A 72,089-nucleotide genomic window follows, 5' to 3' on the forward strand; every position below is an offset into this window, starting at 1 on the left:
AGTGATTCCACAAAAATGGGTTTAGATAAAGCTGTATTCAGGGAACAAGCAAAAGCAAAATAAAGTCAAATGGCTGCATCATCACTTGGCCTCAACAAAGTAGACCACAACTGCAGTCCAGGTTGAAGCTGGTTCCATGAGCTTCCTTTGTGCTCTTAGGTCCTGTGAGAACTTGAGGCAGCCTTTCATGTCTGTGACCCTAGTTCCCAGCACAGAACATCATCCATAGTACATCAGTAAACATATGCTAAATGAACAAGTAAAAAGATACTCATTCCATCTGTGGCTTTAAGTAGACTGGTTAAGAAGGAGCAGGAAGTGTTAACTTAAAGCCTTATTTTCTTCTCAGGTTGGTGAGAATGGAAGAAAGTTGCAGAACACCTTACCACTGAAAGTAGATGGCAGGAATCACAGAAAAGAGGAATTGTTCTCAAGACTGATTGCTCAAACTTATGCGCATAGAGTGCCAGTCTTGACCTTCAACAGACACATAGAATTTCACACAGTGAATGCAACATCTCATGCATTGGATGATAAAAATGTTGCTTTCACTTCAAAATGCAGTCTTTCTTAGAAAAATTCACTTTTAAGCCCAAAGATGTGGATATATACCAGAGAAAGCTATCTTCAAGCAGCCAATTATTCTATTTTCTCATACGTTTATGGTGTTACTCATTAAGTTTGTCATTTGTACAATGACCTAAACCCAGAGTGCATGCACAGCATTAATAAAATGTTCTATCCATTTTTTGTTTAGCTCTCCTACTTAATTTTCTTGCCATTGCACATTTTGCTTAATTCAATCGGATGCATGGTTTCTTGTTTAGGTCTCCACAAAATGACTGAGTCCCTCTGTAATTATAAGTGATCCTACAAAGAAACGAATCAAGACTCAGTTATGGAGTGTGTTAGGTTTAAGCTACGCTGTGACTGGGAATACATCTCTACCAGTTCAGTGCCACGTGAAGGAAGATGGGGACTTGATATGAATTCAATTTCAACCAGCTCACACAGGGAAGCATTTTCCACATTTCACTCTACTTCCAAATGTAGCAAGCTATCTTAGAATATATATTTTTTAAAAAAATATGCTTCTAGTGCTGAAATTGTTCCTTTGTCAAAAAAGTCACTGCTATATTTGACTGCTTTATTACTTACAATCTATTTTGTCATTTTTATATTAAATTCAAAATAATACTCAAAGTAATGAACATGCACATAATTTTGTGCCATTTTCCATTCTTTCTACCAAGAATTTTTGGAGTTAGCTCTACTATAATTCTTCTGTATAAGGTGAAATATCAGTTTTCAAATTGCAACTACCTAGAGAGCTCCCTTCTACGATAAAGAAATTTCACAAACACCACACGTTACTTTTTAGATTTAGTTTTAGTTTCCAACCTTCAAGCTCTTTCTTTACTGTCACTGATAACTTTCTTTTGTACATTAATGTCTGGAGTTAGTTGCTAAATTTTGACTATAGCTGGAAGTTAGATTTTTCAAGCATACCTGATAAATATGATTTAGTATTTGAATTGCTGATTCAAGTGTTTTACTGTTAGGAGACTATCTCTGTAAATTTAGTAAATCCTGCAATGCCTAAATATTTGGCAAAAGAGATTTCTAAGATGATTTAGAAAAATAACAGAAAATAGATCATACCAACAATTAATCAATTGTTTCTTAGGGAGAGGAAATACAAAGAAATCCCATCCAATCAGCGGCACTGATTGTGCTAGAGCTAATAGCCTAGAGAAGCAAGCTGACTTTTGGTTGTAGAAAAAGAAAAGAATTGCATTTGACATCTAAAGATGTAGTTAACTTTATGAAGAGAGGTTCAAGTGGATTATGAATGGTTATTACTAATCCAAACACACTCTTTCCTGACATGCCCTCTCCCTCAAGAATACAAGTGCATAATTAATGTGATAGCAACACATTTTGTTTAGATGAGGGTGAAAAAGCATGGTTTTACACCTTGTCTTATTATCTCACAGACACACTAACTTGATAATTCCTTGCAAAGGGGTGTTCATCCTTTTCTAGCTTGGTTGCCCCCAAGACTATTCCTGCTAGAGCTTTAATGAACTCCTCTTCAGCTTGCAGAGAAACAAATACAAGTAGCCTTTGAAGGAATTAGATCAACTGCTCATTAGCAAAAGTAACACTTGGTATGTGGGATCCAATAAGGTTTTTTCTTCTTTTTTCCTATAATCCCCTGCTCTTGTTTGGTACTAAGTTTCAGATGATTTCTTGACTTTAATTTGGCAACCCTTTGTTCCCAGTCTGTAACTTCTGACTTTCTTTTTCACATATACCATTCCCAAAATACTTCTTCACATATAAGATGGATCTTCTCTCATTGTAGTGGGGATGTTAAACTAGTTTAGAAACTGTCTTTGATGATTCTTTGTCTTGCCTGAGATTCTGCTCTCTGCTCCTAACCTATTCAAGCCTACTTATCTCTTGTCCCATGTCTGTTGCACCATTTGAAATTAGGATAATTTGACAAGGTTTTTAAAAAAAAATATAATACATATTTTAACATTATACGTATTTTTAAAATAAAATAGAAGGAAACAAAAACATCAAAATATCAAAAGCCTTATGAGAGAACCCTCCAGCCCTTGTCTGCACATCCTGCTTTTCAAAAGGCAAATTTGATGAGGATCTCTATCTGTTGAGACCCCTCCATGGATTTCCATAGCCCACAGGACAAGTTGAACATTCCTTACCGTGGCAAACTGAGCTCTTCATAATCAAGCTCCTTCCAAATTACTCTATACAATCTCAGAATTCTAATGCAATTGTTCCCAAACTTGTGAATCTCCTTTGTTTTTATGTAAAACCCTAGGCAGCATGCTCTCCTATTATGACTGTATAGGTCTAAAATAGGTCCCCCAAATTTGCATTTTTAACATTCACTCTGGGAGATTCGGGTACAAGTGGCTGCCAATCCAGTCTAAGAATTATTTCTCTTGGCCTCGTCACAACTGGCTCTATTTTACTACTCTGATTTCACACATTCTATTTCCTCTATAAGGAAAGCACTACTCAGCTTTTAAAAACATATTCATAATAATCCTTCAAGACTAAAATATCAGCATTGATAAAATTTGCTTGAAGATAGAGAGGAAAAAAATTTTAGAAAGGTTTCCCTTACCTTTAAAAAAGGTTTCTCTTATCATACGAACCCACTCCTTTAAAAATCTAGAATAAAAACAAAGGAAATACTTCTAAGAACATCCATTTTTGTTTTAATAATCTTTTTGAATTTACATCTCTTTTCTTAGAGGCCCCAGTGCTGCATCAGGCACAGTAGAGGGAAAAATAGTAGAAAAGAGTCATAGTCTTAAGGAACCCATTACCAAGGATTAAGACAAAGTATCCTAGAGAATAGAAATGTACTTAGTTAATGCCTAAGCTTTATGTTATACATCTGTCTTAAGTCAGGGTTCTCTGGAGAAATACAACTAATAGGAAATATATAGTATCTCTCATATGTATATGAGAGAAAGCACACGGGCAAGCACATTCAGTGGGCCAAAGACAAACTGATCCGTAAAAAAGGTAGAAAGCAATTATGGTAAATTTACCCAGACTACATCAGGGAAAATTGAAGATCCAGAGATGTCCATGGTAAAGCTTGATAAGATAGAACATGACAATCGTACAAACATACTAGACCTGGATGCAGAGATGAGAAATGGAGTTTGGTAAGGGTTGGTGAGGGAGGGAGTAAAAAAGAAAAAGAACAAAGTCTTCTGCACATTTTTTAATCAGTTTTTTTTTTTTATTGAGTTGGATAAGCTCTTTATGTATTTTGGATATTAACCCCTTATCAGACATATCATTTGCAAATATCTTCTCCTATCCAGTAGGTTGTCTGTTTTGTTGATGGTTTCCTTTGCTCTGGAAAAGCTTTTATGTTTAATTAGGTCCCATTTGTTTATTTTTGCTTTTGTTTCTCTCGCCTGAGGAGACAGATCCAAAAGAATATTGCTAAGACTTATTTATGTCAGAGTGTACTGCTTACGTTTTCTTCTAGCAGTTTTGAGGTTTCTGGTCTCAGACTTATGTCTTTAATCCATTTTGAGCAGAAGATCTGAATAGACATTTTTCCAAATGACATACAGTTGGCCAACAGGCACATGAAAATATGTTCAACATCACTAATCATCAGGGAAATGCAAATCAAAACCGCAGTGAGATATCACCTCACACCCATCAGAATGGCTATTATCAAAAAGACAAGAAGTAAAAAGTGTTGATGAGGATGCAGAGTAAAGACTACCCTGGGGCTTCCCTGGTGGCACAGTGGTTGAGAGTCTGCCTGCCAATGCAGGGGACACGGGTTCGAGCCCTGGTCTGGGAAGATCCCACATGCCGCGGAGCAACTAGGTCCGTGAGCCACAACTACTGAGCCTGCGCGTCTGGAGCCTGTGCCCCGCAACAAGTGAGGCCGCGATAGTGAAAGGCCCGCGCACCACGATGAAGAGTGGCCCCCGCTTGCTGCAACTAGAGAAAAGCCCTCGCACGAAACGAAGACCCAACACAGCCAAAAATAAATAAATAAATAAATAAATAAAAAATCCTTCCCTCTAAAAGAAAAGACTACCCTGGTGCACTGCTGGTGGGAATGTAAATTGGTGCAGCCACTATGGAAAACAGTATAGAGGTTTCTCAAAAAACTAAAAATAGAACTACCATATGACCCAGCAATTCCACTCCTGGGTATATATTTGAAGAGAATGAAAACAATAGTTCAAAAAGATACATACACCCCAATGTTTATAGTAGTATTATTTACAATAGCCAAGATATGGAAGTAGCCTAAGTGTCCATTAAGAGATGAATGGCTAAAAAAGATTTGGTGTACAATAATATATATATTTTTTATACATATATATATATACACACACATACACACCTATATCTGTGTATACACACACACACACACACACACACACACACAGGATGGAATATTACTCAGCCATAAAAAAAACACAATTTTAACATTTGTAACAACATGGATGGACATGGAGGGTATTATGCTTAGTGAAGTCAGACAGAGAAAGACAAATATGCATGTTTTCACTTATATATGGGATCTAAATTTTTCTTTTAATGAATGAATATAACAAAAACAGAAACAGACTCAGATACAGAAAACAAACAAGTGGTTACCAGTGGGAAGAGGGGTGGGGGAGGGGCAAGATGGGGGAGGGGATTAAGAGATACAACTAGTAGGTGTAAAATAGGGATGTAATGTATAGTACAGGGAATATAACCAATATTTTATAATAACTTTAAATGGAATATAATCTATAAAAGTTTCAATTCATTATGTTGTACACTTGAAACTAATACTGTAAATCAATGATACTTCAATTAAAAAAAAGAACTCGAAAAAAGATAAGAATAAGGAGGAGAAGGGAAAAATGAAAGAAGGGAGATAGAAGGAGGAAAGAAAGGAGAAAGGGAAATATAATGTACAAAATACGGATAAAGACAGTTGAGGAAAAACATAGCCCAAGGAAAGGAAGTAATTTAAGCAATGCTTAAAATTCTAGACCAACTTTAAAAGAATGAGACGAAGATTTTTACAAAGTTTAAAAAGAGATCAGGGGGCTTCCCTGTTGGCGCAGTCATTAAGAATCCACCTGCCAAGGCAGGGAACACGGGTTCAGTCCCTGGTCCGGGAAGATCCCACATGCCGTGGAGCAACTAAGCCCGTGCACCACAACTACTGAGCTTGTGCTCTAAAGCCCACGAGCCACAACTACTGAGCCCATGCACCACAACTACTGAAGCCTGCACGTCTAGAGAATGTGCTCCACTACAAGAGACTCCACTGCAATGAGAAGCCCAAGCACTGCAACGAAGAGTAGGCCCCGCTCGCTGCAACTAGAGAAAAGCCTGCACGCAGCAATGAAATAAAATAAATAAAATAAAATAAAATAAAATAAATTTTAAAATAAATAAATTTAAAAAAATAAAAATAAAAAGAGATCAAAGATGACTTGACTTTAACCACAGAGTTACACAAAAAGTCAGACGGCAAAGCTAAGGAAATGTTTAAAGTAATCCTATCACAGAATAAACAAGAAAAAAAAATTTTAGAGATTGGCGTGTCTCAAAGTGTAATTAATGTTATAGATAAAAGGCTGAGATGAACATATATGCAGAGAAAAATGACCCAGATTAAAGCAATTAGAAAAAAGATGATATAAATTGGGGATAAATACCTATGTGTGTATATATTGCAGGAAATTTCCCCTGAGATCAAGAATTTAGTGAGCACCTCATCAGAGCATGTGATAACAACAACAACAGCAAAATGTTAGTAGCAAGCAGCGCTGGGAAATACACCAGGTTAAGTTATCAAACTTCATGAATAAAGGACAAATTTCTCTAAGTATACAGGCAAGGGAAGCTAATCACTAACAAGAGAAATCAGACTGGCCTCAGACTTCCCTACAACCACGTTCAATGACAGAAGATAAAGTTGTTATGGACGCATTTCTGAAAGGAGAAAAAAATCTCACTCAGGAATATTCTACCCATTCAAGGTGTCATTCAAATATAAAGACAGCAGACGGACATCTCAAACATGCTAGAACGCTAGAAATATAGTACCCATGAATTCTTTTAGAGAAAAAAAAAAGATGGAATCCAGCAAACCAGGCGATCAATAAAAATAAAGAATGAAAATGCATAATAGGGGTGGTGGTGACCATTAAATCTAGTAAATGTTTTGCTATGACTGAACATCTGGGGAATTGTAGTTGCAGAACAGATGGTAAATTTTATGAATTCTAACAGTTTAAATATTATAACCAACAAACACTAGGATGACGTGAGGTGGAGAAGTAAAAGAAGGTGTAAGAATGCTAATCACCTTTCCTTCAGAGTAGAGAATACACTGATGCTACCTAAAACTGAAAGACATAGTTAAAGATCACAGAGATCTCAACCAATTAATATTCTTTTCTTATTCATATAGAAAACTTACAGGAATGAATCTTTTTTGGGAAGGAAAAAATCTAAGGTTCATTAGTTTTTTTTTCCATTTCAAATGCTTTTTTCTCTCTGCCAAATTCAAGTGAAAAAACTTAATTTAAAAAATATATTTATATATACCTATCTCTACACATATCTGTTTCTATATGCATACATACAAAGAGATATACCTGGAAGGATATAAAAATATTAACAGCAGTGGGATTTTTGATAATTTGTTGCTTTATAATTTTGTGTATGGCTAGAATTCTCTTATGATCCTATGTCATCTTGATGGAAAAAGGCAGAAAGCTTTAGTGACATATGAAATCAGTTTGTAGTTTGGTGGAAATATTTCTAGTGTTTTGTTTCCCAAGTACTGTAGAAAGATTGAGAGGAAATGATAGCATTTGTTTCAGCATGGGAAATATTCGTCCTCCCTGTAGCATCCTCACTGGAACAAATGAATGAAAGGCAGTGTGGAATGGTAGCAAAGGGTATTGAAGTGACAGCTTTGAGAAAGAGATCCCTGATCTAGAATGTCCAATAATAAACTACCTGGCACTCTTTTTTTTTTAAATCTATTTATTTTATTTATTTATTTTTGGCTGCGTCGGGTCTTCGTTGCTGCGTGCAGGCTTTCTCTAGTTGTGTTGACGGGCTTCTCATGGCGGTGGCTTCTCTTGTTGTGGAGCATGGGCTCTAGGCACGCAGGCTTCAGTAGTTGTGGAGCGTGGGCTCAGTAGCTGTGGCTCATGGGCTCTAGAGCGCAGGCTCAGTAGTTGTGGCGCACAGGCCTAGTTGCTCTGCGGCATGTGGGATCTTCCTGGACCAGGGCTTGAACCCGTGTCCCCTGCATTGGCGGGCGGACTCCCAATCACTGTACCACCAGGGAAGCCCTATCTGGCCACTTTTAACTGTCCATTCACACTTTGGAGCCTGGAGATCCTGGTGTTGGACACATAGTTGTTGATTAATAAATACCCATTGAGTTGTTCTGCATAATAAATTCTAAGGCTTTTTCTTACAGATAGCTTATGGCAACAGTCAACTAAAGTCAATAAACTAATTAAGAGCTGAACTCCATCCTAGGTGCTGTTTTTTACTGAAAATGTGCACATACTAAAAGTGCAAATGTCCAAAGAAATTGCATGATTAGAAGCGGGTAGGAAGGGCTCCGTGCCATATGGAATGAAGAGCAGTATGCAATCCCTATAAACTGTTTTGCTTATTCATGATAGATTTCCAGCATTTCAGATAGTTTCTTTAATTTTGTTTTTTTCATAATTGAATAAGACTGAAGCTAAAATCTACCACAATCATGATGCCAAATGTTTTCATTCTTTATTTCTATCATACTACCATTAATATTAGCTGTTTGATTTTTTTCCATTTCCCTCCCATTTTAATAAAACAAAGACAAGATGCAATAAACGCAAGTAAAGTTTAAGCAACACAGCTGAAACTGAACAATCGATTCCACAGTTAGTGCCATCTTGCATGAGCCAATATATAAAAGTCAAATTAGAGCCAAAAAAAGTTTCAGTAAAGAATATGAATGTGCCAAGTGTACCAAAGTCAAAAGCACAACATTCAAGGACCAACTCTAACCCAAAGAGCGCCAGAAAGCTTTCAATATCCTTTAAATTTGTTGAAATAGGGACTTTAGAAGTGTGATCACCTAAGGCCAAAGAAGAGTGAAATTATCATGAGTCATTACAGCTATGGAAAGGAGACTATTAGTCAGAGATACAACCAATAAGCTAAAAGGTCATGAGAAAACACTCTAAACTCAATCTGATATGAAGGGATTGAAGGCTTTCCCTATAACTGAAACACAGGAAAATTTAAATAAATTATTTAGACCCTGGAAAATAAGCCTATAGCAGTTGTAACAGCGTATTCACTAGAAAATTTGACAAACATCTCCTCTTCTACTCTGTTGCCCCAGAACCATATCCCTGCCCCTCCCTCCAGGTGAACTTACAGAAAACCACAGCTAACCATATCCTCTAGCTGTGTTCACAGCACAGAATAAGAAAGTCTAACCACAAGGAAACTGGTGCAAGCTGGTTCAGCTCCGAAAGTGGGACAAAGTTGCCCGGCAGCTCATTACCATCTCATTGGAATAGTAAGATCTCCCCTGCCCCTCTTCCAACCATGATGGTTCAGCCCACTTCTGATCCAGATGCCAAAGGCCCATACGAGGGCAGAAAAGAGGTGGCACCCCAGTTCCAGGAAAACTATTCCCAGGAAATCAATGCATATGCCTCCCCCTCATTAACCTTGCCCTTAAAATCTTGCCTTAATCATCCCCTCAGTGAGAAGTTGATTTGCGAACCAAGCTCCTGCTTCCCCATTCTTTGGCCATTGAATAAAGACTGTGCTCTTTCCACCTCAGTATTGACTTTGTTATTGGTTATATGAACCCAGATGGGAAAATGAACTTTCCCGGCCAAGGCACAGGGGCTCAGCTGGGCTAGGGCACAAGAGGGGTTCCATATGACCAATTCAGTAACAACTCCATGCAACTATCCTTTCTTTCAACATGAGGATGAACATTTGCAGAAAAACTTTCTTGCAAATGTTTTCTGTATTGTTATCAGCTTGAAGAAATTGCCCTCTCTTTGGAATTTCACATCTGTAGAAATCATTATGTCCCCAGAAGAGAAAGGTAAGAAATAAATAAGATTTCATATGAGCTGAATATTTTCATGCAAATATCTCTAGTAATATAACAGAAGGAAGAGAAAGTGGTGGAAATATGGTAAGTAAATAGAGTCAACTGTTTGGAAATAAAATAAAATGTTTGTCAAAAGCCAGTAGTAGTCTGAAAATTCTTATATCAAGGCAAGAAACAGAAGGGAGATGAGGTGCTTATATACAGATTTGGTAATTGTTTGGTGCAATCAGGAGCTGTTTTGATATTAAATCATTTATGTTATTGCATTTGAAATATTTAACTGTCTAGTACTTAGCAGAACACATTTTATTTTGTAATTTGATTTATGGTTCTTACTATTATTCAGACCACGTGAGATTTAATCTTTGGAAAATCCTTGGGAATTTTAGGCCTTGGGAGAGTTACTGAAAGTTCTGTGCCTCAGTTTCTTCATTTGTAAAAAGGGAATAACACAGTATCTCCTTCACGTGGTGGGAAAGGTTCAATGAAACAATAGTTAAACACTTAGAATGATGTGTAGCACAAATGTTTAATAAAGATTAGCTATTATAACAATTGATTTGTAATCTACCAAACAACAAGGCCAACAGATATCTAGCACTCATGTGCTAGACAAAGATCTGAGTGCTTTACATATATTAGCTCACTTAATCCTTTCATAGCCTATGGGATGGGCTCTATTGTTTTCCCCATTTTACAGAAGAGGAAATTGGGGACAGAACAGTTGTGCGGATTGCCAAGAGCCTGGGTTCTTAATCATCTATTTGATTCTCAATTTTGGCCACACTGTTAGACTCACCCGAGGAGCTTTTAATAGTCCTGATTCTCAGGTTAATTGGTACTCTAACCCAATTCAATCAGAATCTTTAAAATGGGCCTCTGTTTGAAAAACTCCCTGAATCACAGCATTAGGCTCTACAGTCATCCCTCAGTATCTGCAGGGGATTTATTCTGCGCCCCACCTCCGCAACCTGCTGCAGATACCAAGATGTGTGGATGCTCAAGTCCCTAATCTAGAATGGCAGAGCATTTGCATATAACCTACACATTCCTCCTGTACTTTACTTTTATTGCACTACAATTGATTTACAGTCATCCCTCAGTATCTGCTGGGGATTGGTTCAAGAGTCCCCCGTATACCAGAATTCTCAGATGCTCAAGGAAATTTCCATCCATGGTAGGCTGAATCCCAGGATGCAAAACCCATGAATATAGAGGGCTGACTGTATATTTACTGAAAAAACTTCGTGTATAAGTGGACCTGTGCAGTTCAAACCCGTGGTGTTCAAGGTCAACTGTATATTAGTTTCAGGTATACAACCTAGTGATTTAATATTTTTATATATTACAAAATGATCACCATGGTAAGTCTAGTTACCATCTGTCACCATACAAAGTTATTACAATATTATTGACTATGTTCCCTATGCTGTACATTATATCCCTGTACTTACTTTTAATACCCAATACAATATAAAGCTGTGTAAATAGTTGTAAATACAATGTAAATGATAGAGTTAAACAAAATTCTAAGTCTAAAGAGGCATCATACCCCAAAAGTGGTATAAATCTGGAAAGGAAAAAAAAAAAAAAAAACCTTGTCTCAATAAAATACTAAGAAAATCTGGTAAAATTGGGGGTATGGAGTAGGTTAATGAGAACAAATTAGTTACTCAGGTAAAAAAAAAAATTACACTTGCAGGATTATATTACTCAAAGATCAAACCCCAAACAGATAATACATGATGTATACAAATAGTTCTTAGGGCTAGAACATACCCTACCTTCAAGAGTAAACATCTTAATACATGATCCAAAATACTGTCAGTAATTTGATAGTTTTCCAATGATTTACAATTCAAATTTTAACCTTTTCATAATTTTTAAATAAAATATTTCTCATCTGGTCTATATGTCCCACTTAAATCTGACTTTTATAAAATGAAGATCAAAGCAGCCTATGATAGTGCAATCAGATAACAGGGAAAAGGAGATTCCTTTTCCCTCTTTTCCTACCAAGGTGAATAAGGTTAAGGTCAACTTTTACAATTCCACCAAGTTGTCCTTACCTGTTTAGAACATTCCTTTATCTCCTGTGTACTTCTACAAATATGCTAAAACATTATTGGATATGCTGCTAGAAAAGATAAAGCGTTTATGTGAAAATATTACTTTACATTGTAAACAAAGGATCTTTTTTTTTATGATAGTACAGATGTAGGGTAAGAATATGTATTGTTTTGTAATTATTGCCAAAGCTTCTCCTAAGAGTTTAGTGCAAGGCAATAAAGAAGGAATAAATAAACCACATTTTAAATGGAGAGATATTTCTTTCAAGTTAAATTTTATATCCAAATGTCTCTTCCTACTCCTTCTTGCCTCAGACCTTCCTTAATACCCAAAGACTCTTGTAATTAGGAGGCATCTTCATACAAACTTAAATCATAGATGCAATAATTCTGTGTTAGATCTACTTAATTTCATAAATTCTGCTTGCTGAGAGCCATGGATGGTTGGAGATAGAAATGAAATAGGGTACAGCTGCAAGGGTCCATTTAGTACCATCTGGTTTTCATTCAGAATACATTGATTATCTAGTCCCTCACACCTGCTATACATCCTTAACGCCTCATGAATACACCCTGAAAGTTAATGGAGAAAATGGCATTTTCTCCCATCCTTTTCTTTGTCCTTTACATCATCCCTAAAGTTACCTACCACACAGTGTTTTCGACACTACATAATATCTAACTTCTGGAATTCTTTTTTTATTAAGATCTGTTACCTGAAATATTCTTTTGTCGTCATCCTAAGAGGGTACTTGCTTATAATGTAAGGTCACTGAAGGGATCAGCAGAAAGAAATTTTATGGGAACTTCCCGTATCTACTAAAGCAGAGAATCCTGAAAATACAGCTGCCCTTACTGTCACCCCCAGCCTACCCCGAGTTTCCTATTTGGGAGATTGAGCCTCAGCAGGAGAGGTGTAGGGTTAGCTGCCATAAACCCCCCTCCACTACAGGAGAGCTTCCAGCTAAGGAGACTGTTCACTACTATCAAGATGAAGAGGCCCCATAGAGCCTTCCATACTTTCCCAATGAAGTCCTAGTTACCACCAGCCCTTTTGTTAAGCTGATATATAAACCCTTAACTCTGTCTATTTCTAGTTACTCACTACTGAGTAGTCCCATGTTGGTGTTCAACTTTTCTCCTATTAATCTGCCTATTGTCAGTTAATTCATAGGACTCCAACCACAAGACCTACATTGATAGAGGAAAAGTTTTTCTTCCCAGCCTAACAATCCCACACAGATTCTTGATACCTATAGAGGTTTCTGGAGGAAAGAAATCTAAGACAAGTAGATGATTTTTCAGGGTTTTTCAAAACACCATCAGGAGTGTATGAGTTCCCCCCAAATACTTGAATTCTCTGTATTTTGGAAATATAGGCCATAGCCCAACTTATGATATTTTGATGTAGCAAATCTTAATAGGATTTTATATTCTATCACTGCCTCAACTGACAATTGGTCAGAACTAACAATTGGTTTCAGCCACAAGTCAATTAAGTTGCAAAGAACTAGAGAAGAGGTAGAAGAAATTATTGTCAAACCCATTTACTGGCCTTGAGAAGGTGGAAACATGCTCCTTAAAAGTGTAGGGTTCACACATGACAGCCAATTGATGACATGTTTAAAACAGCCTAAATTCTAGCCTTGACTAGATCATTTAGATTGAGTCAGACAAAACGATTTTTAGCCATTAATATAATCAATTCATTTCAACAAATTGTTACCAACATTATACAGTATGTCCCAAATATTGCATAGGACTTACTAATACTAAAAAAAAGTCATTGTTTATCTGAAATTCAAAGTAAACTGGGCATCCTATATTTTATCTAGCTGTTCTATTTTTTGAGTTCTCTGGAGCATTGCAATGTGGAGATAGGGTGAAAAGTTACTACAACATACTATGTCTACATCTGTTTATAATATCCTTTTTTCTTATTGTGTTGTTCACATGATTCTTCTCTGGGGACAAGAGAAAATAGCAGAGTATGAACAAACCTTAAGCATCAGACCTTTACTGGGGCAAAAATAACTCTCCGTAACCACATCATAAATCACTACTGAATATAAGTAAAGGAAACTTCAAGGACTCAAAGCATTAATTGACCATAAAGCACAGTCCCACCTCTAATGCCTACGTAACTATTAGTCATTTAGCAAAGTTCTGAGGGAGTGGGATATGGAACTTCCAGAAGAAAGTTACCCTTGTCTTTTCAATATGAAAAAGGAAGGGTACAGGAGTGTTGGATCCTCTGCCACGCAAAGTGGGGCTCATCAAACAGCATGGTCAGCATCACGTGGGAGCTTGTGAGAAATGCAAACTCTCAGGTTGGAACACATTCAGACCCACTGAATTAAAATTGTTTTAACACGATCTCCAAGTGCTTCATGTACACATTAAAGTTCGGGAAGAACTGCTGTAGATAATGGGATCTAAAAAGGGTAAATATGGGCATCCAGGGTCACTGAAAAGAAGAAAGAAGACATAAAGTAGTAAAGCCTTTCAAATGCAGATATTTTTCCTTTGGCCAATATCTACAAGCAACAGGTAGACCCTAGTTCCTGTGAACAGATGAGTTGCTCAAGTGAAAGATTTAGTCTGTTTGAGCTGCTATAACAAAAATACCATAGACTGGCTGCCTTAAATAACAAACATTTAGTTCTCACAGTTCTGGAGGCTGGGCAGCCCACGGTCAAGGCAACAAGGGTGGCCGAGGCGTCTAGTGTGATCACTCTTCCTGGTTCAAAGACAGCTGGCTGTCTTCTCGCTGCTGTTTCCATCCGTGGCAGAAGGAGCAATAGAGCGTGGAGGCATCTCTTTTATAAGGACACTAGTTCCACTCACGAGGGCTCCGCCCTCATGACCTCATCACCTCCTACAGGCCCCACCTGCAAATACGATCGCAGCAGGAATTAGGTTTCATCATGCGAATTTTGGGCAAAAAAAATTTCAGTCTCTAGCCACATCCCTTGACCCTCCAGACTCAACAAGCCTAACCAGTTGAATAAACTAAGGCCAGCTCACTGCCATGTATATACTACTCTGAAAGGAACCTGGGATATAAGCCAGCACATTTGAAAGAATAATATCGGGCACTTTCTAATCAAATTTAAATCTTATATAAACAAGTAGATATGATTATTTCAGGTACATCAGCAAAATCTGCAGCCAGGATGCCAGGTCAACCTTGTTTTAAGTACATACATATTGATAAAAATCTGATCTTAACTACATTTATTTGAGAAATATCTCTACTGTAATATATGATGGCCATAAGAATGCCAAGGGCAAGTATATATTTAATAGGGTTTGTAATCTCATCACTTTAAAATTACCTTGGGGAACATTGCCAGTCTTCCTACCAAGGACAAGAAATATCAATATGTATAGTAGAATTATATCATATTTTACTTAGATATATTCATGTTCAGTATTTTTAAAGTGTTAGTGCAGATCTTTCCTAAGCAATTCTGACTACTTTCTAAGTTATAACTCATCGTGAGTCCTGCCTAGCAAAGGAGGTACAATGATTCAGAAAAAAAGAAAGAAAGAAAGAAAAAAGATTAAGTCAGTATATTCAAATAACTGTCCCATTTATCAAAGGGGGAGGGGAAGATAAGGGAATTGGTTGGGTCAGTTGCAAAATGGAATTTGCTAATTAATTGATTTATGATGATTAATATGGCTGAACCTCTTCCTTTATTACTGTCAATCCAGACAAAAGGGATAGTTAGAATGTGATTGGATTAAAGCAGTATATGGTCTGGAAAGATTGTACTCCTGTGCTTTCTGGGACAATACAAGTGTGTAACAAAACTGTCACAAGAAGCACGCTTCTTTTCAATTTCAGCAGCAAGTGATAGGCATTTATCAAAGAAAATTGAACCGAGGCTGTTGCCACAGAACCAGAGAGAAATTAGATTCAAATGATTTTTACCAAGTAGGCCAAAACCCTCTGATAAAAACAAATCTATTATCTCTGCCTCGCCTTGTTTCTTGCAGGCAGAACCGGGTCTTTAAAGAGCAGTTCCTTTCCATATGGCCACTGATGAGGGAAGAAGCTTCCCCCCAGCGTGGGGAATGAATGTCCATCTGTCTATGCCAATCAAGATAATTTATTTTCCCTTGCTGGTGATTGGTTTAGAAATAAGGTATGTGACACCATTCTGAACCATGAATGTGATTCTGCTGAGAGCCTATAGTTTTGTTTACTTTCAAATAGAGATATATAAAGAGAGACTTCTATTCCTATCTCTGGATGAAATTATCTGCACAAGATACTTGGAATTGCAACAAGCCATCTTAGGGCCATGAGAGAAGCTAACCTAAGAAAACAAACCAACACTGTAAAGTTGGCAGAGAGAAAAAATGAAAAGCACCTGGGTCCCTGATCATATAACCAAGTCTTTGAATAAATTAAACCTGGAATCACTTAATTTATTATATAAGATAACAAAGCTGTTTTGAGTTTGATTCCTTTTACTTGCAGCCAAACTTTCTTAGGCACTGGAAAACCATTAGCCAGAGATTCTATTATTCATATCTCATCTATTTTAAAGAGACACATCACGTCTTTACACAGACATGTTACTACTCACAAAATGTATCTATACTCAAACAAAGGGAAGAATGGCTGGCAAACTTAAGGCTTTGTGTTATTTCATTCAATGCAGAGTATACCACTACTGTTTCCTTCTGTAATGTGTAGGCATCTACACACTATGCTACTTCAACTTACATCCTTGTGAGTTAACCAATCAGAATTTAAAATATCAAGACGATTTTCACCTAAAACATTATCTCCACTGAAGTTGATTCTCCCTGGTTTCCTGGTCATTGTATATGATATTCCTTCAGACTGCACATAACTATCATGAAGGACTCTACGTTGCAAGTAAAAGTCTCAACTAAAAAAAGAGAATTTATTGGCTCACAAAATCTAGGTGCTCTAATTACATCAGCTAGGAGCCTGGTTTCTCTCTGATTCTCTCTTCTGCCTTCAGGCTCTACAAACCTTCCCCTTTAACCAAACCAGTCTCAACACAGCTGTCCCCACTCTTGCTTCAGGGTAGAAAAATGACTATAGCAGTTCTCAACCTCAAATCCTAACCTCTTAGCACCTAGGGGAAGAGAGGATGCTCCTCTTTCTCAAAAGATTCAACATACATCTCACAACTCATTGGCTCTGATTTGTATACAGCAATTGGTTAGGTTAAAAGGAGGGAGTACATCAAATGGTGTAGACTAAATCATTGTCAACTCCTGGAAGTGGAGTGAGGTTAATTCCACCTAAACAAATGGGATAATGAAGAAAGGGAGACATCCAAAAGGAAGACCATGGTCCTAGAGAGGAATGGAGGCTGGGGAGGCAAAAAAATAAATAACCATTATACCATGGAGAAATTAGCATGGATTATTTAAAGAGACCAAGCATGCAAATGAGTGAAATTTTATTTCAGTTTATTATTCTCAAATCTCACTATTTTTTATATCTAATTACTACCTAATCAGTTTCGGGACAAAGGTCACAGATTTGACCTATGGGGATTAGACAAATAACTCTATAGAAAAATCACATACACTACAGTACAACTCTTGAGTTCCAAGGCCTGTATTTAGCAGGTTGATTTTGCATATATTTTTATTTCCTTTCTAACATTAAATTCCATCTCCACAACACCCACAATATTTGTCACTTGTTTTATTTTGAAAACATCAGAAAATAACACACAAAAGAAATTTCAAAGAAGTTTAAATGTACTTTTGTGTATGATTAAATCTTGTGCACAAACCTTCCCCACCCCTTTTTGTTTCTCTCTAACACCTCTACTTGGCTGATTACTAGCTGGCTGGGGGTAGAAAAGGGAGAGGAAATTTTAAATAGAAATATTAGTTTTTAATGCCCACAGTTTCCACATAGTAAATTTTCCTCTCATATTAAATACTTGCACAACATATTCAGCTATGCCCCATTTAGCACCACGTTATACAATTTTGAGCTAATTGTACCTTGTTTCCTATATAAGATTACCACTGTGTTATGTCATTCATCTTATTGTAAGTTTCTGCTCCCTTGAACAATGCAGAGTACAAAACAGCACAGAAATGCAGGATATGACTCTCATTATCATTACTATACTTTAGTAGTTTTAATGAGGTAGGGCTTAGTAATTCATAATAAAGATTATGCAATTTTCAACATTGCAATTTTAAAAGTGGCTTAGTATCTGCTCAGTTTACCTAAAGTTATATCAAATAGGCATTACGTTATAACCTTCAGGTAAAAACTCTAACTATTCATAGCAATATCATGAGAAAATCATAATCTGATGCATTAAGAATATTAAGAATCATTGGGCTTCCCTGGTGGTGTAGTGATTAAGAATCTACCTGCCAGTGCAGGAGACATGGGTTCGAGCCCTGGTCCGGGAAGGTCTCACATGCCGCGGAGCAACTAAGCCCGTGCGCCACAACTACTGAGCCTGTGCTCTACAGCATACGAGCCACAACTACTGAGCCCTCGTGCCACAACTACTGAGCCCACATGCCTAGAGCCTGTACTCCGCAACAGGAGAAGCCACCGCAAGGAGAAGTCCACGCACCACGATGAAGAGTAGCCCCCGCTCGCTGCAACTAGAGAAAGCCCATGTGCAGCAATGAAGACCCAATGCAGCCAAAAAATAAAAATTAATTAATTAATTTAAAAAAAATCATTAAGACCCAGCCAATATATTCTATTGTAATGGAACTGTATTTCACTAATTGATCCATTCAGACATTTATGCAAGGATTCAGGCATATTCTAACTTAGGCACTGTATATACAAAATGTAATAAGACACACACCTTGCATTTAAAGAGTTCACTATTTAACCATGTGCTTAGGCAATTTATTAATTTAAGGTGAGTTTCTCAACTTCTCTGTGTCCCAATTTCTTCAGCTATCTAGTACAGATGATAATAGTACCTACCTTGTAGGCCCATTGTGACATTGAAATAAGAAACTACACACAACATGCTAAGAACAGCTCTAGCAACCTAATATGCACTCATTAAATATTAGCTGTTATTTTTAGTATAAGAGAAGAAAGATTACAAAATAATTACAAGTTCGGTTAATTTGTTCAATATATTCTGAGTGCTATGTTCCAGTCTATGTAAGTCTCTGAGAATAGAGCAAAGAATAAGACAGATACATTTTCTGCCCTCATAGGCATCCAATCTAACTCAGGTATGAAAGCAATCATAATAATATTCAAAGGAAAGAGTACAACATGAAAGAGACAATATAAAATATGTTGAATATCTTGTACATTCCACACCTTATACCAGAAACTTGAGGGAAATAATCTCATTTTATTATTTCATGAGGCACAGCTCAAACAGTGGCCCAACCTTACACATTTTGTAAAGAGTAAAACCAAGATCCAAATACAGATCTATTTTCTAAACTCACTTCTGTAATGGCCTCTTAACTCCCAGAAAGCAATTAGGGTAGTTGGGGAAGTCTTCACCAAGAAAATAAAGAGCTTGGAAAGATCACTTTGAAAAATAAGTTTGAAGTAACAAACTGACATTATTATTTCCCAATATGTGTTCTGCAGAACACTATTTGCATAAGATATTGATATATTCAGTCAACACTGAGAAAATAGCAGTGGTGGTATAGTTTTTTAATCTCCTTGAACCTCATCATAAAATCAGAGCAACTAGGAAAACAAAACCAAAAACCCATAAAAAATTACATTAAAAACAAGGAGCAAAGTATCCCCATGACTCAATAATATGAAGGGGCAAAACACATCACCAACTATAATGCCTGCACGGTATCAGCATCCATGTGGGAGGAAACAGGGAAGAAACTGAGTCTGATGAACCAAAGTATCAGAAAACCTTAAAATTATCAGCAGAGTCTCAATAGTGGGCCAACCTTCTGAACTAAGTAGTGGATTTACATGCTCACAGGTGAGTAGGAGTCTGTGGTAAAGTCTGAAGGACTGAAGCAATCTGGGTCTTAAGCACTCTCTAAACCAATCTGCCAGAGGCCCTGGGACAAACAGCAGCCACAGAGAAACTTTTTGGAAATTGATTTGAAATTGAACAAAACCGGGGCAATAGAAGAAGAAAGAGAGAATGTCCAAATAAAAGTGGAGAAAAGAATAAGGAAATCTCTCAAGTATGAGAATATGGTTTAAGACTTCACAAAATAACAGAAGAGGTTAAAAACAGCTTTTATGACCAACTTCTCCCTTCTAAAGGAAACAGGATAAAACAATGTAATTAAAAAATAATCAACAGAAATATTTGCAGTGAAATATTTTTAAAAGGTATTATAACAAAAGAGAATAAGGATTAGAATAACATCCCTACAATTAAGTCATGCCAGCAAGATCTGCCTAGAAATTGATGAAAATTGCAACCCAACATTTCCAAATATATAGAAATATATAAAGAAAAACCATACAAAATATGGGAGTACAACATAAATGATAAACAGTAAAACTCAAAAATCGGTTTTAGAAATCAATAAAAAAGATTTTTTTAAAAAAAGAAGTCTAGGGCTTCCCTGGTGGCGCAGTGGTTGAGAGTCTGCCTGCCGGTGCAGGGGACACGGGTTCGAGCCCTGGTCTGGGAGAATCCCACATGCCGCGGAGCGACTGGGCCCGTGAGCCACAATTGCTGAGCCTGCGCGTCTGGAGCCTGTGCTCCGCAGCAGGAGAGGCCGCGATGGTGAGAGGCCCGCGCACCGCGATGAGGAGTGGTCCCCACTTGCCGCAACTGGGGAGAGCCCTAAACCAAAAGGAACACAAGAGCAAATGAACATACACACACACACACACACACACACACAAATGCTTCAAGGGAAACAGAAGCTGACAAAAAACTTTTAAAGTAAAAATATAAAATAAATTTAAATATTAAATACTTTGAGAAAATACCAAATATAGTAGAAAGAGAAGGTTCAACATATGTATAATTCATGTTCCCAAAGAAGAAAACGCAAGCAAAACATCAGAACAAGTATTTACCTGAAATATATATATGAAACTACATATTGAAATATATTTGTATCTTATATATATTATATTCATATATCATTTTATATGAATAAAATATATATTCACTTATATGAAACTACATACTTTCACATATATATGAAACTACACGTTAAAAAAATGAATTATGGAATCTGTTATAGTTTCACATTGTTTAAAAAGTCAAATGGACTCATGACTTCCTCTGCCTTTGAACTAGGGAAACTATAAAAAGTTTAGTGTCTCTCTGGATTATATGATGATGAAAACCATGAATTACTGATGGTCTTTAAAGTTGTAAGTATAAATTAAAGTAAGATTAGGTTCTCATTGTGTCTGATCTGACACTGCACACTTAATCCCTGCAACCTGCCAATTTCACAACACTGGCACCGAAAATACTTTAGATCCAGAACCCTCCAACCCTTATATCATTCTATGCAATGCTACCTAGCCACCCAGAGCATTATTTCCCTCAATCTTAACTTCCCTGGAAAGTATTTTCTGCTACTTGGCCACACCCACCCCACCTGGATAAGGCTTCTTTGAGCTGGTCACCCCAACTCTCTTCCTCAAGCATCCTTATCCTCTGGCTCACTCCATTTTTAGCAGCTCTACATAAAAACATTGCTTACCCCATTCTTAGAGCCCATGGGATCTTCATTGTAATAGTTCTCTGAGCTGGTTCTCCCTTGAGTAGGAGATTCCATCAGGCCCAAGCAGGTTACCCAGTGGGCAGATTGAATAGGAGCTGGTAAAGTTCCACACTGCCACATCTTTCCAAAAGATCTAAGAGTGGCACAATTAAGAATTTGTCCTGCATGTGAAACGTGTTATTTGTGATTACTCTGCCATGTGTTGTAGCTATTCATTACCCGTGAGAAATTACCTAATTTTTTTTCCCTTGAATTCCATTCTAGGGCTAATTTTAAGCTTGAACTGCTCACTCATCCTGAAGACCATCATCCACATATGTAAAGCATTATCCACAGAATATATACCATTTGGCAATATTTTTTCCTTTCATGTCAAGTCTGCACATCAACAAAGTCTTTATTATGCAAAGGTTCTGATAATTTTCTTTTAAATAAAGTGATTTAGATCTTGCTATGTTAAAAGTACAGTAAAAATGGTGAATTTGATTTGCTCTATGGTTGTGCAGACACTTGATAAGAAGGCCTTGGAATGCTTTTTGGGGGGGGGGGTTGATATCAAATCTTCTGAAAAAAGTCACTTTCATCATTCTTTACCAAAAAGCTAATAATATAGAGATGTACCGCATAATGATGAAAAGAGCCCAGGATAAGCCTTTCAATAATTAATTTCTTATTTTTAGCAGCTGCCTTAGAAATAGATGTCTGCTTAGGCGATTTGATTAGCTGAACAGGTTACTGAACATTACCTTCAAAAAGCTCAAATTACAAGATCAACAATTTTCAATGGTTATTTTTGCTCTTGTTGATCCGATTCAACAGAAGTGAGAAATACAGGGTTATAATTGTTATCTACATATTTTCAAGGTAATTTCCAAGAGTGTTAAGATGTAATCATCACTTTGGCTAATTACCTTATCTTTTGATATTTTTGAGTGAGTGCAATCATATTTAAAAAAACAAAACAAAACAAAAAACAAGCCTTTTAGCCTGTTTGGAGACCTAAGTCCAAGACTGTGAGAGAAGGGGCAAGTGAAAGAGAAAACTGACCTCAAATTACATCTAAAAACCTTTGGAGAGAGTAATTAGTAGCAGAAAGACAGGAAGGGAACCCCAAACTCCAATTTATCCTGCTCAGTCTGCTATAACGCTGCAGGCCAAGTCTGAAGAAACTCTAATCTATGAGTTCAAGGAGTTTAACAATTCTCATTCAAGTTACATCTTCTGGTTCTGATTCTTCTGGTAGTCCTAGATAGTCTGAGACAAAATTGCTGTCAAATGAAGCCCTTTTGTGACAACCTAAAGTAATGGCTAACACTTCATGAGTATTATGTGTCAGGCACACTGTTAAGTAGTTATTCACACGTGCATGATGGTTAATCTATGTGTCAACTTGGCCACAGTGCCCATAATATTTGGTCAAGTATCGTTCTGGGTGTACCTGTGAAGGTATTTTTTTATATGAAACCTAACATTCAAATCAGTATACTTCTGGTAAGATTACCCTCCCTAAGGTGAGTGGGCCTCATCTAATTAGTTGAAAATTTAATAGAACCAAGACTGAACCCCCTGGGCAAGAAAGAATTCTGCCAGCGAACTGCCTTTAGTCTCAAACTATATACCTCTTGTTTTGGTCTCTAGCCCGTCAGCCTACCCTGTAGATTTTGTTCTTGCCAAGACTCCACAATCACATGAGATAATTCCTTTAAATTAATCAATCTCTCTCTCTCTCTCTCTCTCTCTCTCTCTCTCCCTCTCCACATACACACATCCTATTGGTTCTGTTTCTCTGAAGAACCCTAATAAAATGTGATATCTTACAACTCTATAATGTAAATACTATTGATATTCTGGATTTACCAAGAGACTAACCAAATCAAGGTCATAGAATTTCAATTTAAGTCTGTCTACTTCCAAAGCCTGGTTTTGGCTGCTATACAATGATGCAAATTAAGCAAGTATGTATGTGAACATATGTGTACATTTACATGCATGTGTATGCATGTTCGTATGTGTTTGAGCTTGTGTGTGTGTCTGGTATGTGTGTGTGTGTGTGTGTTGGGAGAGTGGTAACCATAGAGCAACTTAGATGAAGGCAATTTTCCTCTGCATATTTGTAGTGTCAACTCCTCATCTGAAACAGATTTTCCCTGTGACATTTCTTAAGAGGCTGCCCTGTGTTTTTAAAGTTAATATAAGCCTATCAGAAGCTCTATCTCCTTATAAGAAAGTCCTGTCTTCTTGGATCTAGAGAGAAATTCTAGGTCACTCTTATGCTAACAACAACAAAAAAAGAAAACTGTCTTTTTGGAGGGTATGCACAGGGTAAGTGTCAACTTATTTTGGTTTATATCCCACAGAGTAGGACTGAATGTCTAATTCCTTAGGCATGCTGCTGACATGGAGCTGGTCTAATATCTACCATATTGTCTAATTATGTACTTAGAATTCTTCATATGCACACACATACACATACACTGATTGACTGATTGATGGGTTGACTGATGCTTCAGGGACACAATTAGATCTTGATATCTTCCATACTTATGTGGCAGATAGTGATTCATATATTTGCATGAAATGAAGAATGTATTTCTTTCCCATGTCCATTTATTCTCACAAAGCAAACCTGGTCTTGGTACAGAGGTATCAGTGAGCTAATATACTTCCTGAAGTGCCAAACTCATGATTAACACAGGTCACAAAGGTACCACTTAGCAGCTCTGGAAGAAGGCCAAACCTAAGGCCAGGCACTGGTTCAGATGTCCCAGGAATTTGGCTGAACATCTTTTGCAGGAGCTCTGGAAAGCAGGCTAAATCATACTCATCATGATTTCTGCCAACGGTGATGCTGAATGGGTTCCACAATTGATCTAAAGCCTTTCCAGAGAGACCTCCTGCCGTAACACAAACACGTTCTTGTGCTTTAGAGTCAAGGAATGTCAGAGCAATGAGAATTGAGAGATCATAAATCAGCACCTAATTTTACAGGTATAGAGACTCAGTCTCAAAGAAGGGAGTGCACCAAGTGGCTACTTGCATGGTCTATTTCCTTTAAATGTTTGGTTTTGTGTGGTTTCCACTACTCCATGCTCCTCTTAATAAGATGTGCTCATCAGCAAATTAAGGCTATAACAATTCCACCAAAACAGGAGATTTTTGTCTTCTGTTTATTCCTTTATTACTTTTCCTGGTACTGTTCCCCAAGAAATCATGATTTTCTTGTATTTAGGGATGCTGGGAACAGCCTTCTCTGAGGGCTATTGAGTTTATCTGCTTTATTATGCGGGGTGGAAACACACTTTTCCCTGCTGTAGGAGGCAGAAGGGCTGCAGTCCCCAAAGCAAAGCCCAGAGCCTGGCACCTCTACCTGGGCTGGCAGTGGTTTTCACCTTTTGATGCCCTTGCTACAAACCCTATTGCTCATATTTTCCAAACAGCAGGGGGTTCTGCAATGTTTCTGCCACCAACAGCAAAATCCTAAACGAGTCAGAAGAGTGAAACTCAGCAGCCTGGAGCAAAGCCAGACACTCCAAGGGGATTCAGAGGAGTCCCAGAAAGAAATGGTTCTTGGTGAGGTCAAAATGGACATCTTTTCCTGAGTTTCCATCTATTTTACACCATTTATAGGATGAAAATAGGGAAGATAGCTAGAATTTAGTGAGTGTTTCCTCTCTACTAGACACAGTTATCAGTGCTCTGCATCTGCTACATCCTCTATGACTCTGTGAATGGATATTACTCAAGGTTTACAGATGAAGAAACTGAGGCTCAACAGCCAGGCAGAAAGGGACAGAATTAGTAGCCTGACGCTGGAGTCCAGTTCAACACCCTGTGCCTAAATGGCAGGCGCATTTCACGGGGGCATAAGAATGCTAATGAGAGAAAGTAATGAATTCCTAAATGTTAAATAAAACTCACCGAGCTCCTCGTGATGAATGCTACCTAGACATTTCTGATTATTATTGATAAAATGGGAAACCAGAGACTTAAATCCTAAACCAAAAACACAACAGTCAATCCATCCAAAAACCAGTAATTCAATTAATTAATTTTTAAAAAATAAGCAAAATCTACTTATCCCACTAAAAGGAATGGAAGTTTACCTTGAAGAATGAATCAGTTCCATCAAAACAGACAATTTGGTGGTTCAGTGTGGGCACCAGCACCCTCTTAGGAAACACAGCAGAGTTTTCTGATACAATCAGCATGAGTTTTCACAGCTTCCACGGTAAATAAAAAGGAGTGAGGCCATAAGGATGCCTACATATTAGAGCAAAGGTTGTTAAATCAATAAGATAGTAAATGAACAGCTGAGATCATGAATAAAAGCAAAAAAAAAACCACAAAAAATAATTATCAGAAACCGGTATGGACAAGAGTCTTGAGAGCATTTCTCTGAAAAGGCAGGAATCTTGCAGTTTGAATTTGAAGGACCTGCAGATCAAATTAACAGAAGTGGAATTTGGAAGGTCACCAGTGTGTAAATGAGATCTCGAATCATAGCACAAACTGAAATGACACCAAGCAGGATTGCCATTAGTTATGTAAATGTGGATGTCTATACTAACAGCCTGATGGATGTAGGTTCAGAAGGGTAAACAAGAACCAATTCAAACATTGCTAGCTCAGAAACAATAGCAGTTCTCAGTCAGGCAGCAAGGAGCGTGGGACAAAGATGAATTATCTTGTAAGAAATTGAACTCAAGAAATCCTGGTTTTGCTCGTAAGGTAATTCACCAGGAAATTAAGTTCTAGTAAGCAGTAGTCAAAACACGGTATTCTGGCAGTCATTGTGAGAGCAAATGAATATAACCTACAACCTGCTGACCTGGAATGAGAAATAGCTATCTTAATAACAAGCTAAGTGCCCCAGTTAAAATGGCTAGTCATCCCTAATGCAGGCTTTCTCAACTTCTTAGCAAAATATTAGCAAGAAGATTAGAAAAAAAATTCACCACACAAGAAAACCAGGCTTCTCAAGGGGAGAATATTGTGAAGAAATGTAGGTTCAGTTAGGCTGTTGAGTAGGTAGGCTGAGAACAGACAGAAGGGCAATTTAAATACCCTTTTACAATATGCCCAACAGCTTTGACTAGACCTTTCCTAGCTTGATAATAAACACAGAGAAATCAACAACATGGAACCTGTTCAAAATGTACATCAATACTCAAGAAACAGAACATTCCCTGTGATAGAATGCAAAAAAATAGCCACAATCCTGGACTTCTCTCTGTATCCTGCCCTTTGCAAAGTGACTTTGCCTGCCTGCCATGAAGAAGTAGAGTCTTCTTTCCCTCCTTTTGAATCTGGCTGGTCTTGCTACTTGCTTAGATCCTTGGGATGCAGTAGAGCAATGCTGTGTTCAAGAGTCCTAGCGCACTTCTGCTTTCTCCTGGAAACTTGCTCTGCTGTCTCATGAACAAGCCCAAGCTAGCCTGAGGGTGATGAGAGACCAGATGGAGCAGAGATGAGTTGTCCACGTAAAACTGTGCTGAACTAGCCAACCCTTAGCTCACCTGGCGCTAACGGCAACCTAATGAGTAAGCTCAGGCAAGAAAGATCACCCTGCTAAGCCCAGCTCAAATTTTTGACCTGTGATAGACAGCCTAATAAGTGTTGTGGTTTTAAGCCTTTAAGTTTTTGGGTAGATTGGTTCACAGCCTATCTGATATATCACCCAAATTATTTCGTATTAGGAATACAGACTCCCTAATAAGGATTTATCCCTGGAATCAGACACTATTAGCAGATGTTTGGCAGGGCACTCTAAACAGAATACATTCACATCTTTGTTTATTTGGAAGAGTGATGTTTTAATCTTCTTTGTATTAAAATCACTTTCTTTCTTTTTCTTAGTAGATATTTGTGTTTATATGCCATGGAAGCCATCTCTGTACAAGGAAATTACAGGATATAATAACAAGGTGAGACTTAAAAAAATTGCCAGAAAATGTAAAATTTCCATAGCTGAGTTAGAGTATGTATTGGATGCTAAAGAAAGCAGAACTGACCTTTAGAAAATAGATTCAGTGAAATAAAAGGCAAAATTGAGACATTCTACCCGGATGTGGAGGAAAAGAAACGAAAAATAAACATTAAAATATCATGAATTTGTGTTAAAATTTGAAAACCGTAATAACTAAAACTGTGACAATAGAATAGGAAAAGACAAATTGACCAATGGCACACAGCAGAGGGTCAAGACCAATCATCCCACTTCCCTACACATAAATAAACACTTGACCTTTGGCAGAGCTGGCTTTGTTAATCAGTAGACTAAGACTAGATATTTTATGTTTATTGAAGGATGAACATGTGATCACATTTTAACAAAAGGCAAAAATTATACACAAAACAGAAACCTATTGAGGTGTTAAAGGTAATGGTAAACTTCTATTTCATAAACTGGATGGTAAGCACAAAAGTGTCCACTGAATTACTATTCTGTTACCTTACATATATATTTTATCATTATCCTATTTATCTAAGCAATTTTTAATGAACCATCTTTTAAGAAAGACATTCTAGAATGAAAAATATAATGAAAAATCAAGTGTATATTTAGATTTTTTTTCAGACTCCTGCTTTTAATTTAAATTTTAACTATTTAAAAGGTCTATAAACCCACATAAAAATTAGAGATACTTTTAAATGTATTAGCTCTCATTCTGGTCTAAAGTTAGATACATCAATTTTGTTTTCATAAGTTTGCAATATAACCTAACCCTTAGACTCAGGTCTCAGCATGCTTTGGTACATTTAATAATATAATTGTGCCCAACCTGTAGTCCAGCAGTCATGAATCAGAACATAGTGATAGAAATTTAGTTTAAGTAACAAATTCTAGGTTTAAGGGGAGGGGATTTAGTTATCAAAATAAATACAACAACCACAATTACTCTAAGTTATTGAGCATTTTTTATGGGCTTGGTATTGAACCTAGTGTGAATGGCTCAGCTAAATAACCCCTCTCATCAAGTGATGCTTGGACGCAGCTTATGCCTTCTGGAGTGAGACATCAGCATCCCTGATCATTTTGAACAGAAAAGTAAAGTCATCCATTTATTTACCAACCAGTTGCATTGAGTCAGGCACTCTGGAAAGAAGGGGAAATCCTTTGAGAATATATGATAAAGCATCTCTGGAAAAGAGTTCCCTGTATGATGACAATTGTGATTAAAGTCTCTCAAATCAGAAAAGAGGAATTTAGTGAACAAGGTACAGGCAAGACCCCCTTGACCGGGTTTTACCCAGATTTGGGGATCTTAGAAAGGAACCATAGATAGTATGCTTCTTCTCAGCCTGGATTCTGAACACACGACGTTTCAGAAAAATCACCATTTGTGGACAAAATATCTTATTACTGATAGAAATTAGACTGTACCTTTTATTTAGATAGCAGAATTCCTCAAAGTAAAGCCTGAAATTAGTCAGACTTACTGGCAGGCCTGGACCAGTGCAGGGCTATTCTCATCACAAAGTGTGACACGTGATTTCTCCCAAGAAAAAAGAGATGGGGGGCAGGCCACATCTGTCTGTTTCTCCTTTCCAAGCTCACCAACAGCATGCCATTCCAACCCCTCAGGAATAGACTAAGTGGAAGGAAAGTGGTTTTCCAAATTTTATTCCCTTAACTTGTTGAACTCAACCATTTAAGCCTCTTTAGGGCATGATTACTGTCCTCTGGACAGGAGATCAGTAGTTGATTGAGACAGACTTGTTCCCACCTTCCTGAGGCTGCTGGCCACAAGAATAACCATGGCTCCTTGGGGTATCCCCAGGGACAATTGAGATTTTGTCCCAGAGGTCTGCATTTTGCTGAGTTAGCATGCCCAGAATCTGGTAAATATCACTAAATCCTCTATCTTTGCTGAGCTTTGAATGGCCCTGAATCTTTCCTGAAGCTTAAGGTGTCCCGTACCTCCTCTGAAGCATGAGTTACTTCTCAACTTTGCTAAAGTCTGCCTTCTGTTTGCTTAATTCTCACTGGGCATATGTACTGCTTTCTCTACATAATGAGCCATTTGCTTGTGGACAAAGCATTTACAAGTTATAGTCTTATATGCGGAATCTAAAAAATACAACAAACTAGTGAATATAACAAAAAAAAACAGACTCAAAGATATAGAGAACAAACTAGTGGTGACCAGTGGGAAGAGGGAAGGGGGCAGGGACACTATAGGGGTAGAGGATTAAGAGGTATGAACTATTATGTGTAAAATAAGCTACAAGGATATACAGTGCAACAAAGGGAGTATATTTTATAATAACTATAAATGGAGTATAAACTTTAAAATCATGAATCACTATATTGTACACTTGTAACATATAATATTGTACATCAGCTATACTTCAACAAAATAATTTTTTTAAGTTATAGTCTGACCAGCTATCAAGGTTAAAATCCCTTAAGACAAAAATCAAAGTCCCTTTCCCAGCCTGCAAGAATTAAAAGTCAATTGCATGACTGTATAAACAAGTCTTGCTGACTAATGCAAGCTTCCACGAAGACTAATTCCCCAAATAATAATGTCCAAGACCCAAATCTAGGGGACTTGGCCTAAAACCTCTACAGTATATATTTTGCTACCCCAAATTCTTCTCCCCAATTATTTCTGAAAATTTATAGCCTAATACACATTCTAATAATCTTAAATTAAATCAAATTGATCCCTTTAAAACTACACCCTACTTCCTGCCACTCAAAACCCCACCCCACCAACCTTGGCTTAGAGACAAGATCTGTGTCTGCGAACAAGACATGGAGAAAAACATAGGAGAACAGATAATGCCCTGCAGTTGACCTGGCTCTAAACCAAGAATAGAGAGAAGGGAGCAGGGCTATACATTTCTAATTTCTCTTTCCAAACTTAAATAAATACTTAAATAAATCACCCCTATACATCCCTAGAGAGATATCAGGTGGTGGTGGGAGGATAAATGTGTTACGTCAATGTAAGTTCTTCCACCTGGAAGGAACCATGGCCATAGGATTGTCCATTGTTAGGAAGGATTCTTGCATTCCCTCTCTTAAATTTTTATATTCTAAAATTACTAAAGTGATTAAAATTCTAATTCCACATCATGTGGTGCATGCCTTTGTGGCTTTGTCCATGCTGTTTCCTCTTCCTTGCACATCTGTCTCTCCCCTTCCCATCTGCCATTCCGACGCTCACAGATCCACGCCCCTCACTCTTCCATGGGTAAATCTATTCATTATTCAAGGCTCGGCTTACACGCCCTCTTCTCTAAGAAGCCTCAACAGCCCTTCCAGCATCCTTGAACTCTCAAAGCATTCTCATAGTTCTCTGGACTGTTTCTATTTCCAGGCAATGACCAAAAATATTGAAAATACCTATTCATGTGTTTGTTCCTCTCTTAAAGGAGAAATGCTAATGAAAGAAATAATACAGAAGTAAATTAAGTAAAAACATGAGAGTTTATCACTTTCTATCTCACTAATCACACTCACAAAATAATTTTTAATGACACTGAAATGCTCTTAAAGTGTAACGCAAATAAAAAAGTAATAATAATTGTGCAGTGGACATGTACTATTTGTAATATCCTTGATATAGAAGCCATAACCTTAGTGTGTGTCTTACCTCCTGACATCATCTGATTCATTAGCTCATTTGGAGACAACAGCAACAAAAAAACATTCTTATGAGAATACCTGAATGAAAAAAACTTTATCCTCCCCAATACAAAGAAGTTTGGGCAAAAGTGAGGAGTAAAGATTGTAATCATTCTTTAAATGAAAAACAACTATTCTTTTTGAAATGTCACTGTTAATTATTTTCACATTGCTATTTATTTTTATTAACAGACTTGTTTTTTCACATTAATCATTCATACTTATTAGCTATCTATTTTTTTAAGAAATAGTAAACCTTTCTCAATGCATAGACTAGCTCTGTTTGTGAATTAAAAAAAAAAAGTACCCAGTTAGTATTCTAGAAATGTTAGTCTGTTCACGCACAGATGGTGAATCCTCAGCATGTATTATTTCGAATACCATGATATTTTACAGCGTTTAATGATTTACAGATACTTACATATACATTATCTCATTTGAACCTTACAACAATTTTAGGTGGTCAGTATTAATATTTTCCCCACTTTTTAAAGCAAGTGGTAGATCTGTCCTCTAACCCAAGAAAGACTTTTATTCTACTTCCAAGAATATTTCTATTATACTGCAGCTACACCTGGCCCAACCCTTATAATATATACAATAAACTCATTTACAGTATATATCATAATACAAGATTTTAAATAGACACACAAAATTCATGATTTGTGATTGTTATCCATTTATATAACACATTTACTTAACATGTACAAATTCACTGTAGAGAATAAAACAAATTTATGTCTGAGGAAGGTTGAAGAAAATCAACAAAGACAATAATACACAAAGTTTTAACTTCAACTTATCTTTTACCTGCTTGATTATTTTCAATAACCTGGAAGGTATACTACTATTTATCTACATACTAAATTTCATTTTTAAAAAGGTACTGGAGTAATTTAGCTTGTTTGATTTGAGTCTGTTTACTAATGAATTCATTTAATAGTTTAAACCATAAGGAATTGCCAGCATTCAAATATTTTTGACTTACAAAAACAGTAATTTCTTATGATTCAATTTAATGTTTGTGTAAATTGGGATAGAGCAGCAATATTTTCTCTCTCTCCAGTCAGCAAACAGATTACATCGAATTTGATGAGATGCCATCCAGCCTAAGACAGACTGGCAATTTCCTGAAAATAGCATTTTAGTCATGAATCTCATATTTAGCATTATTTAATGCAGTTTCAAAGAAAATATCTGAGCCTTTTTGGCATGGCTTTACCTATATTTAGCATAACAGGAACATGGTTATTATAACAGAGGTAGAACCACAAGCATGTTAAATCTGTTACACAAGAAGCAATATTTGGGGAGAGTTTCTAGTTATACAAGTCAATGGCAGTGGTTTGGCAAATCAGTTGTTTTCAACTTTTTGTGTATTTTATAATCCCTGTGGTGGAATATAAAAATAAACACTTAAGGAAATTTGGGTACTACGAAAGGAAAATCAAAATGGAATCACTATTGCTAAGAGAGTTCTCTGAGCCGAGAGACCACAGAGGAAGAGTGACTTATCCACATTTCAGCCCGTATGGAATCTGACCTTTTGACCACTTATTGTCCTACTCAAGACACTTATCCAACCCTTAGCCTAAAACAACTCATGATTCTTTAAGGACAAATAATCCCTGACTTGCATCAGAGTCAATCATAATTCTTACCTGGCAACTTTAACAACCTTGTGGCTTTTGTCTTTATAAGCCCCGGGTTCTTTCTCTTCCCCAAACTTTTTTGGTTTTACCTGAATCCGTGTCTCCTGGATTGCAATTCTCAAGACCCCAAATAAAGCTCTTTGTTCTTCGTAGCTTTGATACTGATTATTGTTGGATAGTACATGGGGCTGAGATCTAGGCACGGACTTTTATAAACTTCTTAAATTATTCTGATACATGTCATATGTTAGAAGCCACTGTAATAAACTCCAGTTGAATGAGATAAATGTTGAAAGTTAGTCATTCACATGGGCACCCTAAGCCTCTAACTAGAGTCTTTAATGATAACTTATGGGGAAAGGTGAGGAGCAACCTATCAGCACATATTGGAAGCGCCACATTAGAGGATAAAATTCAGATAGAAACAGAAAATACCAGTGTATTACAAAGCTACTTTTACATATTCAGATTTAGAGTCTTTGAAGCCAGAAACTCCAGCTGGGGGACAATAAAGCAAACACCATCACGCACTTCCATTCAGAAGGGATTATCTCAAATATACCCTGGTCCACATCCCTGCCGAGGTCAACAAGACTTCATCATCCTTCTTGAATTATTTACCTATGCTGCTGTAACAAACTACCACCAACTCAGTGGTTTAAAGTAATACAAATTTATTCTCTTCTAGTTCTGGTCAGATGTCTAAAATCAAAATATTGGCAGGGCTGCATTCCTTCTGAAGCTTCAGAAAAGAATCTCTTTCGTTGCCTTTTCAAGCCTCTAGAGCTGCATTCCTTGCATCTCTTGACTTATGGCCCCTTCTTCCACCTTCAAAATGTTGACAAGTTTAAATTATGATGGAGTAATCTCACTACAGGCATACAAAATGGAGTCTGGCAGCCACTGAGGATCTGGTCTCAGACAAGCCTCTGCACCACTGAGAACTTGAACTTTCTTTGCATTGTACCACACCCTAGGGACACCACCAGCCATATCTACAACACCTGCCAGATGCAACCTTGTGGTCTCAAGGTCTCCCCTTGGAACTATGCAGCCATTTCAAACCTCAACCAATCCGTACTTAACAAACACTCTTCCTTCTTGCCAGCTCCAATTATAATTCCTGATATACAACTCATGTAACTAACTGTAACCTTGCCATTTTTTGCCTATATAAGCCTCCCCCATCTTGTAGTCCCATGGAACATAATTCAAGTGCTTCCTGAATCTGTGTCTCTCAGGCTTGAGTCCTAACAACCCCCAAAATAAACACTTTTTTTTTTTTTTCAGTCAAGTCTCCGTTTCTAAGGTTTTAGTTAGCAAAAGCCAGCAGGGTGGTCCCATACCTTTCTCCTCTTCTGTAGTTAAATCTGCCTGTCTGTCATAAGAATACAATACATTTAATACCCACCCAGGTAATTCAGAATAATCTCCCCATCTGAATTTTTGTTTTTAAGATTTTTAACTTAATCACATATGCAAAGTCCTTTTTGCCATATGAGATAACATTCATAGTTTCCAAGGATTAGGTCATGGATAGTTTTGATAATTGTGGATAGACAGATATCCCATATCCCATATTCAGCCTACCACACTTCTCAAAACAACTTTCCAAGCAACCTAATTTCCTGAGATGAAGTCTCTTTGAATTCTGAGTACACAATTTTAGACCTCTAAATTCTCTCTCATCTAAACTCCTCATTTTACTGATTGGAAGACTGAAATCTCCTAGGGGCTTACATAAGGTGTCTTAGGTGGCAGATCTTGCTGGTGAATCCTGATGGCTACACCAATGTTTATTCCATCACCATCCAATGACCTGATAAACCGATATTTACAAGGCAGCAATATGTGGAAAGTTCAATTCACTTAAATAACCTTGCTCTCAGTCAAGCACTGAGAGAGGGAAAGGGCTCTTGCTGCTTGCTCCAGACCTCACTGAAAATCTTGGCGTCCTGGAATGTATAAGAGATTATATAGATTTTCAGAAAAGTAATCAAATGATTAGTTTCCTTAGTTGTAGTAATAGTTATTACTCTAAATTTAGTCAAGAAATGATCCTAAAGTCACAACAGATGGATATTTATAGCTTTCTCATAAACCTACATTGACTTTTTTCCATACCTACTCTTAAACAATGATTTACTAAAGCAGAAAGAGGTGAGTTCAGTGGCAGTTACATTTACAAGCTGTTTTCTTACACATAAAGTATATATTGTAAATATCTAAAGACATAGAGGAACTTGAACTTTAGAGGAACTTTATAGTAGAGGAAGCTACTATAATGTTTAGAAAATATGCGATATGGTATAGTAAAACCCTAGCTATTGGAGTTAACACATGTTTTGGTTGGCCTGGGACAGTTCCAGTATGATCTGTTACCATGGGTAAGTATGAATAATGTCCACTTTTACTTTCAAAAGTGTCCTGATTTACACAATAAATTATTCGATCACTTTACCTAGTACTTCTTTCACAGCACAATGTATTTACATATATACAGTAGTATAAATAAGCAACAGAAACTCAGCTCAGTAGCTTAGAAGGAAAAGGGGGATTCATTGGCTTATGTTAACTGAAATTTCTAAAGATAACTGGCTTCAGAAATTATATCTTAGAGCCCTGTGTCTTTTTCTATCTCAGGGAATTTACCTGCAGGTAGGAAGAACAATCACCTATGACAGCCCTTTCATCACGCCCTACAAGCCTGGCCACCCCAGTAAAAGACACCATTATTTTCAAGGTTCTGGCAGAATATTCCCAGGGAGGAGTCTGGTTGGCCTGAACCTTGCACCCATTTCTAAACCCACCACAAGGTTCAGGAGGATCCAGTATTTTTATAGTTCAAGCCTGGGCTCTATGTCCACCCTGTGTCTGCAGCAGATTTTATGAAGTTAAAGGACTTCGCTCTGTTGAAACATACAGGATAACTTCCTCAGAGGAAAATCAGGTCAGTTATCAGAGGACTGGGAAAGGGAAAGCTAAATAAAATAGATGTTCACTACCCACAGGGACAATTCTTTACCTAAATCGTTCAGAAGATGCATGAGATGCTCTGCCTTTGCTACTGCAACACAGCATTTGTCTTCTAGCTCAGCAATAGGCCCTCTATAATTTTTTCAAAATTCATTATATTCATAACAACAACAAAAAAAAATAGAAGGGAGAAATAGGCCTTAACCTGTTTAAATGGCCCTTTATTGCAATAAAGCTTATTTTGGTTCACACTATCTCACATGATAATTTATAATTGGAAGAACCAAAAGCACATGGAAAGGAAGCTGAGCCCAAATTCAAGCATACAGAATCAGTGCAAATTATGTTTACACAGGTTCTATTTCAAGTGAGATTTTTTTCCCCACATTTTTTACCTGAGCATTATTTATGGCATAGGAGGGGCTGTGTGGCTAGAGCACAGGTGGAATCTTGGCCACTGCAGTGTGAAGCACTCCTGTGTGTCTACAGTGGCCCTACTGCCTTTGTTCTGCGGTTGCCCTGCCTGCAGAGGGAGGGATCAACCCCACACCCCAAACTGATTCAAATGTCAAGATTGATAACATCATCCATCACCAAGAGAGTATAAAAAGATTTATTCCTCACATAGTGGGATTTATTTTGAGTAGGGCAGGGCAGGTACCCAAACTGGTCAGGAGCAGCTTGAGAGAAGGGAAAGGCGAGTGGCTTTGGTATTTATTGTGGTGAGGGTGTGGAACCAGGGGTTTGTGTGATTTGATTCCCCTTTTATATTGACTTGCTCAGATGTGTGTCAAAAGGGAAACGCAGAGGGTTGGTGCCTTAAAGCTGCCAGCGGTCACACTTCAAAAATGAGGCAGCAGACTCTTTATCACAGCCTGTGTAAGAATCTCAGCTCCACCACTTACTAGCTGCATGGCCTTGTTAAGTGACAGCAAGTTTGTGGGTTCATGTATATTTTAAAGAAGGACTGTGATATTCACACCATAGGATTGTTGTAATGTTTGAATTAGGTAGCAGTAGAGAGGTTAAGACTGTGCCTGGTTTATGATAAAAATACAAAAAATGTTATGTCCTTTTCTTCCTGTGCTCCTTTAAACTTCTTTATGCTCTAAGTGCTAGAGTCTAAGAGGTCATTCTTGATTTTCTTTCACAGAGGACATAAATAAACTCATTCATTCATGAACATATATAATATAAAATAAATACATAGATATACTACATGTATAATCAAATACATGTCTACATATAAGAAGAGAACCCCAAGGTAGAAGTGAGGATTAACAAAAGAGAATGAATGGCTAAAAGAGGAAATTCAAGGTATCAGCAAAATGGTCACAAAGGACGAACTGGTGGCAGGAGTACCCCAGTAGCTTCAACTGAACCCTCACAGACATTAGCCTACTCCATATATGTTAAGTTCACCATATCACATCCATGATGGCAAGGTAGATAACATCTCTTCCCATGAAAAAGCTTGCAGATGGATGTAAGAGGTTCCCTCCAAGAATGTGACCAAGGTGGCCCTAATCTTTTAGCCTGACCAAACTTTAGACAAGCTTCTTCCTGCCACTAAGCCCTTGATCTCCCTCTTCTTGGAGTACTTACTTTAGAAAACTTTAAATTCTTTCTCTGCTCTTTTGAAATGTATGTAAATCTTCTCTGAGCCTCTTGCCAGTTTAACAATTCTGAAAATGCTTTTCTCAAGGATGCAGAAATCATCTCTTTGAAATATAATCATCAATGAAGACAGCACTCCTAGCTCCCAGTCTCCATAGGAGAGTGGGCCTCTTGTTTTGAGTTGTAACTACGTCCTGTCGTGAAGATAAGAGAAAGTTTGGTTTTCTATGGATAAGGCCAATTAGCAAACACAGATGGCCTATGATCTCCTTCACCTCATCTCTTAAAAACTGTCCAGCATTTTGCTTCAGCAGAATTGAGCTCATATGGGTCCGGTCTCTCTCTCCTGTTGCAATGGTCGTGAATAAAGTCCTCTTTACCTGTTCAACTTTGATAGAATTCCATTTTGCTTTGACAGGTGCTTTTCTGATAGATCCAATCTTGTTGCTTTGCTTTGCAGAAAATCCTTTCAAGCATGAGGTGGTGGGTTTTCCTTTCTTTCTCTCTCTCCCTCTTTCTTCCTTCCTCTCTCTCTCGCTCTCGCTCCAAATCTGGGGGCACATGTGTGTGCTCGTGCATTTACCCAGAGAAGGGGAAACCTCATTCAGGCAATAAATACACTCTGAATGACACTTGGAGTCTGGATTGCTCAAGCTTTCCTTGGTGACTTCCTGAATGAGAGAAGGCTTTCTCTCACAAACGGTAGATAATGACTTTTCCCACTTACAGGTCAAAAGCTGTAGTGTTATTTACTTCGGTGTGAAGAGAAGTGTTTTGTTCCAGACTTAGCTAACCCCTCTGGGAGGGGGGATGGCAGCACTCCTCAGACACAGGAAAGGGCCAGAACCTTCCTGGTGGCTCACTGAATGTCAATGCTTCTGTTACAGCTGAAATATCAATGAGGGACAATAGACCCCAGGAAGAAAGTGCCCCATCCCTTGTCTGTTTTGACCTCCTGCTGTCATGGCAGTGTGGAGATACCAACAGTTAAGCCCAAGTAGGAGGACTGGAGCCTAAGAAATGCATGGCAAAGGAAAGGAAAAAATATAGAGAGATGAGAATGAGGGTGGCTCATTTAAAAGAAAAGACAGGCAAAATACCATAGGAAGCAATTTATTCCCAACAAAGCTACCTCTATTTACACTATGGTTTTGTGTATTTTACGCAATAGTTATGCTTCCATTCTCTGAAAATCTGTGCTGCAATTCACATTTATAGAGCATTTTCTATCTACTCATCAACTGAATCCTATTCTAAGAGTTCCAAAATATAGAATACCCACAGCGATCAATACGATGTATCAAAAATAGTTGTGGCCCTAAATTATTAGACGCTTTAAAATCCACATTAGGTAATTCAGGTTACCTAAATCAAGGCATATTACACGCAAGTGAGTGGAGCAGAGGAAAATAATAGGAAAGAGGAGAGCTAGGCTTATGCCTCCATGCCAATAGCACAGGAATGCCAGAAAGAAAAACCTGAAGGAGGGTATTCTCAATAATACCAAGGAACAGAGCTCCAGGGTAGAAGCTGCTCCAGAAAGATAAGAGCAATAAGCAGAGAGAGGCCTCTCCAAAAACAAGGAGGAAAATCTAAGTGAGTTCAAAATACGTTTTCTCAATAAAAAAGGATATACAAATTTAAATATTAACTTGAATATGAAAATCATCTTCATTGAAAATAGCTGGGAGAATGGTGATAGAACATATTTATTTATTCAAGTTTTTAAAAGAAATTTTACCTTTGTTTCTCTTTTAATTTTTCATCATCTTATTTTATTTATATTTTAATATATGTTAAATAGGTTAATTTATTTTTATCATATTAAATGAATGTTTACCATTTTGAATGATTTTTAAATTATTTTTATATAATTATACTAGGTCATCATTTTTTTAGGCCAAAAGATGTTGAGAATTAAAACAACATATTCCCACATGCAGCTTGAATGCTGAGAAACAGAACTTTCTCCTCTCACAGAGCTAACTGTCTATATTAACATGGCCTTATAATTCCATTGCTTTCATTAGCATAACTTTACTATTCTATAAGTCTCTACCCAGGCAAATAATTTGATTGCTCATTATAGAGACATCCTGAAATATCTATCAACTCTCAACAGAATGCATAAATAGACAGCTACGCCCTAAGAGTCTTCTGAATGTCTAGCCTTAAAATCCTTGCCTTGAAATTTCTACCAATTCTAAGCTGTTATACCATTGTTCTTACCAAATTCTAGTTAAGCCCTCCCCATCCCTCCACTGCTGACATTGAAAGATACACCTTAGCTTCCAAGTATCAGTAAATTCCAACCCTTCATCCTCCCCTCTGAGACACTGCCAAAGGTTTGGAAGTTGAGTTTTCTTTTACCAAGAAAAGCAGTAAACTCAGTTTTGCTTTATCAACAGGTTGTGATATTCGAGAAGATGATATTCAACTATGCCCAGGCTTAAGTGATTAGACTTCTCATGCTATTAGTGAAGACTTGAACTCCAGAGCAGAGACAAACTGCAAATCAAAGAATCAGTTTCCATCTGGCCACCAGACTGCTCAACGAAAGGAGACATAAGTAGTGTTCTGATCAAGCCACCGTTTTTGTCTTCCTAACGTATTTTTTCCCTTCTTCTTATAACAAAAGCCTTTTTCTTGTGGGAAACCCATTCCACATCATTTGGCTGAGACTCCCCCATCCCCCACTATTACACATATGGCATGTGATGCCAACCTGGATTATCAGAGCACTGCATCCTCAAGAACAACAATTAGACCCAAGATGACTCAGTCAGAGGCTCTATCATGACTCTACCTATTTTGTAAAAGGGATACTGTCTCCTCTGGAATCTCAAACTATATGCCTGATTCAAGTTTAGAGTTTGCACTGACCATCTTTGCTACCGTACGGTGAAAGCTTGTTTGAGAAGAAAACCAGCACATAAATAAGAAGACCATTAGCATGATTGCTGACGACTTGTAAACTCCTGAATCGAGCCATTACTGAAACATCACCCTTGAATGTTTTGTGAAATGATGTCACCATTTAAAGTTCCTATTAAATGGTCAATAAATTCTTTTAGTCGAACTTAGTGAGGATGGGTTTCTGACATTTGTAATCAAGGTTCCTTCTGTAATCAAGAACCACACTAATGAACTGGTCCCACTGAGACAAAATATGTAACCCTGACCAGGGTTATACGTGTTGCCCTGGGTCATTACAAAGCTAATACAAGTCATTACATGAGCACACCCAAGTGTTTCTGCTAACTTTGGCCTGGCTTCAATCACACCTGAAGCTTCTTGGGACTGACTACCAATCAATATTCTAATGAATATGTTCCTGCTGTTATGAGCAGGAAAACCTCATCTCGAATCATACCACTGAAAGCTTTACCCACAGTTTGCTGATATGTGGTTGCAAACTTGGTGGTTGCCTCCTTCGTATATCTGGTTAAGTATTTTTTGCATTTAGGAATCTTGGTACCTGTGCTCCTCACCTTGTCTGAGAACACTAGACACACTATGCTGAGGGAATACATTTTGCTTTTCTTCCCTCTATTATACTCAAATGACTGTAACTGCTCTAGAGTAAGAGGTCCATAGGCTTTAGAACAGAATAAAAAGGAATAACTGGAAAACCATAAAGCAAACAGAGTCATTTAGCTTTGGGGAAAGCAAAGCTAATCTTTGGCTGAACTTAGAGACCTGGAAAAGTGAAAATATTTATTCTGGACCCCAAATACACTTTACTCCAGTTTTGATTATGCATAGTACTTTTAGCAGTTCCCCTAATGATAACTTATTGAATTGGCTTCTGCAAGTTGCCTGGAATATAGCAGTCATTGTCAAATAACAATTTGCCTTTACTTCTCCTCAGATCTCCATAAAGTACTGTGAATCAGCATAAACTAGGTTATGCTATGGTAACAAATATCCCTAAATCTCAATAGCTTACAACACAAACGTTCACTCCTTTTTTAAACTTTATGTCCCTCTTGGGGCATCTTAACTCTAGGACTGATACTGACAGAGCAGGCTCTCGTTGGAACATTACAGGTTATTGTGGCAGAATTCGACAACGCACACACTGGTGATAAAAGCTGTCATTCACATTTTGTTAACCAAGCCTGACAGCAGTGGGGTAGGGCAACATAACCCTTCCCCAGGGAGAGGCAGCAAATGTTTTGTAATAATAATCTGGCCTACTGCATATATATTGCCAAATGGGAAGTTGAATTTTTTAAAAATCAGAGATATTGCTGGAAGTCCATGTATATATCACCTAGTCTGAAAGTCATTTAAAAAACTCAACAAAGAACATGCTTTAAGAAAAGACATAGGTTATAGATCTGATAAAAATCCATCAGAGATCTGTGACAAGCATATTCATGCCTGTCTTAGGTGGGGAGATATTTGTCCATGCCCTGGTATCAATTGAAGAATAGCAGAATATGTCACCCCAAAATAGGCCACTTTGGCAATAGGATTAATCTGAGCTGAAGGCAATTGAGAAGAAGCAGATACAAGAAAAGCTCCCTGACTTCCCCTTATTTGCCTGACAACAAACATAAATGTTCAAAGGTGTCCCTCCTCCCTTCTCTATGAGGAAGAACAAAAGATAATCACTAGGGACAACTTTAGCCCCTATCAGCTTGGAGAAAACACCAGAGGAATCTACATAACAAATTTTACTAAGCCTTTATCTACCATTAGTTTACCTTCCCATAGTTTGTTGCCCTTACAAGCTTAAAACTGCTTTCCTTTGTTCTGTCATTTGTCCACAAATATATTGTTTTTTGTTGAAGATAAGGCAGAGTTCTAAGCCACTGCACTGAGTTACTCATTTTCCCCTAGATAGCTCTCAAGTATACAAGAGATACGTATGTTAATAAACTTGTTTGTTTTTCTCTTGTTAATCTGTCTTCTATTACAGGGGTCTCAGCCAAGAACTCAGAAGGATAGAGGGAAAATTGTTTTTCCTCCCCTACACAATCAAAGGGAGGCGAGGAGAAAAATAGGTGCAACATTATGAGATCAGTCGTCCTGTTTCCTAACAGGCAGGATCTGACCTGACAGGCAAGACATTCTGAAGAGTCCAGTAACCTCCTCCTATGCCCATCCTTACTTTGGTAAAGCATACAGCAGCAACCATTTATTGGTTAAAATGATACCATCAATAAGTATACAGAAAACTGCTGAATTACCAACATCTCCACTGACAATCTATTTAGCACTCTTTCCATTACTTTCCTAATTCTGAGGAGTTGATGATTACAGATGATAAAAAGGTTATTGTTTTTTTCAGTGCATTATCAACATATTAAAAAAGATGGCCATCTCGTTCCTTAATATCCTAAAACACTTTGAATATCTAAGGGAAAAGGAGAAGAGAGAAAATACCTCTTCTGTTTGCTGGTAGATTTTTTGCAAGAAGAAGAAATACCTAATAAGAACAAAACAATTGCATTCACTTAGCTTTAACACTTCTTTTTTAATGTTAGTACTAACTTCGTATTCTTTTGCTTTGGTAATATGAAGAGAGCTTATAAAATAACAATGAGTTTCTTTCAGAAAGCAAATTAGTCCAATTGTGAAGAGAAATATGAATTTAATTTATAAAGCCCAAAGGAAGAAAAAAATTAGAAAAACATTTGATCCAGTGTATTTGATACTCTTTTTTTTTTTTAATAAATTTATTTATTTATTTATTTATGGCTGTGGTGGGTCTTCGTTTCTGTGCGAGGGCTTCCTCCAGTTGTGGCAAGCGGGGGCCACTCTTCATCGCGGCGCGCCGGCCCCTCACTATTGCGGCCTCTCTTGTTGCGGAGCACAGGCTCCAGACGCGCAGGCTCAGTAGTTGTGGCTCACGGGCCTAGTTGCTCCGCGGCATGTGGGATCTTCCCAGACCAGGGCTCGAACCCATGTCCCCTGCATCGGCAGGCAGATTCTCAACCACTGCGCCACCAGGGAAGCCCATATTTGATACTCTTAATGGTTGAATTGATAACATTGTCAAAGAAAAGCCCTGAACAGAACGAGTCATTAAGATGCCAAAAACCATTGATTCAGCAACCATGAAAAAGTGACGGCACTGATATGGAGTGTTATTGGGATGCTTGGTATATTTTGTAGCCAATCTGTTCACACACAGAGTTCTATATACCCTTTTCCATAAAACTCACGTCAGAATTCTACTTGGCATTTAGTCTATTCCTCCTTTCAAACATGCCAGCTTTGTCTTAGGGAAATTAAATAAAATGTTTTAGTGGGGGGAAAAAAATGAAAGAACCTGCAATCACATCTTAATACATTATTAGAGGGAAAGAGGTGGGCCAAAGATCTCTAAGACACACTAGGGGCCATTAGTTTTACTTAGTGCAGAAGTATATTTTAGTTGTCCTTTTCGAAGGGACTGTAAATACAAGGGTTTATTTGGAAAGGGTCAAATAAACTGGGGCTGGATAAATAAAATTGATACGGTAATTACTCTTACCTGGCTCATCATGCTGACAAACATCATAAACACGGGTAGCATGATGAATTACAAGCATTCAGTCACTGGGAAACTGGCTAGATTAGCTTCATGGGCTTATTTAAATTGTGTTGCTCTAATAAAGTGGAATGCAATAAGTGAATAAAAATTCTCCCCAGAAGCCATCATAAGTAATTCATGCAAAATATTTTAAAAATTGGTACAAATTTCAAATTAAATTGGGTTCAATTTTTTTTTTCCCCACCATACCTCCTATTCCCCAAATTAATCTGTATTCTGGGTCCACTCTAGGCACCCTGAGGTCTGAAAGTCAGTAATATTGTGCCATTTCTATTAATGAGGGCCATGTATTTCTTTTGGTTTCAGAAATTTATCATCAATGAGGGTGGGAAGTCTAAGTCTCTGCCCTCATTGTTGAAATGAAAACAGTGCTCTACTGAGGAAGCCTCCTATTCTCAGCACATCCCTCTGTCCCCCTCCCCCAATCCAAGTCTAATTTGATTGGCTGAATTGAAACACTAGTTATGCTTGTCTCAGATTTAGAAGAACTCAGTGTACATTCCAACTTTTCTAAACCAGCCATGCATCATCAAGCAAATCCCTTAAAACCATCAAGGTCTCATTTCTTTCACACAAGGAAAAGGAATGGTACCTTTCAATTTTGGTGATCTATAATTAATATTATAAATAAAATGTAGATATCTTTGCAGACATAGTGAAGATAATTTATTGTAGGCAGAATTACAATCTTATTGTTGCACAAAGCATATAAACAACAATAAAGCCAAAGCATATAAACAACTCTACTGGGAGGAAAACCTTATTCCTCTTTCAACTTGGGTCCAGTAGTTGGGCTCTGCAAATTAAATGACATAGACAGATTAACAGGAGGAAAGACAAGGTTTATGTACACATGCACAAGGAGTTGTTTGCTATGAGTAACTTGTGGAATAGCCCTAAGTAAAGGTTTATATAGATTAACTTGACAAAAGAGGGTCTTCAGAACTTCAAAGGGAGAGTATGGAAGATTCTGTTGGTTTTTTGGGGTACTAATGGAAATGGGCAGTTTATTTCCAAGGCAGCTGAATTCACAGGAAACTCCCTTGGAGGGGGGTTAATGGCAGTTGTATCTTTGAGAGGTTCTGCTTTAGTCAGATAAGATTTCTTTCTGAATCTTCTAAGCTCAAATGTTTCCACTTTAAAATAATCATTATTCCAACTCTGAGGGTCTGAGTGCATTCCCACAGCTCCCTTTCTACAGATTCCTAGAACCCAATCTTGTCTTTACTTTCTTGTCCAGAAGCACAGTGACCATAAACATGGCCTACTGCTGGAAGGAAAGTTAAAAAAAAAACACCTTTTACTCCAGACTTTCATTTGCATTTAAAAGAGAGAGCAACTAGGCTGTATACGTGATTTAAAGATAATTAGGTAATTACGCAGCACGTGGCCACATTAAGTTTGGAGAATTTAAGTCACTTTCAGAAAAAGGAAAGGAGGGAGGCCTAAGTTTTTAACTTCAAAGTTTTGTAGTCCTTACATAATTATTTGTCTAGGAAAAATTATATATAAGTTGATTTTACATATTTAAGTTACATCAAGTTCATTTTCGTCACTAATATTTTAGGTTTCATCCCTGTGTCTGCAAAGTTGGTGATTTTGCTAATTTAAGTCACTGTAAACCATATCAAAGCTTTATTTTTTTTTCCATTCCATTTTCTATTCCTCTAGGCCTTAGATGAAGTTTTTACAGTCTTTAATATATAGCTCATTTGTTTATATACTGATCAAGGTTACTACTATCTTTTAAATCAAATACTGGATATATGAAGCCACTTCAGTCTTGTGGAATGATGCAGGAATCAGGGAAATTGACAGATAAAATTTAGGCCTCACTTCAGGACACAATACAAAAAGCAAACTAAAATGATGAGATTCTTAATATGAGTCCCAGGTACACAGGAACATGCAGTGGAAATCAAGGCATGCTCTTGTTCTCAGGTGCATAAACACCGCAAATACAATACCGTGTGACAAATGCTATGATGGCTTAAATTGGAGTTTCTTAATATCGGCCCCACTGACATTTCAGACAGACAGTTCTTTGTTGTGGGAGCTCTCCTGCACACTGTAAGACGTTTAGCAGGATCCCTGGCTTCTATCCACTAGATGCCAGTAGCAACCTTCCCCCAGGTTGTGACAACCAAAAATGCCTGTAGGCATTGCCACATGTCCTCTGAGGGGAGGGGCAAAATTGCACCCAGCTGAGAACCACTGGGTTAAACAAAGGGTGCCTTGACTTCCTGCAAGAAGTGATGTCTAAGCTGAGATCTTTGCAATAAGCAGGAGTTAGCCAGTTGAAGAGAGTAGGTAAAGGGGAGAGTGTATATATTAATCTCAGAGGCAATATCCTAAAAGCCAAAACATTAGGAAATATCTTGTTTTTCTTTTGTACCTGACAGCTAGTGAATCTGAATGGTCATTAAACTGTTTTCCTGCATTCAAAAATTTACCTAGTCTTTTTGTGCTAAGAAGATTGGAGCTTGATGTAGATTGGAATACTATCAAATATGGTCTTTCCTACTTAGTATATTTACAAAAGAAGAGTTTAAAGAATGGAGGAGGACAAAATAAGTAGAGGGAATCACTATGATTTCCCAACAATTAGAACAATTGGAGTTTCCTCACATGTCTTCAATATGGAGGTTCTGCCTCCTGCTTTCAGGAAGAAAAAGGAAATGGTCAGAGAGCCCTTCTTATACCTGCTATTTTTTGAAGTGCCTTTAGTTCAAAATAATTTTATGTCAAAGTAGCATATTTTGGGGTGACATATTCTGGTTTCTTTCATCATGCCCTGTCACTTCTTTGTCTCATGCCCTGTCAAGATTTCCTGCCTTTATGGGTTTTAATCTAAACTACCTTCTTGTCCTAAACGATTTTGGATTCCATGTTTCTGCTCACATAGCCTCAGTTTCAGAAAGTCTTCCAAAGCTAATTCTCCTTCTGCTTAGAAACCAAGCAGGACCCTATGGGGCCCTCCCAAGTACAAAAGCCTTTCTGTGTCTCCCATTTCTTGCTTGTAGGAAAAAGGTTTCAGCCTCCTAGACCTTCCCTGAGTTCCAAAGGGCAGATTCAAACAGCTAGTAATCAGAGAAGTGAGGGAATACAGAAACAAAGGAAAAGCAGTCAGGAAACAATAGTGCAGTGATGGGGCAGGGTCCTGGTTCATTGTGAAGGGATATACATAACAATCTGATACACATCTCTGAGCTCTTCTATGGGAACTAATGCCCCCACCCAGGTGGAGGATGGTAACTTCAGGCTGAACACAAGCATGTGGACCCCAGACTGGTTGGAACCAGAAGATTGATGATTGAGATTCCTGGAACACCACCCAGTTACCTCACCACCAACCAATCAGAGGAAGGTCACACACCCTGCAGACCTCCCCCAAATTTTGCCTATATAAATTCTTCCTGGAAAACCATTAGGGAATTAGGGTTTTCTGAGCACTACCTGCCCAGGACTTCTTGTCTGGTGTCTTACAATAAATGCTGCACTTTCCTTCACCACAACCTGGTGTCAGTAGTTTGGCTTCACTGTGTGCAAGTGAGCGTACCCAAGCTTGGTTCAGAAACACTATTTCCATTCAAATCTACTGGGTCACACTTTAATTGAATTTTTAACCTGTCTCAGTTGACCATCATTACAAACTGGTATTCTAACTACTGGTAACTACTTATGCATATATTCCTGTCTGATCCTATTCACTGTTGCTTCCTTAACATGTAACTACTACACATGGTAGATACCAAATATACTATATTTACTGAATACATGCATATATGAAGGAATTAACTTTAAGACAAGAATTTCGATGACTATAACTTAGTTTTCCTTAAGGCATTTTATAAACTTACTACACATGAATGAGCTTATCACTTGGAGAGGGGGGATCATAAATGTTTTCAATTAATAAATATCTATTAAGTTAATATGAATATATGATCACTAATGACAACAGTAATACACAATTGAGAACATAAGACATGTTCAACACTTGATAATTATGAGAAAGCAAAATAGGACCCCTGACTTCAAGAATCCTAGAGTCAAGTTTAAATACAAGGTAGGTACAGGATGGGAAATACAATTAAATGAGACAACCCAAAGTATTTGTCAGTTTCTGGCACAAATTAGTACTCAATGAATATTTTCTTAGTAGTAAGATGATGGTGGTAATGATCCTAAGTGTCAAATGAGCTGTAAAGTCATCAAAACTCTCACAGGCATTAAGAAAGATCAGATAGGCAGGAGTAGTATGGCAAGGCTTCATAGTAAGAAAGATGAGATTTAGATCATTGTAAAATGAAGAGAAGAAATCATATGCAGGTAGTTGGCACATGAACAAAGGCACATAAGTAAGAAATGCATTTATATTAGTTGAGCAAGAAAAACACCACTGCTTAGGAAAGCAGTAATTTAAAAAGGACAGAGAGAGATAGATAAGGTCAAGGTTGTAGGATATTTTTAATGTCTGGCCTCAAAATTTTTTTTTTTTTTTAATGTCTGAAACTTTTATATTAACATATTTCCATACAAATAACCCAAAGAAAGTTTAGTATTAGTTGTTGTTTTTTGTTTGTTTGTTTATACTGCAGGTTCTTATTAGTCATCAATTTTATACACATCAGTGTATACATGTCAATCCCAATCGCCCAATTCAGCACACCACCATCCTCACCCCACTGCAGTTTTCCCCCCTTGGTGTCCATACGTTTGTTCTCTACATCTGTGTCTCAACTTCTGCCCTGCAAACCGGTTCATCTGTACCATTTTTCTAGGTTCCACGTACATGCATTAATACACGATATTTGTTTTTCTCTTTCTGACTTACTTTACTCTGTATGATAGTCTCTAGATCCATCCACGTCTCAACAAATGACTCAATTTCATTCCTTTTTATGGCTGCGTAATATTCCATTGTATATATGTACCACATCTTCTTTATCCATTCGTCTGTCGATGGGCATTTAGGTTGCTTCCATGACCTGGCTATTGTAAATAGTGCTGCAATGAACATTGGGGTGCATATGTCTTTTTGAATTATGGTTTTTCTCTGGGTATATGCCCAGTAGTGGGATTGTTGGATCATATGGTAATTCTATTTTCAGTTTTTTAAGGAACCTCCATACTGTTCTCCATAGTTGGCCTCAAAATTTGATGTTTACTCTGAATGTTATTGGGAATCATCAGAAGTTTATGAATAGGAAGGATGACATTGACAAGAGTAGTGCTTAGAATGAGCCTTGCAACAATGCCCTGGGGAAAGATGTTAGATTGAAGAGAGAATAGAAACAGGGAAATAGGTAGAAGTGTACTTACATATGAATTAAATAATATTGTACTACTACATTAAAAAAAATTTTTAAAGCAAGCATCCAGTATCTTCAAAGTCCATTCCAAACTGCCAAGTATCCTTTGGTAAAGAGGTCCCTCTCCAGGACCTCAAGCCACAGATGCCATACATTCCCTAGGTACCCACTTGAAGAACCAAATCTCATCTCTTCCTGGGAAAATAGTCAATGTGGGCACCCATCAGCAGTGAAAGATTATAAAAACGAAGTGAATCTATAAATAGTGAGATTATACAGAATGTCTTTTCAAAGACTCCTTACAAATCAGGAAAGATAAAATACCACCGAAAAGTTATGAAATAATGAGACTTCAAGAAAGAATAGAGAAACAAGTGAAGTAAGAAAGAAATGTCCTACGAATGCATGAAATAGGAAAATATCTGAGTGTAATTATGTTCAGAATAGGTACTGATCAATAATTCTAAAGAAATTTCCAATTTCTTTATGAAATCCTCCCTAAGGGTGAATCAGATTTTCCCTCTTATCTCCTCCACAGTGCCTTGAAACATGTAAGTCAGTGATTGAAAGGGAGCTCAATTAAAATGCATGGCAAAAAGTCAAAAAAAAAAAATTGTACCATTTGAACAAATACCACATGTTTTTGGAAATCACTCTAAAGAAAATAAAATGTTATTACATGGTCATGTTCCCAAGAGAGTCTGTAATCTATCTGAGGAGAGAAATTTAAATACAAGACATAGACCTAGAATGAGAAAGACAATAAAATATAATAATGTCCTTAATTAAATGACACTTATAATAAGTGAAACAGATCAGAGAAAGAGAACATGGGAATCATTGGGGAAGACTTCATGAAAAAAGTGACATTTGAAATTGTTTTGGAATGATGAGTAAGATTTAAATAGCCAAAAGGCGTAGAAAAAAAAAAAAAAAGACATCTTGACCGAGACACATCATAAACAAAAGTGTGGAGACATGAATGAATACAGCATGTGCTTGAGACAATAACTGTAAAGAAAGAGTAGTCGATGAATCTGTGCAGGGGTTAAGAGAAGGGTGGATAAATAAACAAGCTCTAAGTAGATGTTCAGATGGAATCATAGATCAATATGTGTCCAGTATCTAATTACCTACTTAATTCCAGGCATTGCTCTAACATTTTCAGATGTGGTTTTGTTTAATGCTCACAACAACTCTATGAAGTAGGTATTATCCCCAACCTACAGATGAAGAAACTGAGGCTTGTAAAGCTTAAGTTATAAAACAGGACATCAGTAAACATTTTTGAATCCCCACCATGTGCCCAAAGTGCCAGTTATTACATATATATATAAAATTACAGATAGAGTCAGTATTTGAATTTAAATCCATTTCACTGGAAAGACCCTGCACTCTCATTACCCCATGCTGCCTCTCTCTATCTGGCAACCTGAAGCCCAGAATAGAGTCTTTACAAGTGAGTGGCAGAAGGACACACGAGTATCACATCTCCAAGTTGCCTAATACATGTTTCCCAGGCTTTTGTTACCATAGTCATCCTTTTTATTACGTCCTTTAAAAAAAGTCTTTCTGGGGCTTCCCTGGTGGCGCAGTGGTTGAGAATCTGCCTGCCAATGCAGGGGACACGGGTTCGAGCCCCGGTCTGGGAAGATCCCACATGCCACAGAGCAACTGGGCCCGTGAGCCACAATTACTGAGCCTGCGCGTCTGGAGCCTGTACTCCGCAACAAGAGAGGCCGCGACAGTGAGAGGCCCGCACACCGCGATGAAGAGTGGTCCCCACTCGCCGCAACTGGAGATAAGCCCTCGCACAGAAACGAAGACTCAACACAGTCATAAATAAATAAATAAAAGAACGTGAATTTCTTAAAAAAAAAAAAAGTCTTTCTTAGCAACAAAAAGCACTTTCTAAAACTGGAATTATAAATGGAGCCATAAGCCAGCGCTTTGTAATTGAAATGAAATCATTAGAAGGCAGCACCAAGTCTCCTCCTGTGGAGTGTGGCTCAGACTCAGCGGGGCCGAACCTGAGCTGAGACACATCAGAAAAAGCAAGCTAGTGGAGTTACACTGTAGTGGTTACAGGGGGAAAAAAAAAAAAAAAAAAAAAAAATATATATATATATATATATATATATATATATATAAATATATATATATATATATATATAAATATATATATATATATATATATATATATATATATATATATATATATATATATATATATATATATATATATATATATATATATATATAACATCATCTTAGAGCTATCTGTAGAAAAACATGATGGGCTTAAATGAGATTTAAATTAATGGGCTACATGCTTGCAGTGACAATTAACAGACCTTTAAGCTAACAAGAAAATTAGGCCAGAGAATAGCTATATAGCTAGGTCTAACACATCCTAGCAAAAAACTGGCACATTTCAATCGATAGATACATACCGTTAGATAAATTGAGAGAGAGGGAGAGGGGGAGAGAGAGAGAGAGAGAGAGAAATTGAAGGGTAGCAGAATATGCTACCCCGAAATATGCCACTTTGGTGTATTATTATTTCAAACTGGTGTATTGATTATTTCAAACTGTAGGCACTTGAAAAACAGCAAATACAGGGAGAGGCTTTCTCCGAACTCTCCTTATCTACCAAAGGATAGTCCTTCAAAAGGCACTCAATTGTTTAAATCCCCTCCCTGAGAGTTTCATCAACCAAGAAAGATTGATTCCTATCATAGGAGAGAAGAGGAGAGGAAAAATTGACATGACACCCCCAAAAAACTTTGTTACAAACTATCATACCTCTCATCTGCTCTTCTAAGGGCCCATTCATCTTTTCTAAAAATCAGTTACTCTCCCCTGAAAGGCCTGCATCACCTTCCCTTTTCCCTATTAAGATGGTATTTAAGCCTTAATTCTAAGCCAACTTGGGGAGTGATTCATTTTTTCCCTGGGTGTCTCCTATGTTATATGAGGTATACATGTTAACTTCTGTTGGCTTTTCTCTTGTTAATCTGTCTTTTATCAATGGGGTCTCAACTAAACTCTAGGAAGAATACAGGGAAAATTACTTTTCCTTCCCTACAATACCTATATCTACACAGACACACACACACACACACACACACACACACACACAGTCACTTGCTGCTAAAAAATGATGCCTTACAGAGGATTATTTTAAAATGCATATACTACTTACTTTCAGTCACGTCAAACACAACAACAGAATCTTAAGCAAAAGGCTACACACAGTAAGATTACTTACTTATTTAATTGACTCTTCATAGGATTGTTAGAAAGAAAACCACAGGCCCAAAATGGTGTTATTCGGGCTAAAGCCCAAGATACAAAACCTAGAATTTAACACCTGATTTAATTGCAGCTTCAGCCTCTCCCAAAAATGTAATCTTAATCAATCAGTCTGGAAATTTCTGGTCAAGCACCAGTTAAATAATCTGTCCTGAGGGTCTTCTCCATCCCCCAGAGGAAGAAGGGGCAATCAGCATAATAAAACCTTTGCCAAATTCCCTTTTCCCAGCAAAAGATGATGTCTGGCTTAAAAATAATCCTTTCTTTTCTTTTGTTAATACCTTCTTGCCCCACCCTCCTTCTTTCTATAAAAACCTTTCATTTTGTACTACCCCTCTGAGAACTCTTCTAGTTGTTAGATGGGATGCTGCCTGATTCAGAATCTTTGAATAAAGCCAATTAGAGCTTCAAATTTACTCCGTTGTATTTTGGTTTTTAACAGGATGTTTGCCTTTAAAGTTCAAAGTTAAGCGACTTAATGTAATGGAAAGAATATGGGAACTGGATTCTAAATGGGGTTCCAACAACCACTTACCACTTACGAATAATAGTAACTTTAGCAAGTTGCTTGCTATTGCAGCCACAGTTGTATAATCTGCAAAATAATGTAAAACTACTGGGTTGTACGGTTTTTATGAGATATAAATCAAGTGAATGTGATTAATTCCGCGTCTTAAAATCAACTGAAGTGACTAGTTCCGTGTCTGCCATAGAAGACAGTCAGTAAATACTAAGTCCTTTGACCTTGTCTATGGTTGTTTTGTTTGGAATCCCTGAGAAGCAAACCCTGAGACAAGAATTCAAATGTAAGAAGTAATCTGGGAGGTGATGCCTAAAGACACAGTGAAGGGGAGAAGAGAGGCAGGGAAGGTGGCCAGTAAAGAATGCATTATCAAACCATCAGGCTTTGGGTAAATGAAGCTCAACCCCACTGTAGAAATTTGGGAGACAAAGTAGAACACATCTTATAATTAACCAAAATGAGAACCAAGGAAGCTGGCTTATTTATCCACTACTCCCCACCTGCCATGGGCTAAATGATGCTCACTTGGGCATTAACTGTCTGGCATTTCTGGCTTGTCATTTGTGTGGCCCAGCATGCTCCCTTCGGCCAGAAGAGTTCTGAGGCACAGAGAGTCACAGGTGCTCACAGAGTTGAACTGCTTCAGAGTTGAGGGAGGTGAGAGCCAAGAGGATATTCAGGGCATCCTAGAGATATCTAGAACAATATTTTATCTATATCTATATCTAGATATCTAGAACAATATTTTAAAATGCTACCTTTTCTAAGAATTTGCCAAGATTCAGTCCTCATCCCTTCCATTTGACTCTTCTTAGTTCCATATGTACAGCAACAGTAACGGTCTTGTTTACTGATTTATCCCAAGCTCCCAGGACCTGGTAGGCATTTAATAGGTACTTTCCTTCATTTTATAATATATAACATTTATTCTTCACTTATGAAGAATGAGGCACTGTGATAAGTGATGTAGATACCTGATTGATACATTATTATATTTGACCATTATTTTCCTGTTAGGTCCATTTCATAGAGGCAAAAAAAGGATGACACAGGTTAGAATACGTGCTCCGAGCCATACAATAGACTGACTGCAAAGGCCATGTGCTTGATTACCAGGAGACTGCCTTCATCCCAACTCTCACACCCTTGGAGCCCTCATTCACTTTCATGCTTTAAGCAATCACCGTTGGTGGGTGACACCAAAATTGTAATCTCTAGTCCTCCCTCTTTGGTTATCACACCATTCCCTCAAATTAAACCTCTCCAAAATGAAGCCCTTCCTCCACTAATTTCTCTTGTGGATAAATTGTGTCAAGGGTATCAGGCTCAAATCCTCTGAGCCATTCCTAATGCTGCACACCCGCCCGAGCACAATGAGTATAATAGTTTATACGACCAGTCCTTTAATTGATTCTCTGCTATGTACTAACAACTTAAATGACTTGGGTCTTATGAAGAATCCTCTTACGAAGATTTGTGTAAGTCTAGATGCTAATCTGGACATAAATATCATGAAGGAGATAATAGTTAAGAACTACACGTGAGGTACATGAGTAATGATATATGAAAAAGTGAGATGACAGGATTATAAAATTCTCTGTGGTCTTTTCTGTGTCTGCTAAGGGCGCCACTATTCCAGGGTGGGATTCCAACTTAAAGAAAATAATCAGTTTTATTTGCATACCAAGTCTGTTTATGACCCCGCATTGGAATCACTGGTAGAATAAACTCTTTTGCAATGAGTAGCAATGAGTGGCTGGAGGTTAGGTTATTCATTACTGCTTTAGGCCTGGCTAGAACTACCCTCGGTCTCAGGAAAGTTTGAGACAAAAATCTTTACATTGTGCCTGCCTCTTTTAAGGCTTAAATGCTGGAGTTTCAAGCTTTGTGATAATTCAGTAATGAAGAATTTTCGATCTGAAAACCCCCTTGTATCACAAACACACTGATATCTATAAAATAACCATTTATCTCCCAAATGGGGACAATGTCATCAAGAAGAGGCTAGTGGCAGTAACACCATGTTGCATTAGTTGAGTACTTACGTTCACAAACAACAGCTATTTATTATCACCATGAGATGGGAATAGTCTAGGCATGGCGGGTGCAGAAGTAAACAAATTATTCAGAGGCACATCCCTGGGGGTGGAAGGGTAGGCGCTGCAGAGTGATTTCATGCCCTTGATGGAGTTTGAAGCTCAAATTAAAATTGTCAGGGAGGGTGGGAGCGAGACGCAAAAGGGAGGGGATATGGGGATATATGTATACGTATAGCTGATTCACTCTGTTACACAGCAGCAACTAACACAACAATGTAAAGCAATTATACTCCAATAAAGATGTTAAAAAACTAATAATATTAAAAAATAAAATAAAATTGTCCAGGGCAACTGTTGTCTCTCTTATCCATTCAGAAGTCATAGAATCATCCAAGTGATCACTTGGACTCTGCTAAACGAAGGAGGTCACGAACCTACTGACCATGATAAAAGGCTCTGTCTAGAAATTTATGCTTTCTTTTCCTGAAATAATGATTAAATAGCTTCGAATACAGGTAAGCATAAGATCTATTGAGATAAGACTAAGTAGAGCCATCCAACATTCAAATCCCTCAGAGATTCCAGTTGGTTTTAACATGCCTCAATTTTAGGAAAACAAAAACAAACAAAAAAAACCATTCATTTAACCAGGCATTCATTTAAATAAGACGGATGCCAGGCAAGCCTAGAGGCTCTGTATTGCTTCAAATCATTTCCATTCATTCCAAGTAAAACCATGAGGTACTCATGTCTGTAGACTACTAAACCCTACTGCAAAGCCTCTATTATCAGGACAACTTTATTCATATTCCTCACCTTGGAAGCTATTCCATACTTTATTTTCCTTTTCAAACAATAGAAATAATTACACACCAAATGAAAGTTACAGGACAAAAATGACATATGCCCTTTTACTCACCAATGAAAATTTTAAAAGACTGACATTCTGTTACATTGGCTTCAGATATTTTTAGGGAGATAAAATATTGATCCAGTTTAAGTCTCCCTCAGAGCTCCTTTCAATACACCAACTCTTTGGTTTGTGATCTTCTCAGCCCTGAACACTATTTCTTTGTTCTTCACTTGGCCAACTCCTACTCATCTTTCAAATTTTAACTTAAGAGCTCAAACCAGGTCTAGAAGCCCAAGTTATACTATTAGTTATACAATTTCGAAACATGCTATACTCTTCAGAAGCACTTGGTGCAATTTTAAGTAAGTAGTTTTAGTGGAATGGTTTGGTTTGATGCCTTTCTTTCCTAAGCAATTCTGAGCTGTGTCTTCGTCTGTCTTTTCCACTCTGCCCAGCACAAGGCTTGGCAAGCAGTAGAAACTCAGCAAATATTTGTTGAGTCAATGGAAGAAACAATGCATTTTTCTAAATCAAAACAAGATGAAAATGAACTAATGTGTCAAATTCTATCCAGAGTGTGTTTTGTTCTATGGCATTTCTGGTCTGTAGCCTTTTGTTTTTTTTCTTTCTTGCTACTGTATAGTTGTTGTTACAAGAATAATATGATTTCTCTTGACAGTATTGCTTGTCTGCCTTTTACTATCTCAATACAGACATTTGAATCTGTGTTCACTCGGTTTAAAAACCCAGATATGTGAGAGAAAGACAGATTGCCATGGATGGGGCTCTTTTTTAGATATACAAGATTTTAAGACACATTTTTACAAGTTCCCTCTCCACTTTTTCAAGGGAAACTTTCTGATCTCTAATCCATTCTATAGGGATAGTAGAAAAACTCAATCCCAAGCCCTATGGAATATTACTTGTTTGACTACAGTGTTAGGAAAAAAAAATTCTCATTAAGAGATTCAGAATTTAGGCAGCTGAATAAGTTAACAATTAGGTCAGTGGTTCTCAAATTTCATGTGTATCAGAATCCCCTGGAGAGCCTGTTAAAATACAAATTGCTGGACCCTACATTCAGAGTTTTTAATTCAGCATACCTGTGGGGTCCAAGAATTTGCATTTCTAGTAAGCTGTCAGGGCATGGTAATGTTGGTGGTCCCTTTATAGACTTTGAAGACAACTGCATTATATAGTTCACAAGGTAGATACAGTGAGAACAAATAAATTGTATACTAGGGATCTATGTTCTCAAAGAAAATGCCTTTGCAAAATGTCAGGGATGACTGTTTTTGGTGAACTGCTCAGAGTGATGGACAGAATTCTGGCCATGCTCCACTGATGATTTAGGAAAATGTGTATCTCCTGTGCATCCCAGGAGAGTAGCTTTTAGTTGTTAGACATTGCTTTGGAAAGTTCTTCTGCCATTTAACAGCACTTTGAACTAGGACAAAATTTGTTTCCCTTTCTGTGCCTCGGTTTTTGAGGTATAACATGAGGAGAAAAATTTATCTACCGCACTGCATGATTAATAATAATCATGCAGTACGGTAGATAAATTTTTCTCCCCATTATAAATGTATATTATTTATAAATTATATATAATATTTATAAATATAAATATTCAAGACAATAATATGGTAGAGACCTTAGCATACTGCATGGTGTATAGTAAGTGAAAACAAATCTTAGTTCCCTTCTCTTACTGAAGATTCATATTGTATAATCTTTAGGATATGTATTTCAGCTTTTCTTCTGGATACACTTAATAGAACAATATTCCAAGAATGGTTCTGCAGACTGGTCATCAATTTGATCAGTCAAGAAAAGAGAGGCTTGAAGACTACTCATGAGGCTAGCCCCACTGAATCATGTAAACATAAGATGAAATTGTTTTTCAGAGGCAGGATGAGGCAGAAGGGAGAACTCCTCTCTTGGGTTTAGATGTCAACATCGTCTCAAGAGCAAAAAGGGCAATTAAACCAAGTAATGTCTCTTAAGAGCAGCAAAAAGGTTGCTTCTGTGGCTAGTAATACAAGCAGGTTAAATATTTATGCCAATATTTCCAGCTGTATTCTCCATCATCAAAAAGGAGATAATCTGGGTTGCCTGGCCACCTTCTCTGTAAAGGGAATTCCTCTGTTTAATTTTGGAGTCTCTTCATTAGGACTCACTTTGCCACTGAACTAAGAATAATGTTTTTTCCTGTAGTCAAGAATCCTTGGTACAGGAAAGCAACTCTTGAGAAAATATTTATATAAATTATTGAACTTATACTACCCTCAAGAAGAAAATCCTCATGAAAAGTTAAAAAAAAACAAAAAAACAAGATACATTCACTGCAAAGTTATAATAGGGTAGGATCTGATTACATTTTGAATTTTTAAAAATAATTAATATAAAATCTACATTTAATATTTCTTTGGTACTATCCTAGGCAGCCCTTTTCTTTTTGGAATGTTTTAGTTATTTCTGAATTGCCATGTCACACTGCAATGAAGCCAGGACCTTACATAAGCTTCACAAGAAAACGTACCTCTGGCTTGAGAAGTGCTTCAATTAAATTAGAAAAGAAATGAAAATCTTTAAGTTGATCAAAACTAAAAGAGGTAATAGAAGATAATGAGAGATGCTTAATAAGGATTTAAGGCTTATGTTATGGTCGGGGGTGGGGATGGAATATGCCTGTGATTCTACAGACTTGAGTTCAAACCCCGGTTCCCAGTTTATTAGCTCTGTAACTAGAACGTGTGCTTGAGTGTCTGAGTCAACTTACTCATCATCACAGTGATTTAGAGAAAACTTCAAATAAAATGACTTGCACATAGTACATGATTCATACTTTCCCACTTTTTCCTAGTGTTCTCAAAACTCTGGGAGGACTAAGCTAACTTGTGAGATAAAATGATGAGAAAAAAATGCTCAGTGTTTCACCACACTTTCTCTGCAAAGGTGTTCAGATCAAATTTTGTCTATTTACACTAAATATAAGGTAATTTTTCAAACTCCCATTGAGATGAACATAAAATTGCATTTTTCCCATTTCTTTGGCAGTATCTTTCTAGTATCACTACTTCCCTGAAAATAACTGTCCTTCAGGAAAAACAAAACAAAAATAATATTTAAAAGCAATTAGAGACAGAAGTTTAAAAAAAAAAGGAAAGTGAAAAAGTCACTAATTATATCGGAGAGCGATCTGAAACTTCTTTAATCCTAATGGAGAAAGGTTCAGAGTAAATGAGAAGTTAAAATCTTATCTCTGCATCCTCTAGAGTGTGAGAACTTGCACATAAATTCCCAAACAATATTCAATAGGAAAGAATAAAAGTAAATTATATTTTTCTTACATTTAGAGATTTAGACCGGTTCAGTTCTGGACTTCTATTCAAGCTCACATGACAAGATTTTTTTTTTTTCTGTTTTGGAAGCTCAATTCATCAGCCATCTTGATAGTCTTTTTTCTTTTTTTTTTTCTTTTTAATATTTGATAGTGGAGATTTAGATGAATAGGAGAAAAAATGGTACTGTCTTATCATTTATTACTGTACAAATCAGTCATTTTACTTATGCCCTAGATGACTTCCCCAACAATAATATCTCATAATGCAATCCTACAAGCCTATCCAATCACTTTAATGAACTTCCACCAAATCTGAAAAATAAAATGCCCTTTATGACTAATTTAATGGCCAGAGATAAAGGTGTCTGGATTTCTCTCCTAAACTGCCTGATCTAGCAGTTAACATCAGCTTCAACCCCCTTCATATAATGGGAAAAAAACTGAATTAAACTTGAGAGCCTTGAGCCATTATAATGGTTAAATCATATTTCTCTATTTTTTTATGCCATGCATCTATATTTCTGCTATATAATAGCAAGAGAACTCAGGAAAGGGACAGCTAATAAATGGAGGAATATTGTGAGATAATAACTATTATTCTCTTTAAAGGTCATCTATAGATGAGGAAGTATAATGCTCTGTTAATACTGCTTGTCATTTTATGACGGGGCATCATTTCCTTATAGAAATGTAACCCCAGATATCACTTTTTCTTTCTCTCACACACACAAAAAAGCAGATTCATGTCTGACAATGTGTTAATCTTGAGCAATGCCTTGCCTTGTAGTGGATTTTTAAAAAGGAAAAAAAATATTCTGAAGGAGGAAAAATGTTCTCTTTCAAGATGCCAAAATTTATCTCACTTCTGTTTTTTTGGTTTTCTCTGGTTGTCCAATCTATGAGAAATCTTTGTCATAAAACAGAGTTGAAATAATATCTTGCCTTTGCCTTTAGAATAAATGAGAGTCAAACTAATACATTAAATTTTTCAATTTAATAATAAGAGTATGAAGAGGATTTAATAATGAGGAGTATGATTAAATATTCTACAAAATATTTTTCTGTTCTGAATATTCATATATTGCTATTTATATTATTTAATATAGCATACTAATACATTTATAGTTATATACTAATTAATAAGTAGTATAATATAATTTATACCAAATGTGGTTTTTATTATTATTAAACATTATATTATTTTTATTTCCCTCGGTACTGGGTACTTATATTATTTTTATTATGTAAAATAATGCTCCATGAACATTCTGGTAGATAGACTTTTATGGATATCAATAATTATATCTTCTTATGATTGTACTTTGACTATTATAGTCTGGCTCACAGTAGATACCCAATAAATACAATACAGTATATAGTCTTATTGAATTGTGGAAATAATACATATTCTTAAGACAACAGTCAAAGAACTACCTGTGACATACTTGGTGCAAAGACCACAGATACTTCAAAGAACTATAAATCCTTACAGAGAATGCTTATGCACACTTGAAATTTCATAACGAGTTGGTTTCTTTGATGTGCTTAATCTTCTGTTTTGGTCACTGATTTCCTGGTATATTCAATTTACTTCTTGGTATTCATCTCTATGTCCCTCATTCACATCTGCCTTCTAAAGAATCACACCTTGCTTGAGAAACTTCTTTCCTCCCTTTACCCATTTTAACCTTTTGAATACAATTGTCTAGTTTCATCAGAGATGGATTCTATGCTTTATTAGCCAGTAAATATGTATTTAATGAAGATGTTACTATGTGACCAGCCCTGTGATGTACACTATGAGAAAATGCTAAATTAGCATAGTTCTGTGTGAGTTGAAGATATGGTGGTTTCTATTATTTAAAAAACTGCCACTGTGTTAGGCAAACAGGAAGAGTTCAGGTTAAGAGACTGGACAATGAAGTGTAGGCGAAACTAATTGGGAAAATTTCACTGAAGGACTGGGACTTGATATAAGTTCTGAAAGATACGTGAAATTTGAAGGAAGAAAGGGAGGACCATGTTTGGTCAAATAAAAACATAAGGAAAGCCATCAAAAAAAGACCAGCTTCATAGATTTAAGATTCTCTGTTAGGGAGGAGCAGGTCATATGATGAAATATATTCCAATGACTCTAATATGCTAAGGTAGGGTTTCTCCAAAGTTTCTATTTCATGGAACACATAGGAGATAGTTCTTGTACAGCACAGTGGGTAAAGATGAGGATATAAATGGTGGGAGGTGATCATTCTGCAGGTCCCAGCTACTCAGGCTCAGCCTGCCTGCCCTAAGGACAGCAGGGATAAATACTCTCAGCAAATCTGAAACCTCACATCAGGGAAAGCCTGTGTGAAAGCTCAGGATATGCTCAACAATCTAAGGTTGCCACTAACTTGTGTGTTTCTGTTTTCAAGGGACAAACTTTAATAAAACAGAGAATTTGGGGAAATAAAATTGTAGCCCCAGAGGATGTCTCTGATAGCTGAGCAGAGGAGTTTTGGGGGGGGGCGGGTATCAGTTTAGATTTTAGCAATATTCAAATCAAACATTGGTCTTGTTAATTTAGGAGAGAGGCTTCTTTTTTTTTTTTTGAGAGAGGCTTCTTTTAAGACCCATAGCTTGTCTACATATAACTTGTCATATAGTCAAATGGCTTTCTGTGTAGGTGGCCAATGATATAGACATGAATAAATTGAGTGATTGGTTAAATTGAGCTAGAAATTTGGAAGTAAAATATGTGATCATGTCAGGGTCATGAAAGACCACCAAAGCTTAATCAATAGAATAATGTCTATTCTTCCATTGTATCAAATCTAGCAAATTCTTGAGTTTGTGTCAATCCCAAGGAGAGTTCCATAGTAAAGTTGAATGGAAATATGTAGAATCTCATCCTAACCCCTCATTTTAAATATGTGGAAAAAGAGAACCAGTGAAATGAGGTGATCTATTCAAAGTACCTTTTAGTGAAATGAATGTCCAAGACAAGGCTAGAACCCAAGTTTCTTTCTCACAGCCCACAAGACTCCTGACAGGATACCATACTGACTCTGGCAATTTTGTGTGAATATTAGAACATAATCTAGTCAGATCCCAAGAGTTTTGCCAAGTCACATTCCAAAGGTTCAGTTGAAACCAGTGCCATTGCACTCCTCTATCTTTATCAGGTACTGTAAGAATGAATGTAAAATGTATCAGTTTGCTATCACTGTGTAACACACCAACCCAATATTGATAGCTAAAACAACAACTTATATTTAGCTCATGATTTTGTGAGTTAGCAACTTGGATGGGGTTCAGGTAGGTGAATCCCCATTGGGATTCTCCCAATCCCAGCTGTACTCATTCATGTATCTATGATCTGGTATAGGGTCAGCGGGAGCCTGGTTGGTCTAAGATGTCTTCAACTCAGATGGCTCATCTCTGTTCCACATAGTCTTTTGTCCTTCACCAGCCTAGACAGGATTTGATAACATGGTGACTGGGCATAATTCAAAGAGAAAGAGAAGAGCATTCAAAGACCTCTCATGGCCTATACACATAATTAGGATAAGATGATTTTCACCACATTTTATTGACCAAAGCAAGTCATAAGCTTGGCCCATATTCAAAGCAGGGATAATAGATTCCATACCTTGATGAGAGGAGTTGCAGGTCAGATATTAAGAACATGAATTGAGGAAGGGGAAAACCAGGGCCTTTTTGCAAACAATCTACCGCAGAGAGAAGGAGAAAAGGGACTTTCTTCAATATTCTCTCTGTATTTACAATATAAGAAATAACTGGATTGGAAAGTTGAAGTCAGTGCTTTTAGTTTATAGCAACTTAAGTCTTCTGACAATAGGTTATATGTCCTTAAATGTACACTCTGGGAGGGAGGGAGAGGGAAGAAAATCATTTTTGACAAAAGAATTTAGCAGTATTAGTGATTGTGAATGGAAATCGAAATTAACAAATTGAGACATTATTAAGGGAAGTAAAAATACCTGAGACGTCTTCCTACATCTTTGCAGAACGCTTTTCAGTCTCCTTTGCTGGTTTCTCTTCCTCCACCAGCCCTACAAATAAATGTTGGGCTGCCACAGAATTCTGTCCTTGGAATTTTTCTCCTTTCTCTCTATATTTTCAAACTAGATGTCATCAGTCCTGTCACCTTAAATATCACAAATACACTGATGGCTGTCAGATTTAATTTGCCAACCCAGAGCTTTCCTCTAAAACCAGACTTATAAGTGACTGCCTTCTCCACATTTCCATTACTAACGCAAACTTACCATGTTCTAAACTAATCTGTAAAATTGATTCTTTGTACATAAATAAATAAATGATAAAATAAAAAAATTTCAAGCTTTTTTCATCCAGATTAATCACCCAATGTTCAGGTAAAACCTATTTCCTAAATTCTTCATATTTGTCCATCAAAAATTTTAGTGTCTATTTACTTCTAAGATATACCTCAGATCTGACCACAGTTTACTAATACCCTGCTTAGTCCAATGACCATTTTCCATTACCTCCCGTAAGTCTCCTACTTTTTCCCTGATTCTTACAGGCTATCCCCCAAGAGCAGCCAGAATAACCTCTTAAGAAAATTTAGCAGACCATGTCACTGCCTTGCCTAAACCTCACCAGTAGTAGCTCATTTTATTTAGATTAAAAAATTTTAAACCCCTTACTTACTACAGCCTAAATGGTTTGATCTAACCTGGACCCTGTCTACATCTTCAACTTCATATCTACTGTCCCTTATGATGCTGCCTCCAGGTCCTTACACTTGCTGCTCCTTCCACTGAAAATTCTCTCTGTCCACATTTCTGCATGACTTCCTTCTCATCATTTTGGTCCCAACTCAGATGGAACCTCAGAGAGATGAAACCTAACCACACTAAGCAGAACCCTCCCACCAGGCAATTACTCTACCATATTACATTCTTATATTTTTCCTTTTAGCAGTGAAAATGACTGAAATCTTTATTTTCTTGAATTGTATTGTCTATTTTTCTCCCCTAGAATATAACCTCATGACGACAGAAATTCTATTTTGTTCACCACTGTTCTCATAGGAGATGCTTGATAAATATTCGTTAGCCTCTAGTATTTTATAAAAATCTACTTACTCAAATATACAGGGCGAACGCTCTTGAATGCCCCTCCCCCCACACCACCCTGCCCCAAATTGACTCAATGGGAATTTAATCATCCAAGGCTAATCCTTTTTGTTTTTGTTTTGTTTTGTAGAACACTTTAAGAAATGCTGGCTCTCAAGGCTCCATTTCCTTGGGCTCTGAGTAACTTAAGGATAAACTTGAAGAATTTATGCCTAATCATTTATGCTTAGTGCTTAATTCAAACTACATTTATTTACTCCTAATTCCCAGTACAAAGACTTTCCTGAAACATCTGCTAAACTACTTTAGTGATTATCAAGTCTCATAATAAAAGAAGTAAATCTAGATGTGGAGAAAATATTAAATTTAAAGGTAGTGTCTTAAATTGTCAAAATTGTCTACTCTGAACTTTGTTATTGTTGCTGTTGTTTTCAAACCAAGGCAAAAATTAAATCTTTTCACATTTCTTGGAATCACCAATACTCCCTCCCTCCACTCAGTCCTTTTAAAATAACTATATGTGTTATAAAGACATGGGTTACCAACTCAACTACAAAAAAAACAAACAACACAATTGAAAAATGGGCAGAAAACCTAAACAGACATTTCTCCAAAGAAGACATACAGATGGCCAATAGACTGTGAAAAGATGCTCAACATCACTAATTCTTAGAGAAATGCAAATCAAAACTACAGTGAAGTACCACCTCACACTGATCAGAATGGCCATCATTTAAAACTCTATAAATAATAAATGCTGGAGAGGATGTGGAGAAAAGGGAAACCTCCTACACTGTTGGTGGGAATGCAAGCTGGTACAGCCACTGTGAAAAACAGTATGGAGGCTCCTCAAAAAACTAAAAATAAAATTACCATATGATCCAGCAATCCCACTCCTGGGGATATATCCGGACAAAACTATAATTCAAAAAGATACATGCACCCCTATGTTCATAGAAGCACTATTCACAATAGCCAAGACATGGAAACAACCTAAATGTCCATCAACAAATGAATGGATAAAGAAGATGTGGTACATATATACAATGGAATACTACTCAGCTATAAAAAAGAATGAAATAACACCATTTGTAGCAACGTGGATGGAACTAGAGATCATCATGCTAAGTGAAGTAAGTCAGAAAGAGAAAGACAAATACCATATATCACTTACATGTGGAATCTAAAATATAACACAAATGAACCTATCTGTGAAGAAGAAACAGACTCACAGACATAGAGAACAGATTTGTAGTTGCCAAGGGGGTGGGGGAGGGATGGAGTGGGAGTTTGGTGTTAGCCAGTGCAAACTATTATATATAGGATGGATAAACAAGGTCCTACTGTATAGCACAGGGAACTATATTCAATATCCTGAGATAAACCATAATGGAAAAGAATATTTTAAAAATATATATATGTGTATAACTGAATCACTTTGCTGTACAGCAGAAATTAACACAACATTGTAAATCAACCATACTTCAATTTTAAAAAAAGACATGGGTTATGAGTAAATATGCAGATATTTGGCAGAATGATTAGACAAATGTATATGTCTGAGTTAAATGCTCTTCTAAATTCATGTTATTTTGGTATTATGAACATCTTCTTTAAAATAACATTACTGTTAATTTTTTCAGTACCCTGGCAGCAAACCTGAATGCTCAGGAAACCAAAGGGAAGGAACAAAAGTAAATAATCCAATGTGATGTCTTTTTTTAAACTCAAAATTGCCAAAATCCCACACAGCAGCTTCCCTTTGAACTTAATTCCATAGATTATAAATTTTTCAAATGGCAATTAACTTCAGCAAAATATTTCCATCTACCTTAAATGTCTTGGATACTTTTTCTGAATATAAAATAAACCACTACAGGTATTAGCTAATTGCTTCCTTGTTCAGTGTGGTATGAAAAATTTAACACCCAAGATATTTTCTCCTCTATAAATTACTGAATAGAATAGTTCAGAGAGTGCTGTTATTTTTGTTAATTTGAAAACTGATACTCTACAGATAGGGACTGGGTTTGTTTTTTCTTGTAAACAGGTAAAGAAAATAGTAGGTTTATAGTTGATAGTGCCCAAATCTAAGTTTAAATACTTGTTATACTTGTAAAGACAAGAAATGGGGGGATGCTTTCTGTCTTGTGATTCTTTTTAGCCTGTGAGATTTACTGCAAAATCTATAAAATAGCTTATATTTCCTCAAGCTTTGCTTTCATTATGTATGTAATATCATTACATTTTTCCCCCTTTTAGCTACAAAACCAATGCTACACTTCTCTGACACAAGTAAAAAGAAATCTAGTAATATTGATCTTAGCTTCTGGGTTCTCAAGATTAGCACATTTCACAGAGTTAACCAATCTACTTTGTCAATAAGAAGTGAATGTCCTTACCACCATGGTGAGCATATTAAAAAGGGCAATTCTGGAGAAAATGTGACTGTAAAAATTTAGCATAATCTTAAAAATGATACCAAAACAATTCTGAAAGAGAAAACAGGAAAGAGGAAACTATATATATATATATATATATATATATATATATATATATATATATATATAGTTGTAACATGGTCATGTTACAGAAAATGTATTTACCCTACATCCTTAAACAAATAGAAAACTGGACAAAAAATACTCATCAACTGCTCTCAGACATTGGACAATGGGCATAAGTGACTATGATACCTGGGAGAAGAAAAATGAGTTCTACAATTGTTTCAGGTTATTGTATGGCCTGAAGGCAGTTTCCAGGCTGTAATGCAGAGAGACAGAACCCAAACAAAACCCAGAAGTCTCACTGTATAGAAGAGACAGAGCTGAGTGTTTATGGTTGTTGCTGGAACTAGAATGAACAGGCAGTGTACCAGAAAAGAGAGAACTTCCCAGAAAACTTTACAGCTATACAGAAGGTCTCCACAAGTCTTCAGCTGAGTACTGATCTGTACATATGTGAGATGAAACCAGCTGAGGCTAGGAAATGAACCACTGGAAAGAAATATGCAGAACAATTTTCAGAGTTCGCTGTGTAAATAATTGTTACTTCTCCCAAGCCAGAGGGCAAAGGGTTACTATTACAGGTGGCATCAGGTAGAGTCCTCAGAAGGTAGTGCCTTATTTTTGGAGTTCACAATTAGTCTTAGACTGAAAACTAGTCTGGACCTATCCTAAAAGAACTTTAAAGTCTCAGAAAGATCAAACCGAGCTCAAGTAACTTAATTTCTGCCAGGACAGAAGTCAAATACTATTGAAAAGAAAAAACACAATTCAAACATTCAACAATGGAAAATTCAGTGTCTAGCATCGAGTGAAAAAATTGGGATGCATACAGAAAAGCAGGTTATTATAACCCATACCAGGAGAAATATGAGTCAATAGACACAGAGACAGAGAAAATGAAATTATTAGATAAGGATGCTCAAACTGCTTTTATAAATGTGCTCCATATGTTTTAGAAGATAGTGAGAAACAGAAGTATGATGAGAGAAATGGGAAATACTTTTAAAAGACCCACTTGCAACATCTAGAGACAAAAAATACAATATATGAAAAGTATAATGGATGAGATTAACAACAGATTAGACATGGCAAAAGAGAAAAATCAGTGTATACTTGAAGACACTGCAATAGAAACCTTTTCCAAAATAAAACATGGGGAGAAAATAGACTAAAAGAGCATCAGTGACCTAATGGATAATATCAAGCTTTCCAACATACAGGCAATTGGAGTGTCAGAAAGAGAAGAGAGGAAAGACATTAAAAAAAAAACTGAAAAAATAGAAACCAAATATTTTGAAGAACATCAACAAAACCTAAAAAGAAAACACAAAGAAGACCATGCCAAGGAAGAGCAAAATCAAATTGTTGAAAACTAGTGATAAAGAGGAAAACTTAAAGGCATTTAGATATAAAAGCCAGGGAAAATAAAAGCAATTTTTTAAAAAAACCACAGATCTTGAGTATTTATCAGAAGATTTGGAATACTAATCATAGTTGCCTTTTGATTTACAAAGAAATAAATAAAAATTCTTGAAACAAATGAAGGGTAGCAGATTATACCACTCTAAAATATGCCACTTCATCATAAGGGTTATTCTGAGCTAAAGGCAGCTGAGAAGAAGCAAGTACAGGGCAAGCTCTCTGTCCCCCCCTATTTGACTAAAAGCAGAACATAAATTTACATGGTATCCCTCCTCCCCGCTCTACCAGGAAGAACAATCGTTAATCTTTGGAGACAACTTTAGATCCTATTAGCCTGGAGAAATCACCAAAGCAATCTACATAACAAACTACTAACTAGTCTTTATCTCTGTCTTTGGAAGCCCTAAATTGCTTTCCTTTGTCCTGTCATTCTCCACAAATTTATTGTTCTTTGTTAAAGGTGCATATAAGCCAGAATTCTGAGCCACCACGCTGAGTTACTCACTTTTCCCTGGATGTCTCCCATGTATACACGAGGTATACATATTAATAAACTTGTCTGTTTTTCTCATATCAATCTGTCTTTTATTACAGGAATCTCAGCCAAGAACTTGGAAGGGCAAAGGGAAAATTGTTTTTCCTTACCTTACATATATTTGGCAAGGTTGAGGGATATTATAGAGAAGAGAGAGAAAACATATTTGGGGAGTGATGAGTGGGATTAGGAGAAGGTAAAAACTGTAGCACATGGTTTTAATTTTCTAGTTCCCAATACTGTAGCATAGCTATAGGATTTTAGAGGTCAGAAATTCCACAAAGGTTATCTAGTCCTATGTCCTTGATTTATAGAGAAAGGTGATAACAGAGAAGGGAGTAACTAAAATTCAACAGCTAGAAAATGATAAAGTGGGAGCTCAGTTCCTTTTGAACACAATTTTTCTTTACATGGTTTCCTACTTTACAAGAATCATCTGAATGTTATCAATTGAATATTTGTACAAATAAAAAACCTTGATCTTGCCTCACACACACCCCAAAATTAGTTAAGATGAACCAGACTATTGCAGGGCCCAGTGCTGAGGCCAGGTAAGGATCACAGGATTGCAGATATATATACAAAGTGTAGCCAATATTTGATTCATGAATCACTCTGTTTATTGCACATAATTAGCACACAACACAGGTTAATTTAAGTAGTGAAAATAGAAAAAGGGGTAACAAACCACTTCTGGGAGTGGGAAGGAGGCACTGAACGGCATTGAATGGCGGTCTCCCGTCCAGCAACGGTTCTCCCAACAACTATGAGTAGGAAGTCACTCACCTTCTGCTCCAACAGAGCCTCAGGCAGCGTCCATCTTAAACAGCTCTCAGCAGCCTGGAGTTGGGTCGGGTCCTCCAGTGAAGAGGCTTTGAGTCGCTGGGCTCAGGGGTCTCATTTTAAGGAATCTGCCAGTAGGGTGTAAGGGTTTTGCCCAGGGGATCTTGTTGTTCCTTCTGTTCCAGTGAAGTCTTTCTGTGGACATTACCAAACAAATTCCTTATCTAAAGTAACACTTATTTTATCACACTAAAACAATTGTAGTCCTGTACCTGATGTTTGAAAACAACTAGTATGGAAGTTCACATTGGTGGCTGTGACTCCATCTTGAAGTACTAAACATAGTTTAAATCCTCTGAGTTTCACACCCTATGAGTAGGAACCATAACACAAAAGAAATCACGTCATAACACCGATACCTAAATATGAAAAGTAAAACAATAACATGTCCAGGAAAAAAATAGTAGAATACCATGTGGCCTTGGGATAGGCAAGGATTTCTTGAACAGAACATAACAGCCACTATTTAAGAGTTGATAAATTGGCTTTAGTGAAAATAATTTCTGTTAATCAAAACACACTACTAACATCATGAAAAATGCAAGCCACATACTTAAAAGACTATGCTTGGAACACATTTCTGATAAAGGACCTGTAATCAGAACACATACTGAATTCTACAAATTAATTTTTTTAAAAACTGGGAAAGAGACTGGAGAAGGCACTTCATAAAAAAGAGGGTATCCATGTGCTTAATATGTACTTATTGACCACATGGTTAATGAAAAGGTGCTTGGCATCGTTACTCATCAAGGAAGGACAAATAAAAGCCATGATGAGAAACATCTACACAACTATCAGAATGTCTAAAATTGAAAGGATTCCCAAGGATCTGGAACACCTGGAACTCTCCTCCCTTTCTTATGGGAGTGTAAATTGGTACAAAATTTTGGAAAACTGTTTGTAGTATCCACTAAAGCTAATTGTATATATAATTAAGGACCTAGCAATTTTACTTCTGCTGATATAATCAAAAGAAATTAAAATATATTTTTAAAATATTTATAGCAGTGTTAATCATAACAGCCCAGTCTGGCAACAACCCAAATGTTGTCACCTCTAGAATAAATATGTGACTTTCGAATATTAGAATATTATACATCAATGAAAAGGAACTCATTCCTGCTACACGGCACAATGAATAAATCTCAGACATAATGCGGAACAACAACAAAAATCCAGAGTGCATGCTTTTGCACAGCCATAGTGAACAGCAATCCAGAATGACTTAGGCAAATTAAATCTCTATATATCGTAGGACCCAGCAATTCTGCCCCTGATGATCTCTCCCACTAAAATTCTCACAGGTGCATAAAGAAGTAAGTATGAGGATATTCACTGCAACATCACATGTGGTGGCAAGGAAGAGGAGGCACCTGGGTTTCCTCTAGGAAAATGGTAGGTAAAATATAGTGGATGACTACGCAGTCACAAAGTACAATAGATCAGAGCACACACAGCAAAATGAACAAATATTAAAAACATAATGCTGAATTTAAAAAACAAGAAACAAAATGAGCTCAATTAACACAATTCCTTTCTGTAAATTATATGCAATACAACAATAATGCATTTTGTCAGGGCACATAAAAATAAAAAATCTAGTAAACATAAAAGAATGTTTGAGGGAAGGGGAACAGGACTGATATAAGGTGTTAAATATGAATAATTGGGAAAAGAAAACAAGAAACGGGCTTTGTATGGACCACTGATGACTTTGGGTCTTGAGCTGAGGTGTGTGACTAATTCAATGCTCTCCACCTGATGTTCACAAAAGAAGGAAAAAAGGGGGAAAAAAATCCCCACTAATGCAGAGGGTAAGATCACAGAAGTGAAAAGTGTAACAGCCTTACGAACATCAAATGCACAAGGCAATGTGTTCTGTTTCATTTTTTAACATCCCTTTGCAAATAGGCTCCAAGATACAGCAGTGAAAAATGAATGAGGTATTGTGAATAAAATGCCATGTTATAAAGATAAAGCTTTATTTTAATCCTACTTTGATCTCTGGGGCAGGGTCACAATGTGAAGAGAAACATGATTCTGTCACTTGTCCAGAGCAAGCCTATATAAAATTCCCCCATTTAGAACTGGAAGGGAACTCAGATGTCATTTAGCTCAATCATCTGAATTTAAAACCACAGAAATAGCGGGCCACAGTTCTTAAATGACTTGCCTAAGATATACTGTAGATGAGTAGGGTAATTGCACCTAGAACCCCATTTTCTGCCCCTAGTCCACGAGGTTCCTTTATTTGTTCCTACTGAGATCATTGCCCACTTGAGGAGTATATCAGACTTAGGGGAGAACCATGGTGACAAAACATTCAGAGATCCATATAAAATTACATCTCAACTAACCTGAAGACTTTTAGAATGAGTTTTTCCAGGTGATTGATTTTCAGTTGCTTTAA

The sequence above is a fragment of the Balaenoptera acutorostrata genome, chromosome 9 (genome assembly GCF_949987535.1).
Source record: "Balaenoptera acutorostrata chromosome 9, mBalAcu1.1, whole genome shotgun sequence".
Taxonomy (NCBI): domain Eukaryota; kingdom Metazoa; phylum Chordata; class Mammalia; order Artiodactyla; family Balaenopteridae; genus Balaenoptera; species Balaenoptera acutorostrata.